At 50.5% G+C, this 71,266-nt stretch overlaps 1 long non-coding RNA gene across 1 annotated transcript; it reads right to left on the bottom strand.

Moving 5' to 3' along the window:
• Positions 1 to 18,636: 18,636 nt before the first annotated feature.
• On the bottom strand, positions 18,637 to 34,505 carry LOC122435206. The gene is made up of 4 exons (XR_006267613.1): positions 34,495 to 34,505; positions 30,468 to 30,475; positions 25,054 to 25,063; positions 18,637 to 18,751 (listed from the first exon to the last, which is right to left on the bottom strand). It is a non-coding gene; the product is annotated as an uncharacterized LOC122435206 (long non-coding RNA).
• Positions 34,506 to 71,266: the final 36,761 nt, after the last annotated feature.

Genomic DNA, 71,266 nt, shown 5'->3' with positions numbered 1-71,266 from the left:
AATTGATTCGTGGGTGCATCACACTCGAGTTAAGAGGTGGCACCCTGACCAGAACTAAGTGATATCAATTTATGTCTTTACTTTCTATGCTCTGATTTTGTACATTTCACATGGGCCTGATAATCTATGTGAGTCTACTTCTGCTGACTCCAAGGATCCTGTCTGCCGTTTGATCCTCAAGACAATCCCTTCCTGTCCTGGGCTCACTCTTACGCTGCATTCCACAATCAGTCTAACTGCTGGGTCTGTGGAGCACTCCCTTCTTCATTGGTGGAAGGCTTCCCATGGTGGACATCTCCACTTCAAGGAAAGGACTTTCTCCAAGTCTGCAAATAGCTTCAACAATCGCATGTGATGCCTCTTCTTAAACTGATGACATCTAACAACCCTAAAATGGACTGGTGCAACACTTTGTACTTTAACTATGGACATAACGTGACTTTTAATTTTGTTTATACATTGTCTCGGTTTAATGACTATTTTGCTACACATAAGACAAATAGGTCTAGATCTGATGGCTTTTTATCTGACGTTTATCAAATATGGGATGAGGTTATATGGCTAACTCCTGAAAAAGGACGTCTAATATCTACTGCCCCTATATGCTGGAAACAAATAGAGCCATCCCCAAAAGTTAGCCAACAACTTAATTATAGTGATTGGAAACACTTGGGATTTTTGCCTCAGGAAATATGCAATGTAATCATTCCCGTGTTTTCCAACCCCACTTCAGGTCCTCCCTTTGTCTGGCCAGGCACTGATTGGGACTGGATATCTCAGTCACGCTGGCTTGCTCCAAACGGGACTTACTGGATATGTGGCTCTTACCTATGGGCATGGCTTCCCCCTGGTTGGATACGGACATGCACCCTAGGTCTAGCCTTTACTCACAGCTTTATATTTTCAGAGCTTCCAGAGAAGCCTGCTAATTTACCCCACCTTAAAACTCGGTGGGCAAGGTCTGTATTTCACTGGTATGATTATTTGGCTGCAGTGTTTGTTCCCTCTTTGGGAACTACAGATGTTATGCTACAAGTGGATGCTTTGACTAATTTTACTCAACAGGCATTACAAGATTCTCAAAAAGCTATTTCAGCTCTTAATGCTGAACAAGCGCAAATTAGAAATGTGGTTTTACAAAACAGATTAGCTTTAGATATTCTGACAGCTGCACAAGGAGGAATTTGTGCCATTATTCATACCCAATGCTGTACTTATATACCTGATATGAACACTAATGTTACTCATTTCACTAAACACATGACAAAGATGACTGGGGCTATGGATACTCCTAAAGCCTCAATTGCCTCACTTTGGGAGACTTTAACTAGTTCCCCATGGTGGAAGACTATCTTAATTGCAGTAATTCTGATTGTTCTGTTTTTGCTGTTTTCTCCTTGCATCTGTAACTGTGTAATTGGATTTGTTTCTAGTCGCATGAAGGCTTTTAAGTTAACAAATGGTTGTCCAAGCTCCTATGAGTGCCACAGCCTCCTCCAACTATTATTACATGGGACCCCTGGATCAGAGACCCTCAATATGAGGGTTAGGAGAATATGTTGCCTTAACAATTTAGAGACCATGCCCTTAAACAGCAGGAAGTAGTTATGGAATGAAAAGGACACCCCTTTCCCTTGGCAACATAATTCTCCTAAAAGAAAAGGGGGGAATGAGAGACTCAACTCCTAGGCAGGTTGATAATAAGTCTAGGGGTTCCCATGGAGAGAGGGGTTTGGAATTCTCAAGGAGGAAGAAAGGGCAAACTTTTTTTCCCCTCTACATTTCTTAGGATTATATAACAGTAATGTATCCTGCTTGAGGACAGTCTCTGGAAAAAAACCTTCTGGCTAATTCTGTTATCTCAAAATGTAAATCATAGGAGTAGGTCTGGTGAGGTCTTTACAACCTCTAGACATTCTTTTGATTCACTGTAATAGCTAATTTGAGAGTATATAATTCCAGTGCTAAGGCTACCAAGGGGGTACTCTTTCTGCCCCCTTCTGATGCATGTGTCAGAAGCTTTCTCTATCTCCTTTATACTTTAATAAAACTTTATTACACAAAAGCTCTGAGTGATCCAGCCTCGTCTCTGGCCCCGGATTGAATTCTTCTCTTCTGGAGGCCAAGAACCCCAGCGTCTTTGCGTGATTCAGCAACAACCTTTCAATAGCACATAAGAAATTTGCCACACTGAGGTTGAGGTTGGCTGCCTGCAGTAAACACATCACCTCCCACATGGGGCCCCTCAGGGTTTTCATCAAGCGCTTGAGCTCTTCCTATTCAGACATATTCCAATCTGGCAGGGCCCCACTGGCTTGTATCAACCAGTTTTCAAAGGTTTCTTCCTCCTGGGCTGGCACCACCCCCCTGGGGAACAATTTCATCTTTCCTTCTGCCATGTTGATCCTTCAAGGACCAAGACTCCCCTCCCCACTGAGGGACCTCAACATGGAATGGGCCTAGGGGGGCAAGGTTGTATTCTGCTGCTGGTTGTTAACCACACGTGCAATGATGCTGGCCATGACTGATGATGATTGTCTGTATGAATGTAACAAAATGCTCCATCTTTATAGAAAAGCCTAATCTGCAGGAGAAACCCCCAAAGCAACATTCCTGGGCTCAATCTTCCTTGTAACTCAGTAGAGTCTGTAAAGAAGAGGAGGCGGGAAAAGGTTAGTAAGGTAGTAGACTGCATGGAAGCAGTTTGCAGTCGCTTCCTTTACATTCCTGAACACCGTGCGGGTGTATTTTCCATTCAGCTACTGCCCTGAAAATATCTTGCAGGAAACTGGCAGTTACAACGTTCAGGAGTTAATGGGTGTTCCCTTGCTAGCAGGGTGCTTTTCAGATCTACAACTATCCTCTCCCGAGAATCCTCGAGGAAGGAAGGCAACTGTGGCTTAGAATTCTAGGTGAAATAGTGCGTAGAGCCCATATTGGGCTCTCAAAATAGAGAGCAGTGGTCTAAGTCTCACAGATTTGTGGTAGCAAATAAGATCTCCGTGAAACTTATGGTTTCAGGTCTCAACCACATCCCCTTCTAAAAGTTTCCCCTGTTATTTCTCAGATTCCTATATGAGCTTGGAAACAAGTGCATGCCTTTATTTCACGATCTGTTTCTGCAACAAGTGCTTGTGTTAGAAAGCTGGACTCCAAGGTAGGTTGGCCTCTGTCCACTTGAGATTGCAGATCCCAGTCTTCAGGCCATGGCAGAGGGCAAAGCAGGGCAGGGAAGGGAAGGGTTAGAAGGAGTCTCATCCCTCATCTCACTCCCTCGACCCCTCCCTCCACAGTAGCCAGATGGAGAATTCCACCTTGTGAATACAAGCCAAAGCGACCCTCTATTACATACCACCAAAACCACTCCAAGAAATAGTTGTCCTACCAGCTCTGCAATCAGCCACACAGAAATCGAGTTCGAATTCAATGTTGATGGCCTGCCATGGAGAGGGAATGGGAGTTGGACACACACACCCACATATGCCTCACCAGGAAGGGATCAGGAGATGCAAAGGGGGTTCAAGGCAGACAGCTTGCAATCCCCCCTGCTTCCTGCCCCCTGACTATTCCCTGAAAACGCCCTCCTGTCAATCTAGGCAAATCCCACCCATTTGGCATCATTCAGTGAAACCCATGGAGAAGGCAATGGCACTCCACTCCAGTACTCTTGCCTGGAAAATCCCATGGAGCTAGCTTTGCTCCACCCTTTGACAGTGTGGAGGGAAGAGGGCCCAAACCCATACTCAAGGTGTCATGGGGCCTATTGCAAGAGGAAGGACCCCTTGAGGAGCTGAGCCCAGGAAGGCACCCAGGCACGTCAAACACACTCCTGCTGCTTGCTTCTTCATGGGCAGTACCACTATCACCTAGGAATGTCTTTGCAAGGATCTCAAAGGAAAGGGGAGATACACTGCCCTGCCTCTGGAACTTTGGTCCTCTGAGCAGATCTGGAGGTCTCCTGTTGTATAAGCAAACCTGTTCGTTCCAGATATAGACTTGCAAACACACACCAGGTGGCTGCCACTATTTGCTCGAAGGAGGCTCCCTTTCCACACATCCTGTGAACTCCCAATCTCAGCCTCCTGGAAAAGCGTTTCTTGGGGTTCCTTTCTTAGGGGCAGTTATCCCTGAGTTTGGGGCCATGGGGAGTAGCCCCACACTCACAGGGAAAGGAGAACCACCGCCACACCTCTTCCATCCCCTTTGCTCAGTAGGAGAGCTCTAGTGAGCTTAGGTCTGTCAGGAAAATTTGGCTTTGACGGGAACACACCCTGTGTGTGAATCTGCATACCCGACCTAGGGGACACAGGGCGCCTGTTTCGCTTGAGTGGGCCCTGAAGTGGTGCAGCCCAGCAAGAGCTTGAAAATCCATCCACTTGCTCTTTTCTTACCTGTGACAGAGCTAACTTTGCTCCACCCTTTGTCAGTTTGGAGGGAAGAGGGCCCAAGCCCCACCCCAAGGGGGCATGGGGCCTACTTCGAGAGGAAAGGCCCTTTGAGGAGCTGAGCCCAGGAAGGCACCCAGTCATGTCAGACACACTCCCGCTGCTTGCTACTTCAGGGGCAGTACCGCTATCAGCTAGGAATGTCTTTGCAAGGATCGCAAAGGGAAGGGGAGATACACGGCCCTTCCTCTGGAACTTTGGTCCTCTGAGCGGATCTGGAGGTCTCCCGTTTTAGAAGTGAACCTGTTGCTTCCAAATAGAGGCTTAAATACAGACACCGGGTGGCTGCCTATTCTTTCCCGAAGGAGGCTCGCTTGCCCCGCATCCTGCAAACTCCGCTTCCCAACATGCGGGAAAAGCGCTTCTTGGAGGTCTTTACTCAGGGGCTGTTTCCCCTGAGCCTGTGAGGGACGCACACTCACGGGGAAAGGCAGAACCACATCTACACGTCTGTTTCATCCCCTTTGCTCTGTAGGAGAGCTCTCGTAAGCCTAAGTCTGTCAGGAACATTCTTAGCTCCTACAGAGTCACACCATGTTTGTGAACCTGCATACCTGACCTAGGGTCACAGGGCACATGTTTCTCTCTGTAGCCAATGAAGCTGTGCGGCCTAGCAACAGCTTGAGAATCAATCCAATTGCTGTTTTCTTACCTCTCCTAGAGATAGCTTTGCTCCACCTTTTGGTAGTTGGGAGCCAAACGGTCCCCAGCCCCTCCCCACGTCGGCTGGGTCCTACTTGGAGTGGGAAGATCCCCAGTGAAGCTGAACCCAGTAAGGCGCCCAGTCATATCTCACACACTCTCGCAGCCTGCTTCTTCATGTGAAGTACGCTATAAGCTAGGAATGTCTTTGCAAGGCTCGCAAAGGGCAGGGGAGATGCTCGGCCTTGACTCTGGATTTCCTCACTCTGAGTAGATCTGGAGGTCTCCTGTTGTAGAAGCTAACCTGTTCTTTCCAAATACAGGCTTGCTAAATCAAGCCAGTTGGCTGCCTCTTCCCCGAAGGAGGCTTGCTTCCCCTGCCTGCATCCTGTGAACTCTACTTCCCAGCCTGTGGGAAAAGTGCTTGTTGGAGGTCTTTCCCCAGGGGCTGATTCTCCTGAGGCTGGGGCCGAGGTAGGGGACCCAAACTCACAGGGAAAGGCAGTACCACATCCACACATCTGTTCCATCCCCTTTGCTCCATAGGAGAGCTCTCTTGAGCCTAAGTCTGTCAGGAACATACTTGGCTCCTACGGAGACACACCATGTGTGTGAACCTGCATACCCGACCTAGGGGCACAGGGGGCCTGTTTCTCTCCGTGGGGCACTGAAGCTGTGTGGCCTAGCAATGGCTTGAAAATCCATCCAATTGTTCTTCCCTTACCTCTGACAGAGCTCCCATTGCTCTAGTCCTTGGCAGTTTGGAGACAACCGGGCCACACTCCCTCTCCAAGTAGGTCTGGGGCCTAGTTCGAGTGGAAACGCAATAGCAGAGCTGACCCCTGTAAGGCGCCCTGTCATGACTGACACACTCCTGCAGCCTGCTCCTTTTTGGGCAGTTCGGCTATAACCTAGGAATGTCTTTGCAAGGCTCGCAAAGGGCAGGGGAGATGCTCGGCCTTGACTCTGGAATTTCAGTGCTGTGAGAAGACCTGGAAGTCTCCCGTTGTAGAATCTAACCCGTTCCTTCCAAATACAGACTAGCAAACACATGCCGGATGGCTGCCTCTTCTTCTCCTAAGGAGGCTTGCTTTCCCAGCATCCTGCAAACTCCGCTTCCCAGCCTGTGGGAAAAGCGCTTCTTGGAGGTCTTTTCTCAAGGCTGTTTCCCCTGAGCCTGGCACCGAAGTTGGGGACTCACACTCACAGGGAAAGGCAGAACCACATCCACACGACTGTTTCATTCCCTTTGTTCTGTAGGAGAGCACTAGTGAGCCTAAGTCTGTCAGGAACATTCTTGGCTCCTATGGAGACACAGCCTGTGTGTGAACCCGCATACCCAACCTAGGGGCACAGGGCCCCTGTTTCTCTCCTTAAGCTGTGTGGCCTAACAACAGCTTGAAAATCCATCCAGTTGCTCTTCCCTTACATCTAACAGAGCTACCATTGCTCTGGCCCTTGACAGTTCGGAGAAAACCAGCCCCAACCTCCTCTCTGAGTAGGACTTGGTGCTAGTACGAGTGGAAAGGCAATAGTGGAGCTGACCCCAGTAAAGGCGCCTAGTCATGTCTGACACACTGCTGCAGCCTGCTCCTTCATGGGCAGTACTGCTACAAGCTAGGAATGTCTTTGCAAGACTCACAAAGGGCAGGGGAGATGTTCACCCCTGACTCTGCAATTTTGGTCCTCTGAGCAGATCTGTAGGTTTCCCGTTGTAGAAGCTAACCCTTTCCTTCCAAATACAGGCTTGCAAACACACGTTGGTTGGCTGACTCTTCTTCCCTGAAGGAGGCTCGCTTTCCCCATATCCTGCAAACTCTACTTCCCTGCCTGTGGAAAAAGCGCTTCTTGGAGGTCTTTCCCAGGGGCTTATTACCTTGAGACTTGGGACAAGGTTGGGGACCCACATTCACAGGGAAAGGCAAAAGCACAAACATATGTCTTTGCTCTGTAGGAGAGCTCTAGTGAACCGAAGTCTGTCAGGAACATTCTTGGCTCCAGTGGAGACACACCCTGTGTGTGAACCTGCATACTGGGCCTAGGAGCACAGGGCGCCTGTTTCCTTCTGCAGGGCACTGAGCTGTGCGACCTAGCAACAGCTTGCAAATCCATCCAATTGCTCTTCCCTTACCTCTGACAGAGCTCCCATTGCTCTAGCCCTTGGCAGTTTGGAGACAACTGGGGCCCAATCCTTCTCTAAGTAGGCCTGGGGACTAGTTCCAGTGGAAAAGCAATAGCAGAGCTGATGCCAGTAAGGCGCCTAGTCATGTCTGACACACTGCCGCAGCCTGCTCTGTCATGGGCAGTACCAGTATGAGCTAAGAATGTCTTTGCAAGGCTTGCAAAGGGCAGGGGAGATGCTTGGCCCTGACTCTGGAATATTGGTCATCTGAGCAGATCTATAGGGTCTCCCATTGTATAAGCTAACTCTTTCCTTCCAAATACAGGCTTGCAAGCACTTGCCAGTTGGCTGCCTCTTCTTCCCCAAAGGAGGCTCACTTTCCCCGCATTCTGGGAAGTTCGCTTCCCTGCCTTCCGGGAAAGTGTTTCTTGGAGGTCTTTTCTCAGGGGCTGTTGACCCCTGGGCCTGGGGTCAAGGTAGGGGACCCACACTCAAATGGAAAGGTAGAAACACATCCACACGTCTGTTCAATCCCCTTTCCTCTGTAGGAGAGCTCTAGTGAGCCTAAGTCTGTCAGGAACTTTCTGGGTCCTGCAGAGACAAACCCTCTGTGTGAACCTGCCTAGCCAACATAGGGGCACAGGACTCCTGTTTCTCTGCATGGGGCGCTGAAGCTGTGTGGCCTAGCAACAGCTTGAAAATCCGTCCAATTGCTCTTCCCTTGCCTCTGACAGAGATACCATTGTTTTAGCCCGTGACAGTTTGGAGAAACCAGGCCCATCCCCCTCTCCAAGTAGGACTTGGGGCTAGTTCGAGTGGAAAGGCAATAGTGGAGCTAACCCCAGTAAGGCACACAGTCATGTCTGACACACTCCCCCATCCTACTCCTTCATGAGAAGTACCGGTATAAGTGAGGAATACCTTTGCAAGCCTCACAAAGGGAAGGGGAGATGCTCAGCCCTAACTCTGGAATTTTAGTCCTCTGAGCAGATCTGGAGGTCTCCCATTCTAGAAGCTAATACGTTCCTTGCAAATACAGGCTTGCAAACACACGACGGTTGCTGCCTCCTCTCTTCAGAAGGAGGCTCGCTTTCCTCGCATTCTGGGAACTCTGCTTCCCTGCCTTCAGGTAAAGCGCTTCTTGGAGGTCTTTTCTCAGGGGCTGTTTACCCTGAGCCTGCAGCGGAGGTATGGCACCCACACGAACAGGAGAAGGCAGAAACACATCCACACGTCTGTTCCATCTGCTTTGCTCAGTAGGAGAGCTCTGGTGAGCCTAAGTGTGTCAGGAACATTCTTGGCTCCAACAGAGACACACCCTGTGTGACAACCTGCGTGTCAACCTGCATACCCGACCTAGGGGCACAGGTCACCTGTTTCTCTCTGCGGAGACCTGAGGCTGCTCGGCCTAGCAAGAGCTTGAAAATCCATCCATTTGCTCTTCCCTTACCTCTGATATAGCTCCTATTGCTCTAGCCCTGCATAGTTTGGAGACAACCGGTCTGCGCCTCCTCAGAAGTAGACCTGGGGCTTAGTCATGTGGAAAGGCAATACCTGAGCTGACCCCAGTAAAGTGCCCAGTCAGAGAGCTCTAGTGAGCATAAGCCTATCAGGCACATCCTTGGCTCCTACAGACACAGAGCCTGTGTGTGAACGTGCGTACCTGGCCTAGGGGCACAGTGGGCCTCTTTCTCTCCGTGGTGTGCAGAGGCTGCTTGGCCTGGCAAGAGCTTGAAAATCCATCCAGTGGCTCTTCCCCTGCCTCTGACTGAGCTCCCATTTCTCTAGCACTTGGCAGTTTGGAGACAACCAGTCCGCGCCTCCTCTCCAAGTAGGCCTGGGGCCTAGATGGCGTGGAGAGGCAATAGCGGAGCTGACCCCAGTAAGGCGCCCAGGAATGCCTGACACACTCCTGCAGCCTGCTCCTTCATGGGCAGTACAACTTGAGGCCAGCAATCTCTGCAAGGCTGGCAAAGGACAGAGGATATGCTCCGCTCTGACTCTGGCATTTCGGGCCTCTGAGCAGAACTGGTGTGTTTCCGCTGGAAGACCTCCCCTGTTCCTTCCAAATATGGGTGTGCAAACACTCGCCGGGTGGCTGCCGCTTCTTCCCTGAAGCAGGCCCACTTTCCCCGCATCGCGCACACTCTCCTTCAGGCCCAGGACAAAAGCGTTTCCGTGAGGTCTTCTCTCAGGGCTCTTGCCCCTGAGCCTGGGGACGAGCTAGGGGACCCACACACCCAGGCAAAGGCAGAACCACATGCACATGTCTGTTCCAGCTCCCTGTAGCTTCAGAGAGCTCTGGTGAGCCAGAGTCTGTCAGGAACCTCCTTGGCTCCCCCAGAAGCACAGCCTGTGTGTGAAGGGGCAGACCCGAACTAGGGGCACAGTGGGCCTCTTTCTCTCCATGGTGCGCTGAGGCTGCTGGGTGAGCAAGAGCTTGAACATCCGTCTAGTTGCTGCTCCATTCCCTCTGACAGAGACCTCACAGCTCTAGGCATTGGCAGTGTGGAGACAACCGGTCCTCAGCTCCACTCAAAGGAGGCCTGGGGCCTAGTTCGAGTGGAAAGGCACTGGTGGAGCTGATCCCAGGAAGGTTTCCGGGCATATTTGACACACTCCCGCAGCCTGGCCCTTCAGGGGGCAGTACCACTTGAAGCTCAGAAGGTCTTTGCAAGGCTGGCCAAGGGCAGGGAGAATGCTGGGCTCTGACTCTGGAATTTCGGTCCTCTTAGCAGAACTGGTGTTCTCCCGCTGGCACACCTCCCGGGTGCCTTAAAAAGGCCGGTTTGCAAACACTCGCTGGCTGGCTGCAGCTCCTTCCCTGGAGGAGGCTCTCTTTCCCCGCATCCCACGCTCTCTGCTTCCAGGCCAGGTAGAAAAGTGCTTCGGGAAGGTCTTCTCTCAGGACTCCTTCCCCTGAGGCTGGGGATGAGCTCGGGGACCCACACTCACAAGCAAAGGCAGAAGCACATGCACACGTCTCTTCCAGCCCCCTGCACCTTCAGAGACCTCTTGTGAGCCTAAGTCTGTTAGGAAACTCCTTGGCTCCCCCAGCAGCACTGCCTTCCGTGAAGGGGCAGAGCCGACCTGGGGGCAGAGTGGGCCTCCTTCTCTTCATGGTGCGCTGGGCCTGCTGGGCGAGCGAGGGCTTGAACGTCCATCCTGTTGTTCTTCCCATCCCTCTGACAGAGCCCCCGAGGCTCTAGGTCTTGCCAGTGTGGAGACACCCGGTCTGCAACTCCTCTCTAAGGAGGCCTGGGGCCTAGCTTGAGTGGAAAGGCACTTGCGTAGCTGAACCCAGGAAGGCCCCTTGGGCATGTCTGATACACTCCCGCAGCTTACTAGTTCGGGGGATGTTCCACCTGAAGCCAAGAATGTCTTGGCAAGGCTGGCCAAGGGCAGGGGGCTAGCTGGGCTCTGACTCTGGCATTTCGGGCCTCTGAGCAGAACTGGCCTTCTCCTGCTGGAAGACCTCCCCGATGCCATCCAAAGGCCGGTTTGCAAGCACTCGCCAGTTGGCTGCACCTTCTTCCCTGAAGGAGGCCCAGTTTTCCTGCATCCCGTGCACTCTGCTTCCAGGCCGGGGAGAAAAGTGCTTCGGGGTGGTCTTCTCTAAGGGCCCTTGCCCCTGAGCCTGGGGGTGAGCTAGGGAACCCACACACCCAGGCAAAGAAAGAACCACATGCACACGTCTGTTCCAGCCCCCTGCACCTTCAGAGAGCTCTGGAGGGTCAGAGCCTATCAGGAACCTCCTTGGCTCCCCAGCAGCACAGCCTGTGTGTGAAGGGGCAGACCCGACGTAGGGGCACACTGGGCCAATTTCTCTCCATGGTGCGCTAAGGGTGCTGGGCGAGCAAGGGCTTGAACATCCCTCCAGTTGCTCCTGCCTTTCCTCTGACAGAGCCCTCACGGCTCTAGGCCTTGGCAGTGTGGAGACACTGGGTTCGCACCTCCTCTCCCAGGAGGTCTGGGGCCTGGTCTGAGTTGAAAGATACTAGCGGAGATGACGCCAGGAAGGCTCCCGGGCATGTCTGACACACTCCCGCAGCCTGCCCATTCAGGGGGCAGTACCACGTGAAGCCAGGAATGTATTGGCAAGGCTGGCCAAGGGCAGGGGCCATGCTGGGCTCTGACTCTGGCATTTCGGGCCTCTGAGCAGAACTGGCCTTCTCCCGCTGGAAGACCTCCCCGGTTGCTTCCAAATGCAGGTTGGCCAGCACTCGCCGGTTGGCTGCTGCTTATTCCCTGAAGGAAGCAGGGTTTCCCCGCTACCCGAGCACTATACGACCAGGCCTGCGAGAAAAGCGCTTCGGGGTGGTCTTCTCTCAGGGCCCTTGCCCGTAAGCCTGGGGGCGAGATAGGGGACCTACACTCACAGGCAATGGCAGAACCACATGCACAAGTCTCTTTCAGCCCCCTGCACCTTCAAGAGCTCTGGTGAGCCAGAGTCTGTCAGGAACCTCCTTGGCTACCCAGGCAGCAAAGCCTGTGAGTCAAGGGGCAGAACCGACATAGATGCACAGTGGGCCTCTTTCTCTCCATGGTGCGCTGAGGCTGCTGTGCGACCAAGGACTTGAACATCCCTCTGGTTGCTATTCCCTGCCCTCTGACAGAGCCACCATGCCTCTAGGTCTTGGCAGTGTGGAGACAGCCGGTCCGCACCTCCTCTCCTAGGAAGCCTGGGGCCTAGCTCAAGTGGAAAGGCCCTAGCAGAGCTGACCCCAGGAGGGCCCCCCTGGGCATGTCTGACACACTCCTGCAGGCTGCTCCTTCATGGGGCAGTCCCACTTGAATCCAGGCATGTAACAGCAAGGCTGAGCAAGGGCAGGGGCATTTTGTGCTCTGACCCTGGCATGTCAGTCCTCTGGGCAGAACTGGCCTTCTCCCGAAGGCATACTTCCCCGGTGCTGTCCAAAGGCTGCTTGCAAACACGCGCCGGCCAGCTGCTTCTTCTTCCATGGAGGAGGCACGCTTTCCCCGCATCTCGCACACTCTGCTTCGAGGCCCGGGAGAAAAGCGCTTCAGGGTGGTCTTCTCTCAGGGCTCTTTCCCCTCAGCCTGGGGAACAGCTAGGGTACCCACACTCACAGGGAAAGGCAGAACCACATGCACACATCTGTTCCAGCCCCCTGCCCCTTCTGAGAGCTCTGCTGAGCCTAAGCCTTTCAGCTACCTCCTTGGCTCCCCCAGCAGCACAGACTTGGGTGAAGGGGGCAGGCCCGACCTAGGAACACGGTGGGCCTCTTTCTCCCCAGGGTGCGCTGGGACTGCTGGGCGACGAAAGGCTTGACCATCAGTCCAGTTGCACTTCCCTTCCCTCTGACAGATCCCCCATGCCTCTAGGCCTTGGCAGTGTGGAGACAGCCGGTCCGCACCTCCTCGCCTGGGGGCCTTGGGCCTAGCTCGAGCGGAAAGATTCTAGCGGAGCTGACCCCAGGAAGGCCCCCCTGGGCATGTCTGACACACTCCCGCAGCCTGCTCCTTCATGGGGTAGTGCCACTTGAAGCCAGGAATGTAACAGCAAGGCTGTGCAAGGGCAGGGGCATTTTGTGCTCTGACTCTGGCATGTCGGTCCTCTGAGCAGAACTGGCCTTCTCCCGAAGGCACACTTCCCCAGTGCTGTCCAAAGGCTGCTTGCAAACACGCGCCGGCTGGCTGCTGCTTCTTCCATGGAGGAGGCCCGCTTTCCCCGCATCCCATGCACTCTGTTTCTAGGCCCGGAAGAAAAGTGCTTCAAGGTGGTCTTCTCTCAGGGCTCTTTCCCCTAAGCCTGGGGACCAGCTAGGTGACCCACAATCACAGACAAAGGCAGAAAAACACGCACACGTCTGTTCCAGCCCCCTGCCCTTCCCGAGAGCTCTGCTGAGCCTAAGCCTTTCAGCTACCTCCTTGGCTCCCCCAGCATCACAGACTTGGGTGAAGGGGGCAGGCCCGACTTAGGGACACGGTGGGCCTCTTAATCCCCAGGGTGCGCTGGGGCTGCTGGGCGAGCAAGGGCTTGACCATCAGTCCAGTTGCTCTTCCCTCCCCTCTGACAGAGCCCCCATGCCTCTAGGCCTTGGCAGTGTGGAGACAGCCAGTCCTCACCTCCTCTCCTAGGAGGCCTGGGGCCTAGCTCCAGTGGAAAGCCCTAGCGGAGCTGACCCCAGGAAGGCCCCCCTGGGCATGTCTGACACACTCCCGCAGCCTGCTCCTTCATGGGGCAGTCCCAGTTGAAGCCAGGTATGTCACTGCAAGGCTGTGCAAGGGCATGGGCATGCTGTGCTCTGACACTGGCATGTTGGGCCTCTGAGCAAAACTGGCCTTCTCCCTGGGCACACCTCCCCGGTGCCGTCCAAAGGCCGCTTGCAAACGCGCTGGCTGGCTGCGACTTCTTCCCTGGAGGAGGCACGCTTTCCCTGCATCCCACGCACTCTGCTTCCAGGCCCGGGAGAAAAGCGCTTCAGGGTGGTCTTCTCTCAGGGCTCTTTCCCCTCAGCCTGGGGACCAGCTAGGGGACACACACTCACAGGCAAAGGCAAAACCACACGCATATGTCTGTTCCAGCCCCCTTCCCTTCTGAGAGCTCTGCTGAGCCTAAGCCTGTCAGCTACCTCCTTGGCTCCCCTAGCAGCACAGCCTTGGGTGAAGGGGGCAGGCCCGACCTAGGGACACGGTGGGCCTCTTTCTCCCCAGGGTGCGCTGGGGCTGCTGGGCGAGCAAGGGCTTGACCATCAGTCCAGTTGCTCTTCCCTTCCCTCCCCTCTGACAGAGCCCCCACACCTATAGGCCTTGGCAGTGTGGAGAAAGCTGGTCCACACCTCCTCTCCTAGGAGGCCTGGGGCCTAGCTCCAGTGGAAAGGCCCTAGCGAAGCTGACCCCAGGAAGGCCCCTCTGGGCATGTCTGACACACTCCCGCAGCCTGCTCCTTCATGGGGCAGTCCCACTTGAAGCCAGGAGTGTCACTGCAAGGCTGTGCAAGGGCAGCGGGCATTCTGTGCTCTGACTCTGGCATGTTGGGCCTCTGAGCTGAACTGGCCTTCTCCCACGGGCACACCTTCCCGGTGCCGTCCAAAGGCCACTTGCAAATACGCACCGTTTGGCTACCTTTTCTTCCCAGGAGGAGGCCCGCTTTCCCCGCATCCCATGCACTCTGTTTCCAGGCCCGGAGAAAAGCGCTTCAGGGTGGTCTTCTCTCAGGGCTCTTTCCCCTCAGCCTGAGGAACAGCTAGGGGACCCACACTCACAGGCAAAGGCAGAACCAGACGCACACGTCTGTTACAGGCCCCTGTACTTGCCGAGAGCTCTGCTGAGCCTAAGCCTTTCAGCTACCTCCTTGGCTCCCCCAGCATCACAGCCTTGGGTGAAGGGGGCTGCCCCGACCTAGGGACACGGTGGGCCTCTTTCTCCCTAGGGTGCGCTGGGGCTGCTGGGCGTGCAAGGGCTTGACCATCAGTCCAGTTGCTCTTCCCTTCCCTCCCCTCTGACAGAGCCCCCACATCTCTAGGCCTTGGCAGTGTGGAGACAGCCAGTCCGCACCTCCTCTCCTAGGAGGCCTGGGGCCTAGCTCGAGTGGAAAGGCCCTAGTGGAGCTGACCCCAGGAAGGCCCCCCACCCGGGCATGTATGATACACTCCCGCAGCCTGCTCCTTCATGGGGTAGTCCCAGTTGAAGCGAGGAATCTCACTGCAAGGTTGTGCATGGGCAGGGGGCATGCTGTGCTCTGACTCTGGCATGTCGAGACTCTGAGCAGAACTGGCTTTCTCCCGTGGCACACCTCCCCGGTGCCGTCCAAAGGCCGCTTGCAAACACACGCCGGATGGTTGCCACTTCTTCCCGGGAGGAGGCACGCTTTTCCCACATCCCATGCACTCTGCTTCCAGGCCCGGGAGAAAAGCGCTTCAGGGTGGTCTTCTCTCAGGGCCCTTTCCCCTCAGCCTGAGGACAAGCTAGGGGACCCACACTCACAAGCAAACGCAGAACCACAGGCACACGTCTGTTCCAGCCCCCTGCCTGTTCTGAAAGCTCTGCTGAGCCTAAGCCTGTCAGCTACCTCCTTGGCTCCCCCAGCAGCACATCCTTCGGTGAAGGGTGCAGGCCCAACCTATGGAAACGGTGGGCCTATTACTCTCCAGGGTGCACTGAGGCTGCTGGTTGAGCAAGGGCTTGCCCATCAGTCCAGTTGCTCTTCCCTTCCCTATGACTGAGCCCCCATGGCTCTAGGCCTTGGCAGTGTGGAGACAGCTGGTCCAAACCGCCTCTCCTAGGAGGCCTGGGGCCTAGCTCAAGTGGAAAGGCCCTAGAGGAGCTGACACCAGGAAGGCCCCCCGGGGCATGTATGATACACTCCCGCAGCCTGCTCCTTCATGGGGCAGTCCCACTTGAAACCAGGAATGTCACTGCAAAGCTGTGCAAGGGCAGGGGGCATTCTGTGCTCTGACTCTGGCATGTCGGGCCTCTGAGCAGAACGGGCCTTCTCCCGCGGGCACACCTCCCCGGTGCCGTCCAAAGGCTGCTTGCAAACCTGCACCAGCTGGCTGCCGTTTCTTCCCGGGAGGAGGCCCGCTTTCCCCGCATCCCATGCACTCTGTTTCCAGGCCCGGAGAAAAGCGCTTCAGGGTGGTCTTCTCTCAGGGCTCTTTCCCCTCAGCCTGAGGAACAGCTAGGGGACCCACACTCACAGGCAAATGCAGAACCACACGCACACGTATTTCCAGCCCCCTGCCCCATCCAAGAGCTCTGCTGAGCCTAAGCCTTTCAGCTACCTCCTTGGCTCCCCCAGCAGCACAGCCTTGGGTGAAGGAGGCAGGCCCAACCAAGGGACATGGTGGGCCTCTTTCTCCCCAGGGTGCGCTGGGGCTGCTGGGTGAGCAAGGGCTTTCCCATCAGTCCAGTTGCTATTCCCTTCCCTCTGACATAGCCCTCACCTTTCTAGGCCTTGTCAGTGTCGAGACAGCCGGGCCGCACCTCCTCTCCTAGGAGGCCTGGGGCCTAGCTGGAGTGGAAAGGCCCTAGCGGAGCTGACCCCAGGAAGGCCCACCTGGGCATGTCTGACACACACCCCGCAGCCTGCCCCTTCATGGGGCAGTAGCCCTGGAGGCCAGGAAGGTCTGGGCAAGGCTGGCCAAGGGCAGGGGCCATGCTGGGGCTCTGCCTCTGGCCTGTGGGGCCTCTGAGCAGAAGTGGGCCTCTCCCGCTGGAAGACCTCCCTGGCTGCTTCCAAAGGCCAGTTTGCAAGCACTCTCACCGGCTGGCTGCTGCTTCCTCCCTGAGGGAGGCCCACTTTCCCCGCATCCCGCGAACTCTGCTCCCAGGCCCGGGAGAAAAGCGCTTTGGGGTGGTCGTCTCGCAGGGCCCTTGCCCCTGAGCCTGGGGGCCAGCTAGGGGGCCCACACTCCCAGGCCAAGACAGAACCACATGGACACGTCTATTCCTGCCCACTGCACCTTCAGAGAGCTCAGGGGAGCCAGAGTCTGTCAGGCAGCTCCTTGGCTCCCCCGGCAGCACCGCCTGTGTGGGAAGGGGCAGAGCCGACCTAGTGACAGCGTGGGCCTCTTGCTCTCCCTGCTGCCATGAGGCTGCTGGGCGAGCGAGGGCTTGGACATCCGCCCCCTTGCTCCCTGCTTCCCTCTGGCACCGCCCTCCGCCCTCTAGGCCTTGGCAGTTTGGAGACAGCCCCTGCCCGCCCCTCCCCTCCGAGTAGGCTCAATGAGGCCTAGGCCCAGTGGAAAGGCCCTAGCGGGGCTGACCCCGGGGAAGCGCCCGGGCATGCCTGACACACTCCCTGCAGCCTGCCCCTTCATGGGGCAGTAGCCCTGGAGGCCAGGAAGGTCTGTGCAAGGCTGGCCAAGGGCAGGGGACCTGCCGGGCCCTGCCTCTGGCCTGTGGGGCCTCTGAGCAGAACCGGCCCTCTCCCGCTGGAAGACCTCCCCGGCTGCTTCCAAAGGCCGGTTTGCAAGCACTCTCGCCGGCTGGGAGGCCCGCTTTCCCCGCATCCCGGGCACTCTGCTCCCAGGCCAAGGAGAAAAGCGCTTCGGGGTGGTTCTCTCGCAGGGTCCTTGCCCCTGAGACTGGGGGCCAGATAGGGGGCCAACACTCCCAGGCCAAGGCAGAACCACATGCACACATCTGTTCCTGCCCCCTGCACCTTCAGAGAGCTCGGGTGAGCCAGAGTCTGTCAGGCAGCTCCTTGGCTCCCCCGGCAGCACCGCCTGTGTGGGAAGGGGCAGAGCCAACCTAGGGGCACAGTGGGCCTCATGCTCTCCCTGCTGCCCTAAGGCTGCTGGGCAAGCGAGGGCTTGGGCATCCACCCCCTTGCTCCCCCCTTCCCTCTGGCACCGCCCTCCGCCCTCTAGGCCTTGGCAGTGTTGAGACAGCCCCTGCCCGCACCTTCACTCCGAGTAGGCCTCAATGAGGCCTAGGCCCAGTGGAAAGAGCCTAGCGGGGCTGACCCCGGGGAGGCCCCCGGGCATGGCTGAGACACTCCCCGCAGCCTGCCCATTCATTGGGCAGTAGCCCTGGAGGCCAGGAAGGTCTGTGCAAGGCTGGCCAAGGGCAGGGGACCTGCCGGGCCCTGCCTCTGGCCTGTGGGGCCTCTGAGCAGAACCGGCCCTCTCCCGCTGGAAGACCTCCCCGGCTGCTTCCAAAGGCCGGTTTGCAAGCACTCTCGCCGGCTGGGAGGCCCGCTTTCCCCGCATCCCGCGCACTCTTCTTCCGGGCCCGAGAGAAAAGCGATTCGTGGTGGTCCTCTCTCAGGGCCCTTGCCTCTGAGCCTGGGGGCCAGCTAGGGGGCCCACACTCCCAGGCCAAGGCAGAACCACATGCCCATGTCTGTTCCTACCCCCTGCACATTCAGAGAGCTGCGGGAGCCAAAGTGTGTCAGGCAGCTACTTGTTCCCCCAGCAGCACAGCCTGTGTGTGAAGGGGCAGAGCCGACCTAGGGGCACAGTGGGCCTCTTGCTCTCCCTGCTGCGCTGAGGCTACTGGGCCAGCGAGGGCTTGGGTATCCGCCCACTTGCTCCCCTCTTCCCTCTGACACAGCCCTCCCACCTCTAGGCCTTGGCAGTGTGGAGACACCCCCTGTCCGCACCTCCCCTCCAAGTAGGCCTCAGTGAGACCTAGGCCCATTTGAAAGCTCCTAGCGGGGCTGACCCCAGGGAGACGCCTGGACATGTCTGACACACTCCCCGCTACCTGCCCCTTCATGGGGAAGTACCCGTGGAGGCCAGGAATGTCTGCGCAAGGCTGGCCAAGGGCACGGGCCATGCTGGGGCTCTGCCTCTGGCCTGTGGGGTCTCTGAGCAGAACCAGCACTCTCCCACTGGAAGACTTCCCCAGCTGCTTCCAAAGGCTGGTTTGCAAGCACTCTCGATGTCTGGCTGCCGCTTCCTCCCAGAGGGAGTCCCGCTTTCCCGCATCCCGTGCACTCTGCTTCCAGGCAGGGGAGAAAAGCGCTTCGGGGTGGTCCTCTCTCAGGGCCCTTTTCCCTGATCCTGGGGGCCAACTAGGGGGCCCACACTCCCAGGCGAAAGCAGAACCACATGCACACGTCGGTTCCTGCCTCCTGCACCTTCAGAGAGCTCGGGGGAGCCAGAGTCTGTCAGGCAGCTCCTTGGCTCCCCCAGCAGCACAGCCTGTATATGAAGGGGCTGAGCCGACCTAGGGGCACAGTTGGCCTCTTGCTCTATCTGCTGCGATGAGGCTGCTGGGCGAGCGAGGCCTTGGGTATCCGCCCGCTTCCTCCCCACTTCCCTCTGAAACAGGCCTCCCACCTGTAGGCCTTGGCAGTGTGGAGTCACCCCCTGCCCGCATCTCCCCTCCAAGTAGGCCTCAAAGAGCCCAAGGCCCAGTGGAAAGGCCCTAGCAGGGGTGACACCGGGAAGGTGCCCTGGCATGTCTAATGCACTCCCCGCAGCCTACCCCTTCATGGGGCAGTATCCCTGTAGGCCAGGAATGTCTGGGCAAGCTTGGCCAAGGGCAGGGGCCGTGCTGGGCTCTTCCTCTGGCCTGTGGGATGTCTGACCAGAACCGGCCCTCTACCGCTGGAAGAACTCCCCTTTCTCCTTCCAAAGGCCGGTTTGCAAGCACTCTCGCCGGCTGGCTACCGCTTCCTCTGAGAGGGAGGCCTGCTTTCCCTGCATCCCGCACATTCTGCTTCCAGGCCAGGGAGAAAAGTGCTTCGGGGTGGTCCTCTCTCAGGGCCCTTTTCCCTGATCCTGGGGGCCAGCTAGGGGGCCCACACTCCCAGGCGAAAGCAGAACCACGTGCACACGTCGGTTCCTGCCCCCTGCACCTTCAGCGAGCTCGGGGGAGCCAGAGTCTATCAGGCATCTCCTTGGCTCTCCCAGCAGCACAGCCTGTGTGTGAAGGGGCAGAGCTAACCTAGGGGCACAGTGGGCCTCTTGCTCTCCCTGCTGCACTGAGGCTACTGGGCGAGCGAGGGCTTGGACAAATGCCCACTTGCTCCCCCCTTCCCTCTGACACAGACCTCCCACCTCTAGGCCTTGGCAGTGTGGAGAAACCCGCTGCCCGCACCTCCCCTCCAAGTAGGCCTCAATGAGGCCTAGGCCCAGTGGAAACGCCCTAGCAGGGGTGACACCGGGAAGGTGCCCTGGCATGTCTGACACACACCCCGCACCCTGCCCCTTCATGGGGCAGTAGCCCTGGAGGCCTGGAATATCTGGGCAAGGCTGGCCAAGGGCAGGGGCCATGCTGGGGCTCTGCCTCTGGTCTGTGGGGCCTCTGAGCAGAACTGGCCCTCTCCCGCTGGAAGACCTCCCCGGCTGCTTTCAAAGACCCCTTTGCAAGCACTCTCGATGGCTGGCTGCCGCTTCCTCCCTGAGGGAGGCCTGCTTTCCCCACATTCCGCGCACTGTGCTTCCAGGCCCAGGAGAAAAGCTCTTCGGGGTGGTCCTCTCTCAGGGCCCTTGCCCCTGAGCCTGGGGGCAAGCTAGGGGGCCCACACTCCCAGGCCATGGCAGAACCACATGCACACGTCTGTTCCTGCCCCCTGCAACTTCAGAGAGCTTGCAGGAGCCAGTCAGGCAGCTCCCTGGCTCCCCCAGCAGCACAGCCTGTGTGTGAATGGGCACAGCCGAACTAGGGGCACAGTGGGCCTCTTGCTCTCCCTGCACTGCTGAGGCTGCTGGGCGAGCGAGGGCTTGGGCATCCACCCACTTGCTCCCCCCTTCCCTCTGACAATGCCCTCCGACCTCTAGGCCTTGGCAGTCTGGAGACACCCCCTGCCCACACCTCCCCTCCAAGTAGGCCTCAATGAGGCCTAGGCCCAGGGGAAAGACCCTAGCGGGGCTGACCCCAAGAGGCGCCCGGGCATGTCTGACACACACCCCGCAGACTGCCCCTTCATAGGACAGTACCGTGGAGGCCAGGAATTTCTGGGCAAGGCTGGCCAAGGGCAGGGGCCATGCTGGGGCTCTGCCTCTGGCCTGTGTGGCCTCTGAGCAGAACCGGGCCTCTCCCACTGGAAGACCTCCCCAGCTGCTTCCAAAGGCCAGTTTGCAAGCACTCTCACCAGCTGGCTGCCCAACCCATGCACTCTGGTCCCAGGCCTGGGAGAAAAGCGCTTCGGTGTGGTCCTCTCTCAGGGCCCTTGCCCCTGAGCCTAGTGGCCCACGCTCCCAGGAAAAGGCAGAACCACCTGCACAGGTCTGTTCCTGCCCCCTGCACCTTCAGAGAGCTCAGGGGAGCCAGAGTCTGTCAGGCAGCTCCTGGGCTCCCCCAGCAGCACAGCCTGTGTGTGAAGGTGCAGAGCCGACCTAGGAGCACATTGGGCCTCTTGCTCTCCCTGCTGCGCTGAGGCTTCTGGGCGAGCGAGGGCTTTGGCATCTGCCCAATTGCTCCCCCGTTCCCTCTGACACAGCCCTCCCACCTCTAGGCCTTTGCAGTGTGGAGACACAACCTGCCCGCACCTCCCCTCCAAGTAGGCCTCAATGAGGCCCTACGCCCAGTGGAAAGGCCCTAGCGGGGCTGAGGCCTGGGAGGTGCCTGGGCATGACTGACACACACCCCGCAGCCTGCCCCTTCATGGGCCAGTACCCCTGGAGGCCAGGAAGGTCTGTGCAAGGCTGGCCAAGGGCAGGGTCCATGCTGGGGCTCTGCCTCTGGCCTGTGTGGCCTCTGAGCAGAACCGGCCCCCTCCCGCTGGAAGACCTCCCCGGCTGCTTCCAAAGGCCGCTTTGCAAGCACTCTCGCAGGCTGGCTGCTGCTTCCTCCCCGAGGGAGGCCCGCTTTTCCAGCATCCCGCGCACTCTTCTTCCAGGCACGGGAGAAAAGCACTTTGGGGTGGTGCTCTCTCATGGCTTTTTCCCCTCAGCCTGGGGACCAGCTAGGTGACCCACACTCACAGGCAAACGCAGAACCACACGCACACGTCTGTTCCAGACCCGTTACCCTTCAGAGAGCTTTACCGAGCCTAAGCCTGTCAGCTTCCTCCTTGGCTCCCCCAGTAGCATAGGCTTGGGTGAAGGGGGCATGCTCGACCTTGGGACCTGGTGGGCCTCTTTCTCTCCAGGGTGCCCTGAGGCAGCTGGGCGAGCCAGGGCTTGACCATTAGTCCAGTTGCACTTCCCTTCCCTCTGACAGAGCCCCCACACCTCTAGGCCTTAGCAGTGTGGAGAGCTGGTCCGCACCTCCTCTCCTAGGAGCTCGAGTGGAACGGCCCTAGCAGAGCCGACCCAAGAAGGCACCCCCAGGCATGTCTGACACAATACTGCAGGCTGCTCCTTCAAGGGGCAGTCCCACTTGAAGCCAGGAATGTCACTGCAAGGCTGTGCAAGGGCAGGGGGGATGCTGTGCTCTGACTGTGGCATGTGGGTCCTCTGAGCAGAACTGGCCTTCTCCCACAGGCACACCTCCGGAGAAAAGCGCTTCTGGGTGGTCTTCTGTCAGGGCTCTTTCGCCTCAGCCTGGGGACCAGCTAGGGGACCCACACTCACAGGCAAAGGCAGAACCACATGCACATGTCTGTTCCAGTGCACTGCCCCTTCCGAGAGCTCTGCTGAGGCTATGCCTGTCAGGTTCCTCCTTGGTTCCCCCAGCAGCAGAGCCTTGGGTGAAGGGGGCAGGCCCAACCTAGGGATACAGTAGGCCTCTTTTGCCCAGGGTTCGCTGGGGCTGCTGAGCCAGCAAGGGCTTGACCATCAGTCCAGTTGCTCTTCCCTTCCCCCTGACAGAGTCCCCAGACTCTAGGCCTTGGCAGTGTGGAGTCAGCCAGCCCGCACCTCCTGTACTAGGAGGCCAGGGGCCTAGCTCGAGTGGAAGGGCCCTAGCGGAGCTGACCCCAGGAAGGCACCCCCGGGCATGTCTGACACACTCCCGCAGCCTGCTCTTTCATGGGACAGACCCCCTTGAAGCCAGGAATGTCACTGCCAGGCTGTGCAAGGGCAGGGGGCATGCTGTGCTCTGACTCTGGCATGTCGGGCCTCTGAGAAGAACTGGCCTTCTCCCGCGGGCACATCTCCACGATGCCGTCCAAATGCCGCTTGCAAACACACTCGGCTGGCTGCCGCGTCTTTCCGGGAGGAGGCATGCTTTCCACGCAGCCCGTGCACTCTGCTTCCAGGCCCTGGAGAAAAGCTCTTCGGGGTGGTCTTCTCTCAGGGCTCTTTCCCCTCAGCCTGGGGACCAGCTAGGGGACCCACACTCACAGGCAAACGCAGAACCACACACACAGGTCTGTTCCAGCCCCCTGCCAATTCCAAGAGCTCTGCTGAGGTAAGCCTGTCTGTCAGATACCTCCTTGGTTCCCCCAGCAGCAGAGCCTTGGGTGAAAGGGGCAGGCCCGACCTAGGGATACGGTAGGACTCTTTTGCCCAGGGTGCGCTGGGGCTGCTGGGTGAGCAAGGGCTTGACCATCAGTCCAGTTGCTCTTCCTGTCCCTCTGACAGAGCTCCCACGCCTCTAGGCCTTGGCAGTGTGGAGACAGCTGGTCCACACCTACTCTCCTAGGAAGCCTGGGGCCTAGCTCAAGTGGAAAGGCCCTAGCAGAGCTCACCACAGGAAGGCACGCTCGGACATCTCTGACACACTCCCGCAGGCTGCTCCTTAAAGGGGCAGTCCCACTTGAAGCCAGGAATGTCACTGCAAGGCTGTGCAAGGGCAGGAGGCATGCTGTGCTCTGACTCTAGAATGTCTGGCCTCTGAGCAGAACTGGCCTTCTCCCGCGGGCACACCTCCCCGGTGCCGTCCAAAGTGTGCTAGCAAACACGCGACGGCTGGCTGCCTCTTCTTCCCGGGACGAGGCATGCTGTCGCCGCAGCCCGAGCACTCTGCTTCCAGGCCCTGGAGAAAAGCGCTTCGGGGTGTTCTTCTCTCAGGGCTCTTTCCCCTCAGCCTGGGGACCAGCTAGGGGACTCACACTCACAGGCAAAGGCAGAACCACATGCACACGTCTCTTCCAGCCCCCTGCCCCTTCCGAGAGCTCTGCTGAGCCTAAGCCTGTCAGCTACCTCCTTGGATCCAAGCCTGAGAGAATCCCGTCCCTCGCAACTAGGCAGGAGTCCTGACGTCGCTGAACAACACGTGGGTGGAAGGGCCATCCCCGTCGTAACTCGAGAATATACCCCAGGTTCCCGCCGCAACTCGAGAAAAACCATGAGACTTCCCCCTCGCCGCGAGATGAGGCCCGATTCCCCTGCACTGCGTGCAGAGCAATGCCGTGTTGCACATCACACAGGAAAGGAGCCTTGATTTCCTTGATGGCACTCCAGAGAAAGCCCAAGAACACTGTTTCAAGGCTAGAGGGATCCTGAGGTCACTGTAGCAACACGAAAGAGCTCCGTGGACCAAAAATCAACTCGAGATGAGAGGTTAGTCCCTGGCTTCGACTCCAGAGGAATACCACTTACCACAAGCACCTCAAGAGGAGGCTTCTCTCAGCTCTAGGTATGTGAGAGGACCCTGAGTTTGCGGCCTCAAGTGGAATGGACACCGCGATGCCCTGACTCGAAATAAGGCCGGATATGCCTGCAGTGACTTGAATGCAGGCTCGTCTTGCATCTCCCAAGATGAAAGGATGTCTGAATCCCCTGTGGAGACCACAGAGAAAGACGTAGTTCCCCACCTCATCGCGACCGGTGGCCTCACATCCTTTGAAAACTCCAGAGGGAGGCGGAGATCAGTGCCTCCAAAGGAGACGATGCCTGACTCCTAGTCAAACTTGATAGGAGTCCAAGGATTCCTGTGGCACGTGGAAAGGGACCCTTGGTCTCCCGCCTCAGCTGTAGAGGCGTCCCAATTGCCCTGCCAAGCCTCGAGGAGAATCCCGAGTTGTCCTGAGAGGGTAACAGGCAGGACGGCCAGGGGTCTCCAAATGGAGGAAAGAGGCTGTAAGTGCCAGACATTTTTATCTCTCTTAAATGGCAAGAAGAAACAAACCAGCGATCTGTTTTTCATTCTCTATACAAATTTAAAAGGAGGTTTCTCTTAACATTCTGTGTTGCCATGACACCTGGTCTCACCTATAGCTAACCACTCTCAAACTTTGAGTTAACCAATACATGCCTTTTTCGTATGGAAATGTGGTCTTAAGCTATGTTAATGAACCCCAGACACAATCTTCAAGTTGGTTCTGCTAAACGGCCTAACTTACTTCCTCAGGTATTGTTCTCCTAATCTATGTAAACGGAAGTATTTGTTGGTATTCTGCCCTTCTAAAAGATTCAAGTCAATCGTTTTATGGCCTGGGATGAATTATCTGATGCCATTCTAAATTTTATGACATTCCTTTCATTTCATTAACAGACTGTGAGTGACTATATAACATAGAGCTAAAGACTAGGAGGGGGGTACTCTTTTGCCCCCTTCTGATGCCTATGTCAGAAGCTTCCCCTATCTCCTTTATACTTTAATAAAACTTTATTACACAAAAGCTCTGAGCGATCCAGCCTCGTCTCTGGCCCCGGATTGAATTCGTCTCCTCCGGAGGCCAAGAATCCCGCGTCTTATCGTTCAGCAACAACCTTTCATCTTGGGGGCTCGTCCGGGATCCTTCAGGACAAGGTAAGGATGCTTGGAGCTCTAGTTCTTTGTTCTCCTAGCGAACACGTTTTCTGCTGTACTTTACTAACTCTATGGTGTGCTTGTGTAAATGAATGAAACGCCCTGCGCGAAGCAAGTGAGGAGCCCTGCTCTGCGGTCCCGCGGTGACCTCATAAGGCTATGGCAAAAACCTGTCGGGCGTTTATACCGACCTGTCAATGCCAAGAGGCAACCAATGTCTCCTTCGGGAACTGACCAGAAACGGGCAAAGCGTGTGGACCGAACTCTCCTTTCTCGGTCAAACTTTTCGGTCTCTTTGACCATTTCATAACTCCTTGGGAATTAGAAGTACTAACCTTATCTATCGGATCATAGACTTTCAAGGGACTTGTGACCTATGTTGCTGCTATACTGTGGTCTAGGTCTCAAACTTGGATTGGTAGTCAGGAAGCGCCTAGACTCGCTAGGCATGGAAAGTTCGGAAGCTAGATGGAGCTCTAACTCCCAGAGCATCTCTGAGGTTAAAGGTTACTCGGATTGGAACTGCAATGGTTTTTTTCCTTTGGTAACACTGGCTCTTAGTGGACCAGAGGAGGCTCTTATACCGGTGTGGTGACGCTTGGAAGGAACATCTCAGTTTCATGTTGTATCGGTCTTATTGCGGTCAGGAATGTACTCAGGGTCGTGCACAGGCACTCAGGTGATGAATGTGTCCCCCAGAGGTCTTAGCTTGGGAAGCATTCCGGAAGGTTACTCTGATTGCGCCCCGGGTGGCATCAGAGGCAAGTGAGGTGAAGAGCTGGACGTCAGGTAGGGATGCCATCAGGTCTACCCCTGGTGCATCCCCACCCCGTCTCGGTGGTAGAACCGGGAGGGACGAATGTGACGCCTGCGTCGGTAAGAGACAGACTAAGTCCGACCAGGAAGGAAAGCTTTTGGTGTAACGTCTGTCTACACCCCCATCTAGAGCAGGGAGGGACGCCTCCGGTAGAAAAAATGGCGCTGGTCGCTTTTTTTCTCTCTTACAGACGGGAGCTAACAATTCCAGCCTCACTCCTTTGAACTGTATCCTGAAAAACTGGGATAGATTTGATCCCCAGGGCTTAAAGAAGACACACCTGGTCTTCCTATGTGATACTGCATGGCCACGGTCTCCACTGGGAGTCAGGCGGTCCCAGCTACAGAACCAGACTGGGACTATAACACTGCTAAAGGAAGATGGGATCAGAGTCATTTTGTCAGATGTATTCTTGAAGGACTCAGACAGGCGCGTTCTAAGCCTTTAAACTATGGCAAACTGGCAGACATAGAACAGGAGGAGAAAGAAGCTCCTGGTAAATTCCTAGATAGACTGAGAGAAGCCCTTCGCAGATTCACTGAGATTGATCCCAAAAGTGAAGAAGGGAAAGTGATCTTAAAAGATAAATTTCTCACTCAGTCGGCTCCAGATATTCGCCGTAAGTTATCAAAACGGGCGTATGGACCAAATCAGTCTTTAGATAATCTGTTACAACTGGCTCAGACAGTCTATTATGGTAGGGAATATGAGGAAAAGAAAGAAAGGCAGAGAAAGACGAAAGAAAAGGCGGAAGCCCTCGCAATGGCTATGAAAACCGTTCTTAAGCAGCCTGAGAAAAATGCCCAGAGGGACCCAGGTGAAAAGGGATGGGCTTGCTATTGCTGTGGAAAGGAGGGGCATCTCAAGCGGGATTGCCCTCAGGCATCTAAGCCGCCCCCGGCTCCATGTCCGGTCTGCAAGGGACCACACTGGAGGAGAGACTGCCCCCAGAGGCGTAGGTCTCAGGGGTCTGACTCTCAAGACAATCAGGACTGAAGGTGCCCGGGGGTCCCCACACAAGCTCCCGTCCTAATTACACCTGAGGAACCCCGGGTATTAATAACAGTGGGAGGCCAATCCGTCAATTTCCTTTTAGATACTGGGGCAACTTACTCCGTGCTTACTGAAGCCCCTGGCCCACTTTCTTCCCGATCCGCTTCCATAATGGGACTGTCTGGACGAGCCAAAAGGTATTACTTCAGTTATTCTCTATCATGCAACTGGGATTCTGTGCTATTTTCACACGAGTTTCTTATCGTGCCAGAATCACCCTCACCCCTTTTGGGGAGGGATATACTGAGCAAGGTCCATGCCTCTGTTTTCATGAATATGGAGCCTTCCCTTTCTCTCCCTTTAGTTGAACAAAATGTGAATCCTAGAGTATGGGCTGATGGAAAATCTGTGGGTCGAGCACAAAATGCTATTCCTGTGGTTGTCAAGCTCAAAGACCCACACTTATTCCCACATAAGAAGCAGTATCCACTGAAACCTGAGGTTAAGGAAGGGTTAAAACCCATCATTGAGAATTTAAAGGAGCAGGGACTATTAGTTCCCTGTAACAGTCCATGCAACACTCCTATTTTGGGTGTAAAAAAATCAAATGATAAATGGAGATTAGTTCAAGATTTACAAATAATAAATGAGGCTGTGGTTCCTTTACACCCCGTGGTGCCTAATCCCTATACTCTATTGTCTGAAATTCCTGAACGAGCCAAATATTTTTCAGTAATTGATTTAAAAGATGCCTTCTATTCAGTGCCTTTGGCGGAGGAAAGTCAATTTCTATTTGCCTTTGAAGACCCCACACAGCCAGCTTCCCAGTTAACCTGGACAGTTTTGCCCCAGGGATTTCGTGACAGTCCTCACTTATTTGGACAAAGTTTGTCACGAGATCTACAAAACTTTAATAGCTCTGAAGCGGTAGTGTTACAATATGTAGATGATATTTTGCTCTGTGCTGAGACAGAGGAAGCTTGTTCACGAGCCTCAGAAGATTTCTTAAACTTTCTGGCAGGCTGCGGTTACAAGGCATCAAGAGAAAAGGCTCAGCTTTGTCAACAATCTGTTAGATATCTGGGCCTAATCATCTCAGAAGGGACTAGGGCCATAGGCCCTGAGAGAATTAAACCTATACTAAACCATCCCCTACCTATGACTTTAAGACAATTGAGAGGATTTTTGGGAATCACAGGCTACTGTCGTATTTGGATTCCGAGCTATGGGGAACTTGCCCGGCCTTTATATAAACTTTTGGCTGAAACTCAGCAAGCCCAAACCGACAAACTGGTTTGGTCTCCAGATACTCAAAAGGCTTTTAAGTTTCTTCAGACTGCTCTCCTGCAAGCTCCGGCTTTGAGTTTGCCCACAGGGTCAGAATTTAACCTGTTTGTCACTGAAAGAAAAGGTATGGCCTTGGGAGTTTTGACACAACCCCGGGGGCCTCACCAGCAACCTATTGCTTATCTAAGCAAAGAATTAGATGTAATTGCACGTGGGTGGCCCCACTGCCTAAGAGTAATTGGGGCAGCGGCTTTATTAGCACCTGAAGCTTTAAAAATAATTAATGGGCGAAACCTTACTGTACTGACTTCTCATGATGTGAGTGGAATCTTAAATTCTAAGGTTAATATTTGGATGACAGACAGTAGGCTTCTTAAATATCAGTCACTGTTGTTAGAAGGACCAGTAACTAAGCTTAAAGTTTGTGGAAATTTAAATCCTGCCACTTTCCTTCCTGAGAAGGAAGATGAAACACCTGATCACGATTGTTCCCAATTCCTAACCCTAAACTATGCAGCTCGGGAGGATCTAATGGATACCCCATGAGACAATCCTGACATGGAAATATTTACAGACGGCAGTTCTTTTGTTCGGGATGGAAAGCGCAAAGCAGGTTACGCGGTGGTGACTGCTGAACAGGTTTTAGAAGCAAAATCTCTCCCCCAGGGAACCAGTGCCCAGTTAGCGGAGCTTGTGGCTCTGACCCGAGCTCTAGAGTTAAGCAAAGGGCAGCGAGTGAATATCTACACTGATTCTAAGTATGCTTATTTGACTTTACATGCTCATGCTGCAATATGGAAAGAAAGACAGTTTAAAACAGCAACAGGAGAACCTATTAAGCATTTCAGAGAGATTGAGAGACTTTTAACTGCTATCTATTGTCCTAAAGAAGTAGCTGTTATGCATTGCAAAGGGCACAGCAGGGATGGGAGTAAAGTAGCTGCCGGTAACCTGCTGGCTGATTCTCAAGCCAAAAAAGCGGCACTTTACGAAACCCCCTCCCTACAGACGCCTTTGATCTGGACAGGTCCTGTGGGACAGGAAAAACCACAATATACTGAGGAAGAATTAGAAAGATATGAGAAAAGAGGAGCAAAGATTACTGATAAAGGATGGTTACAGTCCGAGGATGGACGATTAATAATTCCTGAAAATGCTCAGTGGAAAATTCTTAAGGGTTTACATCAGAGTTTTCATTTGGGTGTAGAAAGTACTTACCAGATGGCTTCTCGTTTGTTTGAAGGTAAAAATATAATGAAAACTTTAAAGAAGATTATCAAACGGTGTGAGGTATGTCAGAAAAATAACCCAAAGACTGAAAAGCTAGCAAAATCTGGATTACAACGAAAGGGAAAGTATCCTGGAGAAGACTGGGAAATTGATTTTACTCATATGCCAAAAGCTAATGGATATTCTTGCTTACAAGTTTGGGTGGATACTTTTACTAGATGGATTGAGGCGTTCCCCTGTCGTAGTGAACAAGCTAAAGAGGTTATAAAGATTTTAATCCATGAAATTATCCCCAGGTTTGGGCTGCCACGGAGCCTTCAGAGTGACAATGGTTCTGCCTTTAAAGCTGCTGTAACTCAGGGGGTGTCTAAAGCTCTAGGAATAGAGTATCACTTACACTGTTCCTGGAGACCCCAATCCTCAGGAAAGGTTGAAAAAGCTAATGACATTATCAAAAGACATCTGCGCAAATTAACTCAAGAAACGCAAGACAACTGGATTAAAGTCCTACCCATAGCTTTAATGAGGGCTCGAACTGCCCCAAAAAAGGAGGGACTGTCCCCCTTTGAATGTATTTATGGAAGGCCTTTCTTACGCACAGACATTGTTATAGATCCTGAGGCCTTAGAGTTAACTAATTATGTAACTCAGCTCTCAGCTTTTCAACAGGCATTAACAGAACTCCGGGAGACGACTCCTGACCCAGCCTCTGAATCCAGCAAGCCTCTATTTGAGCCAGGAACCGAGGTCCTCATAAAAACATTGGGATCTGGGGGCTCATCCCTCGAGCCCCTCTGGGAAGGCCCTTACCAGGTTATTCTTTCTTCTCCCACAGCTGTCAAAGTCCCAGGAATTGATTCGTGGGTACATCACACTCGAGTCAAGAGGTGGCACCCTGACCAGAACTAAGTGATGTCATTTTATGTTTTACTTTCTATGCTCTGACTTTGTATGTTTCAGATGGGCCTGATAATCTATGTGAGCCTACTTCTGCTGACTCCAGAAATCCTGAGTCTGCCCTTTGATCCTCAAGACAATGCCTTCCTGTCCTGGGCTCACTCCTATGCTGCATTCCACAATCGGTCTAACTGCTGGGTCTGCGGAGCACTCCCCTCTTCATCAGTGAAAGGCTTCCCGTGGTGGACATCTCCACTTCAAGGAAAAGACTTTCTCCAAGTCTGCGAATACCTTCGACAACAATCACATGTGATGCCTCTTCTTCGTCTGATGACATCTAACAACCCTAGAATGGACTGGTGCAATACTTTGTACCTTAACTATGGACATAATGTGACTTTTAATTTTGATTATACACTGTCTCAGTTTGATCACTATTTTGCTGCACATAAGACAAATAGGTCTAGATCTGATGGTTTTTTACCTGACGTTTATCAAATATGGGATGAGGTTATATGGCTAACTCCTGAAAAGGGACGTCTAATATCTACTGCCCCTATATGCTGGGAACAAGCAGAGCCATCCCCCAAAGTTAGCCAGCAACTTAATTACACTGATTGGAAACAATTGGGATTTTTGCCTCAAGAAATATGTAACGTAATCATTCCCGTGTTTTCCAATCCCAGTTCAGGACCTCCCTTTGTCTGGCCAGGCACTAATTGGGACTGGGTATCTCAGTCACGCTGGCTTGCCCCAAACGGGACTTACTGGATATGTGGCTCTTACCTATGGGCTTGGCTTCCCCCTGGCTGGATAGGGAGATGCACCCTGGGTCTAGCCTTTACTCATGGTTTTATATTTTCAGAGCTTCCAGAAAAGCCTGCCAATTTACCCCACCTTAAAACTCGGTGGGCAAGGTCTGTATTCTCAAAAAGCTATTTCAGCTCTTAATGCTGAACAAGCACAAATTAGAAAGGTGGTTTTACAAAACAGATTGGCTTTAGATATTCTGACAGCTGCACAAGGAGGAACTTGTGCCATCATTCATACTCAATGCTGCACATATATACCTGATATGAGCACTAATGTTACTCATTTTACTAAACACATGAACAAGATGATTGGGGCCATGGATACTCCTGAAGCCTCAATTGCCTCACTTTGGGAGACGTTAACTAGTTCCCCATGGTGGAAAACTATCTTAATTACAATAATTCTGATTGTTTTGTTTTTGCTGTTTGCTCCCTGCATCTGTAACTGTGTAACTAGATTTGTTTCTAGTCGCATGAAAGCTTTTAAGTTACAAATGGTTGCTCAAACTCCTGCTATCACTGCAGCTTCTTCCGACTACTATTTGGGGCCCCTGGATCAGACATCCTCATTATGAGGATTAGGAGAATATGTTGCCTCACCAATTTAGGGACAACGCCCCTTGTCAGCTCGGAAGCAGTTATGGAATGGAAACGACGCCCCTTTTCCCTAGGCAACATAATTCTCCTAAAAGAAAAGGGGGGAATGAGAGGGTAACAGGCAGGAAGGCCAGGGGTCTCCAAATGGAGGAAAGAGGCTGTAAGTGCCAGACATTTTTATCTCTCTTAAATGGCAAGAAGAAACAAACCAGTGATCTGTTTTTCATTCTCTATACAAATTTAAAAGGAGGTTTCTCTTAACATTCTGTGTTGCCATGACACCTGGTCTCACCTAAAGCTAACCACTCTCAAACTTTGAGTTAACCAATACATGCCTTTTTCGTATGGAAATGTGGTCTTAAGCTATGTTAATGAACCCCAGACTCATCTTCAAGTTGGTTCTGCTAAACGGCCTAACTTACTTACTCAGGTATTGTTCCCCTAATCTATGTAAACGGAACTATTTGTTGGTATTCTGCAATTCTAAAAGATTCAAGTCAATCGTTTTATGGCCTGGGATAAATTATCTGATGCCATTCTAAATTTTATGACATTCCTTTCATTTCATTAACAGACTGTGAGTGACTATATAACATACAGCTAAAGACTAGGAGGGGGGTACTCTTTTGCCCCCTTCTGATGCCTATGTCAGAAGCTTTCCCTATTTCCTTTATACTTTAATAAAACTTTATTACACAAAAGCTCTGAGCGATCCAGCCTCGTCTCTGGCCCCGGATTGAATTCGTCTCCTCCAGAGGCCAAGAATCCCGCGTCTTATCGTTCAGCAACAACCTTTCAGTCCCTCGCAACTAGGCAGGAGTCCTGACGTCGCTGAACAAACACGTGTGTGGAAGGGCCATCCCCGTCGTAACTCGAGAATATACCCCAGGTTCCCGCCGCAACTCGAGAAAAACCATGAGACTTCCCCCTCGCCGCGAGATGAGGCCCGATTCCCCTGCACTGCGTGCAGAGCAATGCCGTGTTGCACATCACACAGGAAAGGAGCCTTGATTTCCTTGATGGCACTCCAGAGAAACCCCAAGAACACTGTTTCAAGGCTAGAGGGATCCTGAGGTCACTGTAGCGACACGAAAGAGCTCCGTGGACCAAAAATCAACTCGATTTAGAAAGTGGAATGGACACCGCGATGCCCTGACCTCGAAATAAGGCCGGATATCCCTGCAGTGACTTCAATGCAGGCTCGTCTTGCATCTCCCAGGACGAAAGGATGTCTGAATCCCCTGTGGAAAGCACAGAGAAAGACTTAGTTCCCCACCTCATCGCGACCGATAGCCTCACATCCTTTGAAAACTCCAGAGGTACGCGGAGATCAGTGCCTCCAAGGAGACGATGCCTGACTCCTCGTGAAACTTGATAGGAGTCCCAGGATTCCTGTGGCACGTGGAAAGGGACACTTGGTCTCCCGCCTCAGCTGGAGAGGCGTCCCAATTGCCCTGCCAAGCTTCGAGGAGAATCCCGAGTTGTCCCTCGCAACTAGGCAGGAGTCCTGACGTCGCTGAACTAACACGTGTGTGGAAGGGCCATCCCCGTCGTAACCTCGAGAATATACCCCAGTTTCCCGCCGCAACTCGAGAAAAACCATGAGACTTCCCCCTCTCCGCGAGATGAGGCCCGATTCTCCTGCACTCCATGGAGAGCAATTCCGTGTTGCACATCACACATGAAAGGAGCCTTGATTTCCTTGATGGCACTCCAGAGAAAACCCAAGAACACTGTTTCAAGGCTAGAGGGATCCTGAGGTCACTGTAGCCACACGAAAGAGCTTCGTGGACCAAAATTCAACCCGAGATGAGAGGTTAGTCCCTGGATTCGACTCCAGAGAATTACCACCTAACCACAAGCACCTCAAGAGGAGGCTTCTCTCAGCTCTAGGTATGTGAGAGGGACCCTGAGTTTGCGGCCTCAAGTGGAGTGGACACCACGATGCCCTGACTCGAAATAAGGCCGGATATCCCTGCAGTGACTTGAATGCAGGCTCGTCTTGCATCTCCCAGATGAAAGGATGTCTGAATCCCCTGTGGAGACCGCAGAGAAAGACCTAGTTCCCCACCTCATGGCGACCGGAGGCCTCACATCCTTTGAAAACTCCAGAGGTCCGCGGAGATCAGTTCCTCCAAAGGAGACGATGCCTGACTCCTCGTGAAACTTGATAGGAGTCCCAGGATTCCTGTGGCACGTGGAAAGGGACCCTTGGTCTCCCGCTCAGCTGGAGAGGAATCCAATTGCCCTGCGCAAGCCTCGAGGAGAATCCCGGAGTTGTCCCGCGGAACTAGCAGGAGCCTTGACGTCGCTCTGAAGAAAACACGTGTGTGGAAGGCCATCCCCCGTCGTAACTCTGAGAAATATACCCCAGTTCCGCCGCAACTCGATAAAAACCAAGAGACTTCTCCCCTCGCCGTAGATGAGGCCCGATTCCCCTGCACTGCGTGCAGTCTATCCGTGTTGCACACACACATGAAAGGAGCCTTGATTTCCTTGATGGCCTCCAGAGAAACCCCAAGAACACTGTTTCAAGGCTAGAGGGATCCCGAGGTCACTGTAGCAACACGAAAGAGCTCCGTGGACCAAAAATCAACTCGAGATGAGAGGTTAGTCCCTGGCTTCGACTCCAGAGGAATACCACCTTACCACAAGCACCTCAAGAGGAGGCTTCTCTCAGCTCTATATATGTGAGAGGTGAAAGGTTGTTGCTGAACGATAAGACGCGGGATTCTTGGCCTCCGGAGGAGACGAATTCAATCCGGGGCCAGAGACGAGGCTGGATCGCTCAGAGCTTTTGTGTTATAAAGTTTTATTAAAGTATAAAGGAGATAGGGAAAGCTTCTGACATAGGCATCAGAAGGGGGCAAAAGAGTACCCCCCTCCTAGTCTTTAGCTGTATGTTATATAGTCACTCACAGTCTGTTAATGAAATGAAAGGAATGTCATAAAATTTAGAATGGCATCAGATAATTCATCCCAGGCCATAAAACGATTGACTTGAATCTTGTAGAAGGGCAGAATACCAACAAATAGTTCCGTTTACATAGATTAGGGGAACAATACCTGAGTAAGTAAGTTAGGCCGTTTGGCGGAACCAACTTGAAGATAGAGTCTGGGGTTCATTAACATAGCTTAAGACAACATTTCCATACGAAAAAGGAATGTATTGGTTAACTCAAAGTTTGAGAGTAGTTAGCTTTAGGTGAGACCAGGTGTCATGGCAACACAGAATGTTAAGAGAAACCTCCTTTTAAATTTGTATAGAGAAGGAAAAACAGATCGCTGGTTTGTTTCTTCTTGCCATTTAAGAGAGATAAAAATGTCTGGCACTTACAGCCTCTTTCCTCCATTTGGAGACCCCTGGCCTTCCTGCCTGTTACCCTCTCATTCCCCCCTTTTCTTTTAGGAGAATTATGTTGCCTAGGGAAAAGGGGCGTCGTTTCCATTCCATAACTGCTTCCGAGCTGACAAGGGGCGTTGTCCCTAAATTGGTGAGGCAACATATTCTCCTAATCCTCATAATGAGGATGTCTGATCCAGGGGCCCCAAATAGTAGTCGGAAGAAGCTGCAGTGATAGCAGGAGTTTGAGCAACCATTTGTAACTTAAAAGCTTTCATGCGACTAGAAACAAATCTAGTTACACAGTTACAGATGCAGGGAGCAAACAGCAAAAACAAAACAATCAGAATTATTGTAATTAAGATAGTTTTCCACCATGGGGAACTAGTTAACGTCTCCCAAAGTGAGGCAATTGAGGCTTCAGGAGTATCCATGGCCCCAATCATCTTGTTCATGTGTTTAGTAAAATGAGTAACATTAGTGCTCATATCAGGTATATATGTGCAGCATTGAGTATGAATGATGGCACAAGTTCCTCCTTGTGCAGCTGTCAGAATATCTAAAGCCAATCTGTTTTGTAAAACCACCTTTCTAATTTGTGCTTGTTCAGCATTAAGAGCTGAAATAGCTTTTTGAGAATCTTGTAATGCCTGTTGAGTAAAATTAGTCAAAGCATCTACTCGTAGCATAACATCTGTAGTTCCCAAAGAGGGGACAAACACTGCAGCTAAATAATCATACCAGTGAAATACAGACCTTGCCCACCGAGTTTTAAGGTGGGGTAAATTAGCAGGCTTTTCTGGAAGCTCTGAAAATATAAAACCATGAGTAAAGGCTAGACCCAGGGTGCATCTCCCTATCCAGCCAGGGGGAAGCCAAGCCCATAGGTAAGAGCCACATATCCAGTAAGTCCCGTTTGGGGCAAGCCAGCGTGACTGAGATACCCAGTCCCAATTAGTGCCTGGCCAGACAAAGGGAGGTCCTGAACTGGGATTGGAAAACACGGGAATGATTACGTTACATATTTCTTGAGGCAAAAATCCCAATTGTTTCCAATCAGTGTAATTAAGTTGCTGGCTAACTTTGGGGGATGGCTCTGCTTGTTCTCAGCATATAGGGGCAGTAGATATTAGACGTCCCTTTTCAGGAGTTAGCCATATAACCTCATCCCATATTTGATAAACGTCAGGTAAAAAACCATCAGATCTAGACCTATTTGTCTTATGTGCAGCAAAATAGTGATCAAACTGAGACAGTGTATAATCAAAATTAAAAGTCACATTATGTCCATAGTTAAGGTACAAAGTATTGCACCAGTCCATTCTAGGGTTGTTAGATGTCATCAGACGAAGAAGAGGCATCACATGTGATTGTTGTCGAAGGTATTCGCAGACTTGGAGAAAGTCCTTTCCTTGAAGTGGAGATGTCCACCACGGGAAGCCTTCCACTGATGAAGAGGGGAGTGCTCCGCAGACCCAGCAGTTAGACCGATTGTGGAATGCAGCATAGGAGTGAGCCCAGGACAGGAAGGCATTGTCTTGAGGATCAAAGGGCAGACTCAGGATTTCTGGAGTCAGCAGAAGTAGGCTCACATAGATTATCAGGCCCATCTGAAACATACAAAGTCAGAGCATAGAAAGTAAAACATAAAATGACATCACTTAGTTCTGGTCAGGGTGCCACCTCTTGACTCGAGTGTGATGTACCCACGAATCAATTCCTGGGACTTTGACAGCTGTGGGAGAAGAAAGAATAACCTGGTAAGGGCCTTCCCAGAGGGGCTCGAGGGATGAGCCCCCAGATCCCAATGTTTTTATGAGGACCTCGGTTCCTGGCTCAAATAGAGGCTTGCTGGATTCAGAGGCTGGGTCAGGAGTCGTCTCCCGGAGTTCTGTTAATGCCTGTTGAAAAGCTGAGAGCTGAGTTACATAATTAGTTAACTCTAAGGCCTCAGGATCTATAACAATGTCTGTGCGTAAGAAAGGCCTTCCATAAATGCATTCAAAGGGGGACAGTCCCTCCTTTTTTGGGGCAGTTCGAGCCCTCATTAAAGCTATGGGTAGGACTTTAATCCAGTTGTCTTGCGTTTCTTGAGTTAATTTGCGCAGATGTCTTTTGATAATGTCATTAGCTTTTTCAACCTTTCCTGAGGATTGGGGTCTCCAGGAACAGTGTAAGTGATACTCTATTCCTAGAGCTTTAGACACCCCCTGAGTTACAGCAGCTTTAAAGGCGGAGCCATTGTCACTCTGAAGGCTCCGTGGCAGCCCAAACCTGGGGATAATTTCATGGATTAAAATCTTTATAACCTCTTTAGCTTGTTCGCTACGACAGGGGAACGCCTCAATCCATCCAGTAAAAGTATCCACCCAAACTTGTAAGCAAGAATATCCATTAGCTTTTGGCATATGAGTAAAATCAATTTCCCAGTCTTCTCCAGGATACTTTCCCTTTCGTTGTAATCCAGATTTTGCTAGCTTTTCAGTCTTTGGGTTATTTTTCTGACATACCTCACACCGTTTGATAATGTTCTTTAAAGTTTTCATTATATTTTTACCTTCAAACAAACGAGAAGCCATCTGGTAAGTACTTTCTACACCCAAATGAAAACTCTGGTGTAAACCCTTAAGAATTTTCCACTGAGCATTTTCAGGAATTATTAATCGTCCATCCTCGGACTGTAACCATCCTTTATCAGTAATCTTTGCTCCTCTTTTCTCATATCTTTCTAATTCTTCCTCAGTATATTGTGGTTTTTCCTGTTCCACAGGACCTGTCCAGATCAAAGGCGTCTGTAGGGAGGGGGTTTCGTAAAGTGCCGCTTTTTTGGCTTGAGAATCAGCCAGCAGGTTACCGGCAGCTACTTTACTCCCATCCCTGTTGTGCCCTTTGCAATGCATAACCGCTACTTCTTTAGGACAATAGATAGCAGTTAAAAGTCTCTCAATCTCTCTGAAATGCTTAATAGGTTCTCCTGTTGCTGTTTTAAACTGTCTTTCTTTCCATATTGCAGCATGAGCATGTAAAGTCAAATAAGCATACTTAGAATCAGTGTAGATATTCACTCGCTGCCCTTTGCTTAACTCTAGAGCTCGGGTCAGAGCCACAAGCTCTGCTAACTGGGCACTGGTTCCCTGGGGGAGAGATTTTGCTTCTAAAACCTGTTCAGCAGTCACCACAGCGTAACCTGCTTTGCGCTTTCCATCCCGAACAAAAGAACTGCCGTCTGTAAATATTTCCATGTCAGGATTGTCTAATGGGGTATCCATTAGATCCTCCCGAGCTGCATAGTTTAAAGTTAGGAATTGGGAACAATCGTGATCAGGTGTTTCATCTTCCTTCTCAGGAAGGAAAGTGGCAGGATTTAAATTTCCACAAACTTTAAGCTTAGTTACTGGTCCTTCTAACAACAGTGACTGATATTTAAGAAGTCTACTGTCTGTCATCCAAATATTAACCTTAGAATTTAAGATTCCACTCACATCATGAGAAGTCAGTACGGTAAGGTTTCGCCCATTAATTATTTTTAAAGCTTCAGGTGCTAATAAAGCCGCTGCCCCAATTACTCTTAGGCAGTGGGGCCACCCACGTGCAATTACATCTAATTCTTTGCTTAGATAAGCAATAGGTTGCTGGTGAGGCCCCCGGGGTTGTGTCAAAACTCCCAAGGCCATACCTTTCCTTTCAGTGACAAACAGGTTAAATTCTGACCCTGTAGGCAAACTCAAAGCCGGAGCTTGCAGGAGAGCAGTCTGAAGAACCTTAAAAGCCTTTTGAGTATCTGGAGACCAAACCAGTTTGTCGGTTTGGGCCTGCTGAGTTTCAGCTATAAGTTTATATAAAGGCCGGGCAAGTTCCCCATAGCTCGGAATCCAAATACGACAGTAGCCTGTGATTCCAAAAATCCTCTCAATTGTCTTAAAGTCATAGGTAGGGGATGGTTTAGTATAGGTTTAATTCTCTCAGGGCCTATGGCCCTAGTCCCTTCTGAGATGATTAGGCCCAGATATCTAACAGATTGTTGACAAAGCTGAGCCTTTTCTCTTGATGCCTTGTAACCGCAGCCTGCCAGAAAGTTTAAGAAATCTTCTGAGGCTCGTGAACAAGCTTCCTCTGTCTCAGCACAGAGCAAAATATCATCTACATATTGTAACACTACCGCTTCAGAGCTATTAAAGTTTTGTAGATCTCGTGACAAACTTTGTCCAAATAAGTGAGGACTGTCACGAAATCCCTGCGGCAAAACTGTCCAGGTTAACTGGGAAGCTGGCTGTGTAGGGTCTTCAAAGGCAAATAGAAATTGACTTTCCTCTGCCAAAGGCACTGAATAGAAGGCATCTTTCAAATCAATTACTGAAAAATATTTGGCTCGTTCAGGAATTTCAGACAATAGAGTATAAGGATTAGGCACCACAGGGTGTAAAGGAACCACAGCCTCATTTATTATTCGTAAATCTTGAACTAATCTCCATTTATCATTTGATTTTTTTACACCCAAAATAGGAGTGTTGCATGGACTGTTACAGGGAACTAATAGTCCCTGTTCCTTTAAATTTTCAATGATGGGTTTTAACCCTTCCTTAACCTCAGGTTTCAGTGGATACTGCTTCTTATGTGGGAATAAGTGTGGGTCTTTGAGCTTGACAACCACAGGAATAGCATTTTGTGCTCGACCCACAGATTTTCCATCAGCCCATACTCTAGGATTCACATTTTGTTCAACTAAAGGGAGAGAAAGGGAAGGCTCCATATTCATGAAAACAGAGGCATGGACTTTGCTCAGTATATCCCTCCCCAAAGGGGTGAGGGTGATTCTGGCACGATAAGAAACTCGTGTGAAAATAGCACAGAATCCCAGTTGCATGATAGAGAATAACTGAAATAATACCTTTTGGCTCGTCCAGACAGTCCCATTACGGAAGCGGATCGGGAAGAAAGTGGGCCAGGGGCTTCAGTAAGCACGGAGTAAGTTGCCCCAGTATCTAAAAGGAAATTGACGGATTGGCCTCCCACTGTTATTAATACCCGGGGTTCCTCAGGTGTAATTAGGACGGGAGCTTGTGTGGGGACCCCCGGGCACCTTCAGTCCTGATTGTCTTGAGAGTCAGACCCCTGAGACCTACGCCTCTGGGGGCAGTCTCTCCTCCAGTGTGGTCCCTTGCAGACCGGACATGGAGCCGGGGGCGGCTTAGATGCCTGAGGGCAATCCCGCTTGAGATGCCCCTCCTTTCCACAGCAATAGCAAGCCCATCTCTTTTCACCTGGGTCCCTCTGGGCATTTTTCTCAGGCTGCTTAATAACGGTTTTCATAGCCATTGCGAGGGCTTCCGCCTTTTCCTTCGTCTTTCTCTGCCTTTCTTTCTTTTCCTCATATTCCCTACCATAATAGACTGTCTGAGCCAGTTGTAACAGATTATCTAAAGACTGATTTGGTCCATACGCCCGTTTTGATAACTTACGGCGAATATCTGGAGCCGACTGAGTGAGAAATTTATCTTTTAAGATCACTTTCCCTTCTTCACTTTCGGGATCAATCTCAGTGAATCTGCGAAGGGCTTCTCTCAGTCTATCTAGGAATTTACCAGGAGCTTCCTTTTCCTCCTGTTCTATGTCTGCCAGTTTGCCATAGTTTAAAGGCTTAGAACGCGCCTGTCTGAGTCCTTCAAGAATACATCTGACAAAATGACTCTGATCCCATCTTCCTTTAGCAGTGTTATAGTCCCAGTCTGGTTCTGTAGCTGGGACCGCCTGACTCCCAGTGGGGACCGTGGCCATGCAGTATCACATAGGAAGACCAGGTGTGTCTTCTTTAAGCCCTGGGGATCAAATCTATCCCAGTTTTTCAGGATACAGTTCAAAGGAGTGAGGCTGGAATTGTTAGCTCCCATCTGTAAGAGAGAAAAAAAGCGACCAGCGCCATTTTTTCTACCGGAGGCGTCCCTCCCTGCTCTAGATGGGGGTGTAGACAGACTTTACACCAAAAGCTTTCCTTCCTGGTCGGACTTAGTCTGTCTCTTACCGACGCAGGCGTCACACTCGTCCCTCCCGGTTCTACCACCGAGACGGGGTGGGGATGCACCAGGGGTAGACCTGATGGCATCCCTACCTGACGTCCAGCTTTTCACCTCGCTTGCCTCTGATGCCACCCGGGGCGCAATCAGAGTAACCTTCCGGAATGCTTCCCAAGCTAAGACCTCTGGGGGACACATTCATCACCTGAGTGCCTGTGCACGACCCTGAGTACATTTCTGACCGCAATAAGACCGATACAAACATGAAACTGAGATGTTCCTTCCAAGCGTCACCACACCGGTATAAGAGCCTCCTCTGGTCCACTAAGAGCCAGTGTTACCAAAGGAAAAAAACCATTGCAGTTCCAATCCGAGTAACCTTTAACCTCAGAGATGCTCTGGGAGTTAGAGCTCCATCTAGCTTCCGAACTTTCCATGCCTAGCGAGGCTAGGCGCTTCCTGACTACCAATCCAAGTTTGAGACCTAGACCACAGTATAGCAGCAACATAGGTCACAAGTCCCTTGAAAGTCTATGATCCGATAGATAAGGTTAGTACTTCTAATTCCCAAGGAGTTATGAAATGGTCAAAGAGACCGAAAAGTTTGACCGAGAAAGGAGAGTTCGGTCCACACGCTTTGCCCGTTTCTGGTCAGTTCCCGAAGGAGATATTGGTTGCCTCTTGGCATTGGCAGGTCGGTATAAACGCCCGACAGGTTTTTGCCATAGCCTTATGAGGTCACCGCGGGACCACAGAGCAGGGCTCCTCACTTGCTTCGCACAGGGCGTTTCATTCATTCACACAAGCACACCATAGAGTTAGTAAAGTACAGCGGAAAACGTGTTCGCTAGGAGAACAAAGAACTAGAGCTCCAAGCATCCTTACCTTGTCCTGAAGGATCCCGGACGAGCCCCCAAGATGAAAGGTTGTTGCTGAACGATAAGACGCGGGATTCTTGGCCTCCGGAGGAGACAAATTCAATCCGGGGCCAGAGACGAGGCTGGATCGCTCAGAGCTTTTGTGTAATAAAGTTTTATTAAAGTATAAAGGAGATAGGGAAAGCTTCTGACATAGGCATCAGAAGGGGGCAAAAGAGTACCCCCCTCCTAGTCTTTAGCTGTATGTTATATAGTCACTCACAGTCTGTTAATGAAATGAAAGGAATGTCATAAAATTTAGAATGGCATCAGATAATTTATCCCAGGCCATAAAACGATTGACTTGAATCTTTTAGAAGGGCAGAATACCAACAAATAGTTCCGATTACATAGATTAGGAGAACAATACCTGAGGAAGTAAGTTAGGCCGTTTGGCGGAACCAACTTGAAGATTGAGTCTGGGGTTCATTAACATAGCTTAAGACAACATTTCCATACGAAAAAGGAATGTATTGGTTAACTCAAAGTTTGAGAGTAGTTAGCTTTAGGTGAGACCAGGTGTCATGGCAACACAGAATGTTAAGAGAAACCTCCTTTTAAATTTGTATAGAGAATGAAAAACAGATCGCTGGTTTGTTTCTTCTTGCCATTTAAGAGAGATAAAAATGTCTGGCACTTACAGCCTCTTTCCTCCATTTGGAGACCCCTGGCCTTCCTGCCTGTTACCCTCTCAGAGGGACCCTGAGTATGCGGCCTCAAGTGGAATGGAAACCGCGATGCCCTGACTCGAAATAAGGCCGGATATCCCTGCAGTGACTTGAATGCAGGCTCGTCTTGCATCTCCCAAGACGAAAGGATGTCTGAATCCCCTGTGGAGACCACAGAGAAAGACCTAGTTCCCCACTTCATGGCGACCAGAGGCCTCACATTCTTTGAAAACTCCAGAGGTTACTCGGAGATCAGTGCCTCCAAAGGGACGATGCCTGACGGAAACGTATGCTGAATCTCCTGGGGAGACCAACAGAGAAAGACGAGTTCCCCACCTCATCGCTTACCGGGAGGCCTCACATCCTTTGAAAACTCCCAGAGGACGCGGAGATCAGTGCCTCACGAAGGAACGATGCCTGACTCCTCGTGAAACTTGATAGGCAATAGTCCCAGGATTTCCTGTGGCACGTGGAAAGGGACCCTTGGTCTCCCGCCTCAGCTGGAGAGGCGTCCCAATTGCCCTGCCAAGCCTCGAGGAGAATCCCGAGTTTTCCCTCGCAACTAGGCAGGAGTCCTGATGTCGCTGAACAAACACGTGTGTGGAGGGCCATCCCCGTTGTAACTCGAGAATATACCCCAGGTTCCCGCCGTTACTCGTGAATATACGCCAGGTTCCCGCCGCAACTCGAGAAAAACCATGAGACTTCCCCCTCTCCGCGAGTTTAGGCCTGATTCCCCTGCACTGCGTGCAGAGCAATGCCGTTTTGCACATCACACATGAAAGGAGCCTTGATTTGCTTGATGGCACTCCAGAGAAACCCCGAGAACATTGTTTCAAGGCTAGAGGGATCCTGAGGTCACTGTAGCAACATGAAAGAGCTCCTTGGACCAAAAATCAACTCGAGAAGATTTGTTAGTCTCTGGCTTCGACTCCAGAGGAATACCACCTTACCACAAGCAACTCAAGAGGAGGCTTCTCTCAGCTCTAGGTATGTGAGAGAGACCGTGAGTTTGTGGCCTCACATGGAATGGACACCGCGATGCACTGACTCGAAATAAGGTCGGATATCCCTGCAGTGACTTGAATGCAGGCTCGTCTTGCATCTCCCAAGACGAAAGGGTGTCTGAATCCCCTGTGGAGACCACAGAGAAAGACCTAGTTCCCCACCTCATCGCGACCAGAGGCCTCACATCCTTTGAAAAATCCAGAGGTACATGGAGATCAGTGCCTCCAAACGAGACGATGCCTGACTCCTCGTGAAACTTGATAGGAGTCCCAGGATTCCTGTGGCACGTGGTAAGGGGCCCATGGTCTCCCGCCTCAGCTGGAGAGGCGTCCCAATTTCCCTGCCAAGCCTCGAGGAGAATCCCGAGTTGTCCCTCGCAACTAGGCAGGAGTCCTGACGTCGCTGAACAAACACGTGTGTGGAAGGGCCATCCGCGTGGTATCTCGAGAATATACCCCAGGTTCCCTGCCGCAACTCGAGAAAAACCATGAGACTTCCACCTCGTCGCCAGATGAGGCCCGAATCCCCTGAGCTGCGTGCAGAACAATTCCGTGTTGTACAACAGACATGAAAGGAGCCTTGATTTCCTTGACGGCACTCCAGAGAAACCCCAAGAACACTGTTTCAAGGCTAGAGGGATCCTGAAGTAACTGTAGCAACACGAAAGAGCTCCGTGGACCAGGAATCAACTCGAGATGAGAGGTTAGTCCCTGGCTTCGACTCCAGAGGAATACCACCTTACCACAAGCACCTCAAGAGGAGGCTTCTCTCAGCTCTAGGTATGTGAGAGGGACCCTGAGATTGCAGCCTCAAGTGGAATGGACACCGCGATGCCCTGACTCGAAATAAGGCCGGATATCCCTGCAGTGACTTGAATGCAGGCTCGTCTTGCATCTCCCAAGACAAAAGGATGTCTGATTCCCCTGTGGAGACCACAGAGAAAGACCTAGTTCCACCTCATCGCGACCGGAGGCCTCACATCCTTTGAAAACTCCAGAGGTACGCGGAGATCAGTGCCTCCAAAGGAGGATGCTGACTCCTCGTGAAACTTGATAGGAGTCCCAGGATTCCTGTGGCAGTGGAAAGGGACCCTTGGTCTCCCGCCTCAGCTGGAGAGGCGTCCCAATTGCCCTGCCAAGCCTCGAGGAGAATCCCGAGTTGTCCCTCGCAACTAGGCAGGAGTCCTGACGTCGCTGAACAAACACGTGTATGGAAGGGCCATCCCGGTGGTAACTCGAGAATATACCCCAGGTTCCCGCTGCAACTCGAGAAAAACCATGAGCCTTCCTCCTCGCCGCGAGATGAGGCCCGATTCCACTGCGCTGCGTGCAGAGCAATTCTGGGTTGCACATCACACTTGAAAGGAGCCTTGATTTCCCTGATAGCACTCCAGAGAAAACCCAAGAACACTGTTTCAAGGCTGGAGGGATCCTGAGGTCACTGTAGCAAGACGAAAGAACTCTGTGTACCAAGAATCAACACGAGATGAGAGGTTAGTCCCTGACTTCGATTCCAGAGGAATACCACCTTACCACAAGCACCTCAAGCGGAGACTTCTCTCAGCTCTAGCTATGTGAGAGGGACCCTGAGTTTGCGGCCTCAAGTGGAATGGACACCGTGATGCCCTGACTCGAAATAAGGCCAGATATCCCTGCAGTGACTTGAATGCAGGCTCGTCTTGCATCTCCCAAGACGAAAGGATGTCTGAATCCCCTGTGGAGACCACAGAGAAAGACCTAGTTCCCCACCTCATCGCGACCGGAGGCCTCACATCTTTTGAAAACTCCAGAGGTACGCAGAGATCAGTGCCTCCAAAGGAGTCCATGCCTGACTCCTCGTGAAACTTGATAGGAGTCCCAGGCTTCCTGTGGCACGTGGAAAGGGACCATTCGTCTCCCGCCTCAGCTGGAGAGGCGATCCAATTGCCCTGCCACGCCTCCAGGAGAATCCCGAGTTGTCCCTCGCAACTAGGCAGGAGTCCTGACGTCACTGAACAAACACGTGTGTGGAAGGGCCATGCCCGTCGTAACTCGAAAATATACCCCAGGTTCCCGCTGCAACTCGAGAAAAACCATGAGACTTCACCCCCGCCGCGAGATGAGGCCCGATTCCCCTGCACTGCGTGCAGAGCAATTCCGTGTTGCACATCACACATGAAAGGAGCCTTGATTTACTTGATGGAACTCCAGAGAAACACCAAGAACACTGTTTCAAGGCTAGAGGGATCCTGAGGTCACTGGAGGAACACAAAAGAGCTGCGTGGACCAAGAATCAACTCGGGATGAGAGGTAAGTCCCTGGCTTCGACTCCAGAGGAATACCACCTTACCACAAGCACCTCAAGAGGAGGCTTCTCTCAGCTCTAGGTATGTGAGAGGGACCCTGAGTTTTGCGGCCTCAAGTGGAATGGACACCGCGATGCCCTGACTCGAAATAAGGCCGGATATCCCTGCAGTGACTTGAATGCAGGCTCGTCTTGCATCTCCCAAGAAGAAAGGATGTCTGAATCCCTGTGGAGACCACAGAGAAAGACCTAGTTCCCCACCTCATCGCGACCGGAGGCCTCACATCCTTGGAAAACTCCAGAGGTACGCGGAGATCAGTGCCTCCAAAAAAGACGATGCCTGACTCTTCGTGAAACTTGATAAGTGTCCCAGGATTCCTGTGGCACGTGGAAAGGGACAATTGTTCTCCCGCCTCAGCTGGAGAGGCATCCCAATTGCCCTGCCAAGCCTCGAGAAGAATCCTGAGTTGTCCCTCGCAACTCGTCAGGAATCCTGACGTCGCTGAACAAACACGTGTGTGGAAGGGCCATCCCCGTCGTAACTCGAGAATATACCCCAGGTTCCCTCCGCAAATCGAGAAAAACCATGAGACTTCCCCCTCGCTGCCAGATGACGCCCGATTCCCCTGCACTGCGTGCAGAGCAATGCCGTGTTGCACATCACACAGGAAAGGAGCCTTAATTTCCTTGATGGCACTCCAGAGAAACCCCAAGAGCAGTGTTTCAAGGCTAGAGGGATCCTGAGGTCACTGTAGCAACACGAAAGAGCTCCGTGGACCAAAAATCAACTCGAGATGAGAGGTTAGTCCCTGGCTTCGACTCCTGAGGAATACCACCTTACCACAAGCACCTCAAGAGGAGGCTTCTCTCAGCTCTAGGTATGTGAGAGGGACCCTGAGTTTGCGGCCTCAAGTGGAATGGACACCGCGATGCCCTGACTCGAAATAAGGCCGGATATCCCTGCAGTGACTTGAATGCAGGCTCGTCTTGCATCTCCCAAGACGAAAGGATGTCTGAATCCCCTGTGGAGACCACAGAGAAAGACCTAGTTCCCCACCTCATCGCGACCGGAGGCCTCACATCCTTTGACAACTCCAGAGGGATGCAGAGATCAGTGCCTCCAAAGGAGAAGATGCCTGACTCCTCGTGAAACTTGATAGGAGTCCCAGTGAAAGGTTGTTGCTGAAAGATAAGACGCGGGATTCTTGGCCTCCGGAGGAGACGAATTCAATCCGGGGCCAGAGACGAGGCTGGATTCCTCAGAGCTTTTGTGTAATAAAGTTTTATTAAAGTATAAAGGAGATAGGGAAAGCTTCTGACATAGGAATCAGAAGGGGGCAAAAGAGTACCACCCTCCTAGTCTTTAGCTGTATGTTATATAGTCACTCACAGTCTGTTAATGAAATGAAAGGAATGTCATAAAATTTAGAATGGCATCAGATAATTCATCCCAGGCCATAAAACGATTCACTTGAATCTTTTAGAAGGGCAGAATACCAACAAATAGTTCCGTTTACATAGATTAGGAGAACAATACCTGAGGAAGTAAGTTAGGCCGTTTAGCGGAACCAACTTGAAGATTGAGTCTGGGCTTCATTAACATAGCTTGAGACCACATTTCCATACGAAAAAGGCATGTATTGGTTAACTCAAAGTTTGAGAGTGGTTAGCTTTAGGTGAGACCAGGTGTCATGGCAACACAGAATGTTAAGGGAAACCTCCTTTTAAATTTGTATAGAGAAGGAAAAACAGATCGCTGGTTTGTTTCTTCCTGCCGCTTAAGAGAGATAAAAATGTCTGGCACTTACAGCCTCTTTCCTCCATTTGGAGACCCCTGGCCTTCCTGCCTGTTACCCTCTCATTCCCCCCTTTTCTTTTAGGAGAATTATGTTGCCTAGGGAAAAGGGGCGTCGTTTCCATTCCATAACTGCTTCCGAGCTGACAAGGGGCGTTGTCCCTAAATTGGTGAGGCAACATATTCTCCTAATCCTCATAATGAGGATGTCTGATCCAGGGGCCCCAAATAGTAGTCGGAAGAAGCTGCAGTGATAGCAGGAGTTTGAGCAACCATTTGTAACTTAAAAGCTTTCATGCGACTAGAAACAAATCTAGTTACACAGTTACAGATGCAGGGAGCAAACAGCAAAAACAAAACAATCAGAATTATTGTAATTAAGATAGTTTTCCACCATGGGGAACTAGTTAACGTCTCCCAAAGTGAGGCAATTGAGGCTTCAGGAGTATCCATGGCCCCAATCATCTTGTTCATGTGTTTAGTAAAATGAGTAACATTAGTGCTCATATCAGGTATATATGTGCAGCATTGAGTATGAATGATGGCACAAGTTCCTCCTTGTGCAGCTGTCAGAATATCTAAAGCCAATCTGTTTTGTAAAACCACCTTTCTAATTTGTGCTTGTTCAGCATTAAGAGCTGAAATAGCTTTTTGAGAATACAGACCTTGCCCACCGAGTTTTAAGGTGGGGTAAATTAGCAGGCTTTTCTGGAAGCTTTGAAAATATAAAACCATGAGTAAAGGCTAGACCCAGGGTGCATCTCCCTATCCAGCCAGGGGGAAGCCAAGCCCATAGGTAAGAGCCACATATCCAGTAAGTCCCGTTTGGGGCAAGCCAGCGTGACTGAGATACCCAGTCCCAATTAGTGCCTGACCAGACAAAGGGAGGTCCTGAACTGGGATTGGAAAACACGGGAATGATTACGTTACATATTTCTTGAGGCAAAAATCCCAATTGTTTCCAATCAGTGTAATTAAGTTGCTGGCTAACTTTGGGGGATGGCTCTGCTTGTTCCCAGCATATAGGGGCAGTAGATATTAGACGTCCCTTTTCAGGAGTTAGCCATATAACCTCATCCCATATTTGATAAACGTCAGGTAAAAAACCATCAGATCTAGACCTATTTGTCTTATGTGCAGCAAAATAGTGATCAAACTGAGACAGTGTATAATCAAAATTAAAAGTCATGTTATGTCCATAGTTAAGGTACAAAGTATTGCACCAGTCCATTCTAGGGTTGTTAGATGTCATCAGACGAAGAAGAGGCATCACATGTGATTGTTGTCGAAGGTATTCGCAGGCTTGGAGAAAGTCTTTTCCTTGAAGTGGAGATGTCCACCACGGGAAGCCTTTCACTGATGAAGAGGGGAGTGCTCCGCAGACCCAGCAGTTAGACTGATTGTGGAATGCAGCATAGGAGTGAGCCCAGGACAGGAAGGCATTGTCTTGAGGATCAAAGGGCAGACTCAGGATTTCTGGAGTCAGCAGAAGTAGGCTCACATAGATTATCAGGCCCATCTGAAACATACAAAGTCAGAGCATAGAAAGTAAAACATAAAATGACATCACTTAGTTCTGGTCAGGGTGCCACCTCTTGACTCGAGTGTGATGTACCCACGAATCAATTCCTGGGACTTTGACAGCTGTGGGAGAAGAAAGAATAACCTGGTAAGGGCCTTCCCAGAGGGGCTCGAGGGATGGGCCCCCAGATCCCAATGTTTTTATGAGGACCTCGGTTCCTGGCTCAAATAGAGGCTTGCTGGATTCAGAGGCTGGGTCAGGAGTCGTCTCCCAGAGTTCTGTTAATGCCTGTTGAAAAGCTGAGAGTTGAGTTACATAATTAGTTAACTCTAAGGCCTCAGGATCTATAACAATGTCTGTGCGTAAGAAAGGCCTTCCATAAATACATTCAAAGGGGGACAGTCCCTCCTTTTTGGGGGCAGTTCGAGCCCTCATTAAAGCTATGGGTAGGACTTTAATCCAGTTGTCCTGCGTTTCTTGAGTTAATTTTCGCAGATGTCTTTTGATAATGTCATTAGCTTTTTCAACCTTTCCTGAGGACTGGGGTCTCCAGGAACAGTGTAAGTGATATTCTATTCCTAGAGCTTTAGACACCCCCTGAGTTACAGCAGCTTTAAAGGCAGAACCATTGTCACTCTGAAGGCTCCGTGGCAGCCCAAACCTGGGGATAATTTCATGGATTAAAATCTTTATAACCTCCTTAGCTTGTTCACTACGACAGGGGAACGCCTCAATCCATCCAGTAAAAGTATCCACCCAAACTTGTAAGCAAGAATATCCATTAGCTTTTGGCATATGAGTAAAATCAATTTCCCAGTCTTCTCCAGGATACTTTCCCTTTCGTTGTAATCCAGATTTTGCTAGCTTTTCAGTCTTTGGGTTATTTTTCTGACATACCTCACACCGTTTGATAATGTTCTTTAAAGTTTTCATTATATTTTTACCTTCAAACAAACGAGAAGCCATCTGGTAAGTACTTTCTACACCCAAATGAAAACTCTGGTGTAAACCCTTAAGAATTTTCCACTGAGCATTTTCAGGAATTATTAATCGTCCATCCTCGGACTGTAACCATCCTTTATCAGTAATCTTTGCTCCTCTTTTCTCATATCTTTCTAATTCTTCCTCAGTATATTGTGGTTTTTCCTGTTCCACAGGACCTGTCCAGATCAAAGGCGTCTGTAGGGAGGGGGTTTCGTAAAGTGCCGCTTTTTTGGCTTGAGAATCAGCCAGCAGGTTACCGGCAGCTACTTTACTCCCATCCCTGTTGTGCCCTTTGCAATGCATAACCGCTACTTCTTTAGGACAATAGATAGCAGTTAAAAGTCTCTCAATCTCTCTGAAATGCTTAATAGGTTCTCCTGTTGCTGTTTTAAACTGTCTTTCTTTCCATATTGCAGCATGAGCATGTAAAGTCAAATAAGCATACTTAGAATCAGTGTAGATATTCACTCGCTGCCCTTTGCTTAACTCTAGAGCTCGGGTCAGAGCCACAAGCTCCGCTAACTGGGCACTGGTTCCCTGGGGGAGAGATTTTGCTTCTAAAACCTGTTCAGCAGTCACCACCGCGTAACCTGCTTTGCGCTTTCCATCCCGAACAAAAGAACTGCCGTCTGTAAATATTTTCATGTCAGGATTGTCTAATGGGGTATCCATTAGATCCTCCCGAGCTGCATAGTTTAAAGTTAGGAATTGGGAACAATCGTGATCAGGTGTTTCATCTTCCTTCTCAGGAAGGAAAGTGGCAGAATTTAAATTTCCACAAACTTTAAGCTTAGTTACTGGTCCTTCTAACAACAGTGACTGATATTTAAGAAGTCTACTGTCTGTCATCCAAATATTAACCTTAGAATTTAAGATTCCACTCACATCATGAGAAGTCAGTACGGTAAGGTTTCGCCCATTAATTATTTTTAAAGCTTCAGGTGCTAATAAAGCCGCTGCCCCAATTACTCTTAGGCAGTGGGGCCACCCACGTGCAATTACATCTAATTCTTTGCTTAGATAAGCAATAGGTTGCTGGTGAGGCCCCCGGGGTTGTGTCAAAACTCCCAAGGCCATACCTTTTCTTTCAGTGACAAACAGGTTAAATTCTGACCCTGTGGGCAAACTCAAAGCTGGAGCTTGCAGGAGAGCAGTCTGAAGAACCTTAAAAGCCTTTTGAGTATCTGGAGACCAAACCAGTTTGTCGGTTTGGGCCTGCTGAGTTTCAGCTATAAGTTTATATAAAGGCCGGGCAAGTTCCCCATAGCTCGGAATCCAAATACGACAGTAGCCTGTGATTCCCAAAAAGCCTCTCAGTTGTCTTAAAATCATAGGTAGGGGATGGTTTAGTATAGGTTTAATTCTCTCAGGGCCTATGGCCCTAGTCCCTTCTGAGATGATTAGGCCCAGATATCTAACAGATTGTTGACAAAGCTGAGCCTTTTCTCTTGATGCCTTGTAACCGCAGCCTGCCAGAAAGTTTAAGAAATCTTCTGAGACTCGTGAACAAGCTTCCTCTGTCTCAGCACAGAGCAAAATATCATCTACATATTGTAACACTACCGCTTCAGAGCTATTAAAGTTTTGTAGATCTCGTGACAAACTTTGTCCAAATAAGTGAGGACTGTCACGAAATCCCTGCGGCAAAACTGTCCAGGTTAACTGGGAAGCTGGCTGTGTAGGGTCTTCAAAGGCAAATAGAAATTGACTTTCCTCTGCCAAAGGCACTGAATAGAAGGCATCTTTCAAATCAATTACTGAAAAATATTTGGCTCGTTCAGGAATTTCAGACAATAGAGTATAAGGATTAGGCACCACAGGGTGTAAAGGAACCACAGCCTCATTTATTATTCGTAAATCTTGAACTAATCTCCATTTATCATTTGATTTTTTTACACCCAAAATAGGAGTGTTGCATGGACTGTTACAGGGAACTAATAGTCCCTGCTCTTTTAAATTCTCAATGATGGGTTTTAACCCTTCCTTAACCTCAGGTTTCAGTGGATACTGCTTCTTATGTGGGAATAAGTGTGGGTCTTTGAGCTTGACAACCACAGGAATAGCATTTTGTGCTCGACCCACAGATTTTCCATCAGCCCATACTCTAGGATTCACATTTTGTTCAACTAAAGGGAGAGAAAGGGAAGGCTCCATATTCATGAAAACAGAGGCATGGACTTTGCTCAGTATATCCCTCCCCAAAAGGGGTGAGGGTGATTCTGGCACGATAAGAAACTCGTGTGAAAATAGCACAGAATCCCAGTTGCATGATAGAGAATAACTGAAGTAATACCTTTTGGCTCGTCCAGACAGTCCCATTACGGAAGCGGATCGGGAAGAAAGTGGGCCAGGGGCTTCAGTAAGCACGGAGTAAGTTGCCCCAGTATCTAAAAGGAAATTGACGGATTGGCCTCCCACTGTTATTAATACCCGGGGTTCCTCAGGTGTAATTAGGACGGGAGCTTGTGTGGGGACCCCCGGGCACCTTCAGTCCTGATTGTCTTGAGAGTCAGACCCCTGAGACCTACGCCTCTGGGGGCAGTCTCTCCTCCAGTGTGGTCCCTTGCAGACCGGACATGGAGCCGGGGGCGGCTTAGATGCCTGAGGGCAATCCCGCTTGAGATGCCCCTCCTTTCCACAGCAATAGCAAGCCCATCCCTTTTCACCTGGGTCCCTCTGGGCATTTTTCTCAGGCTGCTTAAGAACGGTTTTCATAGCCATTGCGAGGGCTTCCGCCTTTTCCTTCGTCTTTCTCTGCCTTTCTTTCTTTTCCTCATATTCCCTACCATAATAGACTGTCTGAGCCAGTTGTAACAGATTATCTAAAGACTGATTTGGTCCATACGCCCGTTTTGATAACTTACGGCGAATATCTGGAGCCGACTGAGTGAGAAATTTATCTTTTAAGATCACTTTCCCTTCTTCACTTTCGGGATCAATCTCAGTGAATCTGCGAAGGGCTTCTCTCAGTCTTTCTAGGAATTTACCAGGAGCTTCCTTCTCCTCCTGTTCTATGTCTGCCAGTTTGCCATAGTTTAAAGGCTTAGAACGCGCCTGTCTGAGTCCTTCAAGAATACATCTGACAAAATGACTCTGATCCCATCTTCCTTTAGCAGTGTTATAGTCCCAGTCTGGTTCTGTAGCTGGGACCGCCTGACTCCCAGTGGGGAGGGCAGTTATCTCGTCCTCCCTCTTTCCCACTGATTCATTACCAAGCCATTCATCTCCATAAGCAACCGCTTTTCCCAAAACTCGAGCCTTTGAGTCGGGAGTCAGCGTTTGTCCCAAATATACAGCACATTCTTCCAAGTGAGGTCATAATGCAGAGTAACACCTTTAAAAGCTCTAATATATTTTTCTGGGTCCTCTAAATAGTCTCCCAGGTCCTCTTTAATTCTTTGTATCTCTTGATAAGAAAAAGGCTTATTAACTCTCATAGACTGATAATTTCTCCCGGTGGGCACTTCATGAAGAGGCCACAGCATGAGTGGCTGTCCCTCAGTCTCTCTGGCTGCTCTGCGCATGTCCCAGGGATAGATTGGAGAAACCTGCTTTTCTTTATCTCTTTGCTTCCTGTCCTCTATCTCATCTCTTACTTCGATGGTCTGAGTTTCTACTGAAACCAGAGTAGTCTGAAGTCGTACTGAGACAGGAGTTGTTTGGACCTCTACATGAGCAATTCGAATCTCAATTTGGGTTCCCACTGAGACCGAGGCAGTTTGAGTCTCAGTTTGTGTTTTCACTGAGACCAAAGCAGTTTGAGTCTCAGTTTGTGTTTCCACTGAGACCAAAGCAGTTTGAGTCTCAGTTTGTGTTTCTACTGAGACCAAAGCAGTTTGAACCTCAGCTTGGAGACCCGGATATGGGGGCAAAGTAGGAGGACAGGGGGGAGCGGAAGGTTTCACACCCAAATCTACACCCTTAGCACATAAGTCTGGCATATTTCGCAGAGAGAAAAAGGGCAACACATACGCTACTTCTACCCATTTTCCTTGCTTTTTACAGAACCGGTCTAATTGTAAAACAGTGTTATACTTAAGAGACCCTCCAACTGGCCACCGTTCGCCGTCCTCCAGTGGGTACCGCGGCCATGCAGTATCACATAGGAAGACCAGGTGTGTCTTCTTTAAGCCCTGGGGATCAAATCTATCCCAGTTTTTCAGGATACAGTTCAAATGAGTGAGGCTGGAATTGTTAGCTCCCATCTGTAAGAGAGAAAAAAAGCGACCAGCGCCATTTTTTCTACCGGAGGCGTCCCTCCCTGCTCTAGATGGGGGTGTAGACAGACGTTACACCAAAAGCTTTTCCTTCCTGGTCGGACTTAGTCTGTCTCTTACCGACGCAGGCGTCACATTCGTCCCTCCCGGTTCTACCACCGAGACGGGGTGGGGATGCACCAGGGGTAGACCTGATGGCATCCCTGACTGACGTCCAGCCCTTCACCTCGCTTGCCTCTGATGCCACCCGGGGCGCAATCAGAGTAACCTTCCGGAATGCTTCCCAAGCTAAGACCTCTGGGGGACACATTCATCACCTGAGTGCCTGTGCACGACCCTGAGTACATTCCTGACCGCAATAAGACCGATACAAACATGAAACTGAGATGTTCCTTCCAAGCGTCACCACACCGGTATAAGAGCCTCCTCTGGTCCACTAAGAGCCAGTGTTACCAAAGGAAAAAACCATTGCAGTTCCAATCCGAGTAACCTTTAACCTCAGAGATGCTCTGGGAGTTAGAGCTCCGTCTAGCTTCCGAACTTTCCATGCCTAGCGAGGCTAGGCGCTTCCTGACTACCAATCCAAGTTTGAGACCTAGACCACAGTATAGCAGCAACATAGGTCACAAGTCCCTTGAAAGTCTATGATCCGATAGATAAGGTTAGTACTTCTAATTCCCAAGGAGTTATGAAATGGTCAAAGAGACCGAAAAGTTTGACCGAGAAAGGAGAGTTCGGTCCACACGCTTTGCCCGTTTCTGGTCAGTTCCCGAAGGAGACATTGATTGCCTCTTGGCATTGGCAGGTCGGTATAAACCCCCGACAGGTTTTTGCCATAGCCTTATGAGGTCACCGCGGGACCAGAGAGCAGGGCTCCTCACTTGCTTTGCGCAGGGCGTTTCATTCATTTACACAAGCACACCATAGAGTTAGTAAAGTACAGCGGAAAACGTGTTCGCTAGGAGAACAAAGAACTAGAGATCCACGCATCCTTACCTTGTCCTGAAGGATCCCGGACGAGCCCCCAAGATGAAAGGTTGTTGCTGAACGATAAGACGCGGGATTCTTGGCCTCCGGAGGAGACGAATTCAATCCGGGGCCAGAGACGAGGCTGGATCGCTCAGAGCTTTTGTGTAATAAAGTTTTATTAAAGTATAAAGGAGATAGGGAAAGCTTCTGACATAGGAATCAGAAGGGGGCAAAAGAGTACCCCCCTCCTAGTCTTTAGCTGTATGTTATATAGTCACTCACAGTCTGTTAATGAAATGAAAGGAATGTCATAAAATTTAGAATGGCATCAGATAATTCATCCCAGGCCATAAAACGATTGACTTGAATCTTTTAGAAGGGCAGAATACCAACAAATAGTTCCGTTTACATAGATTAGGAGAACAATACCTGAGGAAGTAAGTTAGGCCGTGTAGCGGAACCAACTTGAGGATTGAGTCTGGGGTTCATTAACATAGCTTAAGACCACATTTCCATACGAAAAAGGCATGTATTGGTTAACTCAAAGTTTGAGAGTGGTTAGCTTTAGGTGAGACCAGGTGTCATGGCAACACAGAATGTTAAGAGAAAACTCCTTTTAAATTTGTATAGAGAAGGAAAAACAGATCGCTGGTTTGTTTCTTCCTGCCGCTTAAGAGAGATAAAGATGTCTGGCACTTACAGCCTCTTTCCTCCATTTGGAGACCCCTGGCCTTCCTGCCTGTTACCCTCTCACCAGGATTCCTGTGGCACGTGGAGAGGGACACTTGGTCTCCCGCCTCAGCTGGAGAGGCATCACAATTGCCCTGCCAAGCCTCGAGGAGAATCCCGAGTTGTCCCTCGCAACTAGGCAGGAGTCCTGACGTCGCTGAACAAACACGTGTGTGGAAGGGCCATCCCCGTCGTAACTCGAGAATATACCCCAGGTTCCCGCCGCAACTCGAGAAAAACCATGAGACTTCCCCCTCGCCGCGAGATGAGGCCCGATTCCCCTGCACTGCGTGCAGAGCAATTCCGTGTTGCACATCACACATGAAAGGAGCCTTGATTTCCTTGATGGCACTCCAGAGAAACCCCAAGAACACTGTTTCAAGGCTAGAGGGATCCTGAGGTCACTGTAGCAACACGAAAGAGCTCCGTGGACCAAAAATCAACTCGAGATGAGAGGTTAGTCCCTGGCTTCGACTCCAGAGGAATACCACCTTACCACAAGCACCTCAAGAGGAGGCTTCTCTCAGCTCTAGGTATGTGAGAGGGACCCTGAGTTTGCGGCCTCAAGTGGAATGGACACCGCGATGCCCTGACTCGAAATAAGGCCGGATATCCCTGCAGTGACTTGAATGCAGGCTCGTCTTGCATCTCCCAAGACGAAAGGATGTCTGAATCCCCTGTGGAGACCACAGAGAAAGACCTAGTTCCCCACCTCATCGCGACCGGAGGCCTCACATCCTTTGAAAACTCCAGAGGTACGCGGAGATCAGTGCCTCCAAAGGAGACGATGCCTGACTCCTCGTGAAACTTGATAGGAGTCCCAGGATTCCTGTGGCACGTGGAAAGGGACCCTTGGTCTCCCGCCTCAGCTGGAGAGGCGTTCCAATTGCCCTGCCAAGCCTCGAGGAGAATCCCGAGTTGTCCCTCGCAACTAGGCAGGAGTCCTGACGTGGCTGAACAAACACGTGTGTGGAAGGGCCATCCCCGTCGTAACTCGAGAATATACCCCAGGTTCCCGCCGCAACTCGAGAAAAACCATGAGACTTCCCCCTCGCCGCGAGATGAGGCCCGATTCCCCTGCACTGCGTGCAGAGCAATTCCGTGTTGCACATCACACATGAAAGGAGCCTTGATTTCCTTGATGGCACTCCAGAGAAACCCCAAGAACACTGTTTCAAGGCTAGAGGGATCCTGAGGTCACTGTAGCAACACGAAAAAGCTCCGTGGACCAGAAATCAACTTGAGATGAGAGGTTACTCCCTGGCTTCTACTCCGTAGGAATACCACCTTACCACTAGAACCTCAAGAGGAGGCTTCTCTCAGTTCTAGGTATGTGAGAGGGACCCTGAGTTTGCGGCCTCAAATGGAATGGACCCTGCGATGCCGTAACTCGAAATAAGGCGGGATATCCCTGCAGTGACTTAAATGCAGGCTCGTCTTGCATCTCCCAAGACGAAAGGATGTCTGAATCCCCTGTGGAGACCACAGAGAAAGACCTAGTTCCCCACCTCATCGCGACCGGAGGCCTCACATCCTTTGAAAACTCCAGAGGTACGCGGAGATCAGTGCCTCCAAAGGAGACGATGCCTGACTCCTCGTGAAACTTGATAGGAGTCCCACGATTCCTGTGGCACGTGGATAGGGACCCTTGGTCTCCCGCCTCAGCTGGAGAGGCGTCCCAATTGCCCTGCCAAGCCTCGAGGAGAATCCCGAGTTGTCCCTCGCAACTAGGCAGGAGTCCTGACGTCGCTGAACAAACACGTGTGTGGAAGGGCCATCCCCGTCGTAACTCGAGAATATACCCCAGGTTCCCGCCGCAACTCGAGAAAAACCATGAGACTTCCCCCTCGCCGCGAGATGAGGCCCGACTCCCCTGCACTGCGTGCAGAGCAATGCCGTGTTGCACATCACACAGGAAAGAAGCCTTGATTTCCTTGATGGCACTCCAGAGAAACCCCAAGAACACTGTTTCAAGGCTAGAGGGATCCTGAGGTCACTGGAGCAACACGAAAGAGCTCCGTGGACCCCCAAATCAACTCGACATGTGAGGTTAGTCCCTGGCTTCGACTCCAGAGGACTACCACATTACCACAAGCACCTCAAGAGGAGGCTTCTCTCAGCTCTAGGTATGTGAGAGGGACCCTGAGTTTGCGGCCTCAAGTGGAATGGACACCGCGATGCCCTGACTCGAAATAAGGCCGGATATCCCTGCAGTGACTTGAATGCAGGCTCGTCTTGCTTGAATCCCCTGTGGAGACCACAGAGAAAGACCTAGTTCCCGTCACCTCATCGCGACCGGAGGCCTCACATCCTTTGAAAACTCAGAGGTATGCGGAGATCAGTGCCTCCAAAGGAGACGATGCCTGACTCCTCGTGAAACTTATAGGAGTCCCAGGATCCTGTGGCACGGAAAGGGACCCTTGGTACTCCCGCCTCAGCTGGAGAGGCGTCCCAATTGCCCTGCCAGCCTCGAGGAGAATCCCGAGTTGTCCCTCGCAACTAGGCAGGAGTCCTGACGTCGCTGAACAAACACGTGGGTGGAAGGGCCATCCCCATCGTAACTCGAGAATATACCCCAGGTTCCCGCCGCAACTCGAGAAAAACCATGAGACTTCCCCCTCGCCGCGAGATGAGGCCCGATTTCCCTGTACTGCGTGCAGAGCAATTCCGTCTTGCACATCACACATCAAAGAGGCTTGATTTCTTTGATGGCACTCCAGAGAAACCCCAAGAACACTGCTTCAAGGTAGAGGGATCCTGAGGTCACTGTAGAAACACAAAAGAGCTCCATGGACCAAAAATCAATTCGAGTTGAGAGGTTAGTCCCTGGCTTCGACTCCAGAGGAATACCACCTTACCACAAGCACCTCAAGAGGAGGCTTCTCTCAGCTCTATGTATGTGAGAGGACCCTGAGTTTGCGGCCTCAAGTGGAATGGAGACCGCGATGCCCTGACTCGAAATAAGGCCGGATATCCCTGCAGTGACTTGAATGCAGGCTCGTCTTGCATCTCCCAAGACGAAAGGATGTCTGAATCCCCTGTGGAGACCACAGAGAAAGACCTAGTTCCCCACCTCATCGCGACCGGAGGCCTCACATCCTTTGAAAACTCCAGAGGACGCGGAGATCAGTGTCTCCAAAGGAGACGATGCCTGACTCCTCGTGAAACTTAATAGGAGTCCCAGGATTCCTGTGGCACGTGGAAAGGGACCCTTGGTCTCCCGCCTCAGCTGGAGAGGCGTCCCAATTGCCCTCCAAGCCTCGAGGAGAATCCCGAGTTGTCCCTCGCAACTAGGCAGGAGTCCTGACGTCGCTGAACAAACACGTGTGTGGCAAGGCCATCCCCGTCGTAACTCGAGAATATACCCCAGGTTCCCGCCGCAACTCGAGAAAATCCATGAGACTTCCCCCTCGCCGCGAGATGAGGCCCGATTCCCCTGCACTGCGTGCAGAGCAATTCCGTGTTGCACATCACACATGAAAGGAGCCTTGATTTCCTTGCTGGCACTCCAGAGAAACCCCAAGAACACTGTTTCAAGGCTAGAGGGATCCTGAGGTCACTGTAGCAACAAGAAAGAGCTCCGTAGACCAAAATTCAACTCGAGATGAGAGGTTAGTCCCTGGCTTCGACTCCAGAGGAATACCACCTTACCACAAGCACCTCAAGAGGAGGCTTCTCTCAGCTCTAGGTATGTGAGAGGGACCCTGAGTTTGCGGCCTCAAGTGGAATGGACACTGCGATGCCCTGACTCGAAATAAGGCCGGATATCCCTGCAGTGCCCTGCACTGCGTGCAGAGCAATTCCGTGTTGCACATCACACATGAAAGGAGCCTTGATTTCCTTGATGGCACTCCAGAGAAACCCCAAGAACACTGTTTCAAGGCTAGAGGGATCCTGAGGTCATTGTAGCAACACGAAAGAGCTCCGTGGACCAAAAATCAACTCGAGATGAGAGGTTAGTCCCTGGCTTCGACTCCAGAGGAATACCACCTTACCACAAGCACCTCAAGAGGAGGCTGCTCTCAGCTCTAGGTATGTGAGAGGGACCTGAGTTTGCGGCCTCAAGTGGAATGGACACCGCGATGCCCTGACGCGAAATAAGGCCGGATATCCCTGCAGTGACTTGAATGCAGGCTCGTCTTGCACTCCGAAGACGAAAGGATGTCTGAATCCCCTGCGGAGACCACAGAGAAAGACCTAGTTCCCCACTTCATGGCGACCGGAGGCCTCACATCCTTTGAAAACTCCAGAGGTACGCGGAATCAGTGCCTCCAAAGGAGACGATGCCTGACTCCTCGTGAAACTTGATAGGAGTCCCAGGATTCCTGTGGCACGTGGAAAGGGACACTTTGTCTCCCGCCTCAGCTGGAGAGGCGTCCCAATTGCCCTGCCAAGCCTCGAGGAGAATCCCGAGTTGTCCCTCGCAACTAGGCAAGGGGTCCTGCCGTCGCTGAACAAACCCGTGTGTGGAAGGGCCATCCCCGTCGTAACTCGAGAATATACCCCAGGTTCCCGCCGCAACTCGAGAAAAACCATGAGACTTCCCCCTCGCCGCGAGATGAGGCCCGATTCCCCTGCACTGCGTGCAGAGCAATTCCGTGTTGCACATCACACATGAAAGGAGCCTTGATTTCCTTGATGGCACTCCAGAGAAACCCCAAGAACACTGTTTCAAGGCTAGAGGGATCCTGAGGTCACTGTAGCAACACGAAAGAGCTCCGTGGACCACAAATCAACTCGAGATGAGAGGTTAGTCCCTGGCTTCGACTCCAGAGGAATACCACCTTACCACAAGCACCTCAAGAGGAGGCTGCTCTCAGCTCTAGGTATGTGAGAGGGACCCTGAGTTTGCGGCCACAAGTGGAATGGACACCGCGATGCCCTAACTGGAAATAATGCCTTATATCCCTGCAGTGACTTGAATGCAGGTTCGTCTTGCATCTCCCAAGATGAAAGTGAAAGGTTGTTGCTGAACGATAAGACGCGGGATTCTTGGCCTCCGGAGGAGACGAATTCAATCCGGGGCCAGAGACGAGGCTGGATCGCTCAGAGCTTTTGTGTAATAAAGTTTTATTAAAGTATAAAGGAGATAGGGAAAGCTTCTGACATAGGCATCAGAAGGGGGCAAAAGAGTACCCCCCTCCTAGTCTTTAGCTGTATGTTATATAGTCACTCACAGTCTGTTAATGAAATGAAAGGAATGTCATAAAATTTAGAATGGCATCAGATAATTCATCCCAGGCCATAAAACGATTGACTTGAATCTTTTAGAAGGGCAGAATACCAACAAATAGTTCCGTTTACATAGATTAGGAGAACAATACCTGAGGAAGTAAGTTAGGCCGTTTAGCAGAACCAACTTGAAGATAGAGTCTGGGGTTCATTAACATAGCTTAAGACAACATTTCCATACGAAAAAGGAATGTATTGGTTAACTCAAAGTTTGAGAGTAGTTAGCTTTAGGTGAGACCAGGTGTCATGGCAACACAGAATGTTAAGAGAAACCTCCTTTTAAATTTGTATAGAGAAGGAAAAACAGATCGCTGGTTTGTTTCTTCTTGCCATTTAAGAGAGATAAAAATGTCTGGCACTTACAGCCTCTTTCCTCCATTTGGAGACCCCTGGCCTTCCTGCCTGTTACCCTCTCATTCCCCCCTTTTCTTTTAGGAGAATTATGTTGCCTAGGGAACAGGGGCATCGTTTTTATTTCATAACTGCTTCCGAGCTGACAAGGGGCGTTGTCCCTAAATTGGTGAGGCAACATATTCTCCTAATCCTCATAATGAGGATGTCTGATCCAGGGGCCCCAAATAGTAGTCGGAAGAAGCTGCAGTGATAGCAGGAGTTTGAGCAACCATTTGTAACTTAAAAGGTTTCATGCGACTAGAAACAAATCTAGTTACACAGTTACAGATGCAGGGAGCAAACAGCAAAAACAAAACAATCAGAATTATTGTAATTAAGATAGTTTTCCACCATGGGGAACTAGTTAACGTCTCCCAAAGTGAGGCAATTGAGGCTTCGGGAGTATCTATGGCCCCAATCATCTTGTTCATGTGTTTAGTAAAATGAGTAACATTAGTGCTCATATCAGGTATATATGTGCAGCATTGAGTATGAATGATGGCACAAGTTCCTCCTTGTGTAGCTGTCAGAATATCTAAAGCCAATCTGTTTTGTAAAACCACCTTTCTAATTTGTGCTTGTTCAGCATTAAGAGCTGAAATAGCTTTTTGAGAATCTTGTAATGCCTGTTGAGTAAAATTAGTCAAAGCATCTACTCGTAGCATAATATCTGTAGTTCCCAAAGAGGGGACAAATACTGCAGCTAAATAATCATATCAGTGAAATACAGACCTTGCCCACCGAGTTTTAAGGTGGGGTAAATTAGCAGGCTTTTCTGGAAGCTCTGAAAATATAAAACCATGAGTAAAGGCTAGACCCAGGGTGCATCTCCCTATCCAGCCAGGGGGAAGCCAAGCCCATAGGTAAGAGCCACATATCCAGTAAGTCCCGTTTGGGGCAAGCCAGCGTGACTGAGATACCCAGTCCCAATTAGTGCCTGGCCAGACAAAGGGAGGTCCTGAACTGGGATTGGAAAACACGGGAATGATTACGTTACATATTTCTTGAGGCAAAAATCCCAATTGTTTCTAATCAGTGTAATTAAGTTGCTGGCTAACTTTGGGGGATGGTTCTGCTTGTTCCCAGCATATAGGGGCAGTAGATATTAGACGTCCCTTTTCAGGAGTTAGCCATATAACCTCATCCCATATTTGATAAACGTCAGGTAAAAAACCATAAGACCTATTTGTCTTATGTGCAGCAAAATAGTGATCAAACTGAGACAGTGTATAATCAAAATTAAAAGTCACATTATGTCCATAGTTAAGGTACAAAGTATTGCACCAGTCTATTCTAGGGTTGTTAGATGTCATCAGACGAAGAAGAGGCATCACATGTGATTGTTGTCGAAGGTATTTGCAGACTTGGAGAAAGTCTTTTCCTTGAAGTGGAGATGTCTACCACGGGAAGCCTTCCACTGATGAAGAGGGGAGTGCTCCGCAGACCCAGCAGTTAGACCGATTGTGGAATGCAGCATAGGAGTGAGCCCAGGACAGGAAGGCATTGTCTTGAGGATCAAAGGGCAGACTCAGGATTTCTGGAGTCAGCAGAAGTAGGCTCACATAGATTATTAGGCCCATCTGAAACATACAAAGTCAGAGCATAGAAAGTAAAAACATAAAATGACATCACTTAGTTCTGGTCAGGGTGCCACCTCTTGACTCGAGTGTGATGTACCCACGAATCAATTCCTGGGACTTTGACAGCTGTGGGAGAAGAAAGAATAACCTGGTAAGGGCCTTCCCAGAGGGGCTCGAGGGATGAGCCCCCAGATCCCAATGTTTTTATGAGGACCTCGGTTCCTGGCTCAAACAGAGGCTTGCTGGATTCAGAGGCTGGGTCAGGAGTCGTCTCCCGGAGTTCTTTTAATGCCTGTTGAAAAGCTGAGAGTTGAGTTACATAATTAGTTAACTCTAAGGCCTCAGGATCTATAACAATGTCTGTGCGTAAGAAAGGCCTTTCATAAATACATTCAAAGGGGGACAGTCCCTCCTTTTTTGGGGCAGTTCGAGCCCTCATTAAAGCTATGGGTAGGACTTTAATCCAGTTGTCTTGCGTTTTTTGAGTTAATTTGCGCAGATGTCTTTTGATAATGTCATTAGCTTTTTCAACCTTTCCTGAGGACTGGGGTCTCCAGGAACAGTGTAAGTGATATTTTATTTCTAGAGCTTTAGACACCCCCTGAGTTACAGCAGCTTTAAAGGCAGAACCATTGTCGCTCTGAAGGCTCCGTGGCAGCCCAAACCTGGGGATAATTTTATGGATTAAAATCTTTATAACCTCTTTAGCTTGTTCACTACGACAGGGGAACGCCTCAATCCATCCAGTAAAAGTATCCACCCAAACTTGTAAGCAAGAATATCCATTAGCTTTTGGCATATGAGTAAAATCAATTTTCCAGTCTTCTCCAGGATACTTTCCCTTTTGTTGTAATCCAGATTTTGCTAGCTTTTCAGTCTTTGGGTTATTTTTCTGACATACCTCACACCGTTTGATAATGTTCTTTAAAGTTTTTATTATATTTTTGCCTTTAAACAAACGAGAAGCCATCTGGTAAGTACTTTCTACACCCAAATGAAAACTCTGGTGTAAACCCTTAAGAATTTTCCACTGAGCATTTTTAGGAATTATTAATCGTCTATCCTTGGACTGTAACCATCCTTTATCAGTAATTTTTGTTCTTCTTTTTTCATATCTTTTTAATTCTTTTTCAGTATATTGTGGTTTTTTCTGTTCCATAGGACCTGTCCAGATCAAAGGCGTCTGTAGGGAGGGGGTTTCATAAAGTGCCGCTTTTTTGGCTTGAGAATCAGCCAGCAGGTTACCGGCAGCTACTTTACTCCCATCCCTGTTGTGCCCTTTGCAATGCATAACCGCTACTTCTTTAGGACAATAGATAGCAGTTAAAAGTCTCTCAATCTCTCTGAAATGCTTAATAGGTTCTCCTGTTGCTGTTTTAAACTGTCTTTCTTTCCATATTGCAGCATGAGCATGTAAAATCAAATAAGCATACTTAGAATCAGTGTAGATATTTACTCGCTGCCCTTTGCTTAACTCTAGAGCTCGGGTCAGAGCCACAAGCTCTGCTAACTGGGCACTGGTTCCCTGGGGGAGAGATTTTGCTTCTAAAACCTGTTCAGCAGTCACCACAGCGTAACCTGCTTTGCGCTTTCCATCCCGAACAAAAGAACTGCCGTCTGTAAATATTTTCATGTCAGGATTGTTTAATGGGGTATCCATTAGATCCTCCCGAGCTGCATAGTTTAAGGTTAGGAATTGGGAACAATTGTGATCAGGTGTTTCATCTTCCTTCTCAGGAAGGAAAGTGGCAGGATTTAAATTTCTACAAACTTTAAGCTTAGTTACTGGTCTTTCTAACAACAGTGACTGATATTTAAGAAGTCTACTGTCTGTCATCTAAATATTAACCTTAGAATTTAAGATTTCACTCACATCATGAGAAGTCAGTATGGTAAGGTTTTGCCCATTAATTATTTTTAAAGCTTCAGGTGCTAATAAAGCCGCTGCCCCAATTACTCTTAGGCAGTGGGGCCACCCACGTGCAATCACATCTAATTCTTTGCTTAGATAAGCAATAGGTTGCTGGTGAGGCCCCCCGGGGTTGTGTCAAAATTCCCAAGGCCATACCTTTTTTTTCAGTGACAAACAGGTTAAATTCTGACCCTGTGGGCAAACTCAAAGCCGGAGCTTGCAGGAGAGCAGTCTGAAGAACCTTAAAAGCCTTTTGAGTATCTGGAGACCAAACCAGTTTGTCGGTTTGGGCCTGCTGAGTTTTAGCTATAAGTTTATATAAAGGCCGGGCAAGTTCCCCATAGCTCGGAATCTAAATACGACAGTAGCCTGTGATTCCCAAAAATCCTCTCAATTGTCTTAAAGTCATAGGTAGGGGATGGTTTAGTATAGGTTTAATTCTCTCAGGGCCTATGGCCCTAGTCCCTTTTGAGATGATTAGGCCCAGATATCTAACAGATTGTTGACAAAGCTGAGCCTTTTCTCTTGATGCCTTGTAACCGCAGCCTGCCAGAAAGTTTAAGAAATCTTCTGAGGCTCGTGAACAAGCTTCCTCTGTCTCAGCACAGAGCAAAATATCATCTACATATTGTAACACTACCGCTTCAGAGCTATTAAAGTTTTGTAGATCTCGTGACAAACTCTGTCCAAATAAGTGAGGACTGTCACGAAATCCCTGCGGCAAAACTGTCCAGGTTAACTGGGAAGCTGGCTGTGTAGGGTCTTCAAAGGCAAATAGAAATTGACTTTCCTCTGCCAAAGGCACTGAATAGAAGGCATCTTTCAAATCAATTACTGAAAAATATTTGGCTCGTTCAGGAATTTCGGACAATAGAGTATAAGGATTAGGCACCACAGGGTGTAAAGGAACCACAGCCTCATTTATTATTCGTAAATCTTGAACTAATCTCCATTTATCATTTGATTTTTTTACACCCAAAATAGGAGTGTTGCATGGACTGTTACAGGGAACTAATAGTCCCTGCTCCTTTAAATTCTCAATGATGGGTTTTAACCCTTTTTTAACCTCAGGTTTCAGTGGATACTGCTTCTTATGTGGGAATAAGTGTGGGTCTTTGAGCTTGACAACCACAGGAATAGCATTTTGTGCTTGACCCACAGATTTTCCATCAGCCCATACTCTAGGATTCACATTTTGTTCAACTAAAGGGAGAGAAAGGGAAGGCTCCATATTTATGAAAACAGAGGCATGGACTTTGCTCAGTATATCCCTCCCCAAAAGGGGTGAGGGTGATTTTGGCACGATAAGAAACTCGTGTGAAAATAGCACAGAATCCCAGTTGCATGATAGAGAATAACTGAAATAATACCTTTTGGCTCGTCCAGACAGTCTCATTACGGAAGCGGATCGGGAAGAAAGTGGGCCAGGGGCTTCAGTGAGCACGGAGTAAGTTGCCCCAGTATCTAAAAGGAAATTGACGGATTGGCCTCCCACCGTTATCAATACCCGGGGTTCCTCAGGTGTAATTAGGACGGGAGCTTGTGTGGGGACCCCCGGGCACCTTTAGTCCTGATGGTCTTGAGAGTCAGACCCCTGAGACCTACGCCTCTGGGGGCAGTCTCTCCTCTAGTGTGGTCCCTTGCAGACCGGACATGGAGCCGGGGGCGGCTTAGATGCCTGAGGGCAATCCCGCTTGAGATGCCCCTCCTTTCCACAGCAATAGCAAGCCCATCCCTTTTCACCTGGGTCCCTCTGGGCATTTTTTTTAGGCTGCTTAAGAACGGTTTTCATAGCCATTGCGAGGGCTTCCGCCTTTTCCTTCGTCTTTCTCTGCCTTTCTTTCTTTTCCTCATATTCCCTACCATAATAGACTGTCTGAGCCAGTTGTAACAGATTATCTAAAGACTGATTTGGTCCATACGCCCGTTTTGATAACTTACGGCGAATATCTGGAGCCGACTGAGTGAGAAATTTATCTTTTAAGATCACTTTCCCTTCTTCACTTTCGGGATCAATCTCAGTGAATCTGCGAAGGGCTTCTCTCAGTCTATCTAGGAATTTACCAGGAGCTTCTTTTTCCTCCTGTTCTATGTCTGCCAGTTTGCCATAGTTTAAAGGCTTAGAACGCGCCTGTCTGAGTCTTTCAAGAATACATCTGACAAAATGACTCTGATCCCATCTTCCTTTAGCAGTGTTATAGTCCCAGTCTGGTTCTGTAGCTGGGACCGCCTGACTCCCAGTGGGGAGGGCAGTTATCTCGTCCTCCCTCTTTCCCACTGATTCATTACCAAGCCACTCATCACCATAAGCAACCGCTTTCCCCAAAACTCGAGCCTTTGAGTCGGGAGTCAGCGTTTGTCCCAAGATATACATCACATCCTTCCAAGTGAGGTCATAATGCAGAGTAACACCTTTAAAAGCTCTAATATATTTTTCTGGGTCCTCTAAATAGTCTCCCAGGTCCTCTTTAATTCTTTGTATCTCTTGATAAGAAAAAGGCTTATTAACTCTCATAGACTGATAATTTTTCCCGGTGGGTACTTCGTGAAGAGGCAACAGCATGAGTGGCTGTCCCTCAGTCTCTCTGGCTGCTCTGGACATATTCCAGGGGTAGATTGGAGAAACCTGCTTTTCTTTATCTCTTTGCCTCCTGTCCTCCATCTCATCTCTTACTTTGATAGTCTGAGTTTCTACTGAAACCAGAGTAGTCTGAAGTCGTACTGAGACAGGAGTTGTTTGGACCTCTACGTGAGCAATTCGAATCTCAATTTGGGTTCCCACTGAGACCGAGGCAGTTTGAGTCTCAGTTTGTGTTTCCACTGAGACCAAAGCAGTTTGAGTCTCAGTTTGTGTTTCCACTGAGACCAAAGCAGTTTGAGTCTCAGTTTGTGTTTCCACTGAGACCAAAGCAGTTTGAACCTCAGCTTGGAGACCCGGATACGGGGGCAAAGTAGGAGGACAGGGGGGAGCGGAAGGTTTCACACCCAAATCTACACCCTTAGGACATAAGTCTGGCATATTTCGCAGAGAGAAAAAGGGCAACACATACGCTACTTCTACCCATTTCCCTTGCTTTTTATAGAACCGGTCTAATTGTAAAACAGTGTTATACTTAAGAGACCCTCCAACTGGCCACCGTTCGCCGTCCTCCAGTGGGTACCGCGGCCATGCAGTATCACATAGGAAGACCAGGTGTGTCTTTTTTAAGCCCTGGGGATCAAATCTATCCCAGTTTTTCAGGATACAGTTCAAAGGAGTGAGGCTGGAATTGTTAGCTCTCATCTGTAAGAGAGAAAAAAAGCGACCAGCGCCATTTTTTCTACCGGAGGCGTCCCTCCCTGCTCTAGATGGGGGTGTAGACAGACGTTACACCAAAGCTTTCCTTCCTGGTCGGACTTAGTCTGTCTCTTACCGACGCAGGCGTCACACTCGTCCCTCCCGGTTCTACCACCGAGACGGGGTGGGGATGCACCAGGGGTAGGCCTGATGGCATCCCTACCTGACGTCCAGCTCTTCACCTCGCTTGCCTCTGATGCCACCCGGGGCGCAATCAGAGTAACCTTCCGGAATGCTTCCCAAGCTAAGACCTCTGGGGGACACATTTATCACCTGAGTGCCTGTGCACGACCCTGAGTACATTTTTGACCGCAATAAGACCGATACAACATGAAACTGAGATGTTCCTTCCAAGCGTCACCACACCGGTATAAGAGCCTCCTCTGGTCCACTAAGAGCCAGTGTTACCAAAGGAAAAAACCATTGCAGTTTCAATCCGAGTAACCTTTAACCTCAGAGATGCTCTGGGAGTTAGAGCTCCATCTAGCTTCCGAACTTTCCATGCCTAGCGAGGCTAGGCGCTTCTTGACTACCAATCCAAGTTTGAGACCTAGACCACAGTATAGCAGCAACATAGGTCACAAGTCCCTTGAAAGTCTATGATCCGATAGATAAGGTTAGTACTTCTAATTTTCAAGGAGCTATGAAATGGTCAAAGAGACCGAAAAGTTTGACCGAGAAAGGAGAGTTCGGTCCACACGCTTTGCCCGTTTTTGGTCAGTTCCCGAAGGAGACATTGGTTGCCTCTTGGCATTGGCAGGTCGGTATAAACGCCCGACAGGTTTTTGCCATAGCCTTATGAGGTCACCGTGGGACCACAGAGCAGGGCTCTTCACTTGCTTTGTGCAGGGCGTTTCATTTATTTACACAAGCACACCATAGAGTTAGTAAAGTACAGCGGAAAACGTGTTCGCTAGGAGAACAAAGAACTAGAGCTCCAAGCATCCTTACCTTGTCCTGAAGGATCCCGGACGAGCCCCCAAGATGAAAGGTTGTTGCTGAACGATAAGACGCGGGATTCTTGGCCTCCGGAGGAGACGAATTCAATCCAGGGCTAGAGACGAGGCTGGATCGCTCAGAGCTTTTGTGTAATAAAGTTTTATTAAAGTATAAAGGAGATAGGGAAAGCTTCTGACATAGGCATCAGAAGGGGGCAAAAGAGTACCCCCCTCCTAGTCTTTAGCTGTATGTTATATAGTCACTCACAGTCTGTTAATGAAATGAAAGGAATGTCATAAAATTTAGAATGGCATCAGATAATTCATCCCAGGCCATAAAACGATTGACTTGAATCTTTTAGAAGGGCAGAATACCAACAAATAGTTCCGTTTACATAGATTAGGAGAACAATACCTGAGGAAGTAAGTTAGGCCATTTAGCAGAACCAACTTGAAGATAGAGTCTGGGGTTCATTAACATAGCTTAAGACAACATTTCCATACGAAAAAGGAATGTATTGGTTAACTCAAAGTTTGAGAGTAGTTAGCTTTAGGTGAGACCAGGTGTCATGGCAACACAGAATGTTAAGAGAAACCTCCTTTTAAATTTGTATAGAGAAGGAAAAACAGATAGCTGGTTTGTTTCTTCTTGCCATTTAAGAGAGATAAAAATGTCTGGCACTTACAGCCTCTTTCCTCCATTTGGAGACCCCTGGCCTTCCTGCCTGTTACCGCTCAAAAGGATGTCTGAATCCCATGTTGAGACCACAGAGAAAAACCTAGTTCCCCACTTCATGGCGACCAGAGGCCTCACATCTTTGAAAACTCCAGAGGTACACGGAGATCAGTGCCTCCAAAGGAGACGATGACTGACTCCTCGTGAAACTTGATAGGAGTCCCAGGATTCCTGTGGCACGTGGAAAGGGACCTTGGTCTCCCGCCTCAGCTGGAGAGGCGTCCCAATTGCCCTGCCAAGCCTCGAGGAGAATCCCGAGTTGTCCCTCGCAACTAGGCAGGAGTCCTGACGTCGCTGAACAAACACGTGGGTGGAAGGGCCATCCCCGTCGTAACTCGAGAATATACCCCAGGTTCCCGCCGCAACTCGAGAAAAACCATGAGACTTCCCCCTCGCCGCGAGATGAGGCCCGATTCCCCTGCACTGCGTGCAGAGCAATTCCGTGTTGCACATCACACATGAAAGGAGCCTTGATTTCCTTGATGGCACTCCAGAGAAACCCCAAGAACACTGTTTCAAGGCTAGAGGGATCCTGAGGTCACTGTAGCAACACGAAAGAGCTCCGTGGACCAAAATCAACTCGAGATGAGAGGTTAGTCCCTGGCTTCGACTCCAGAGGAATACCACCTTACCACAAGCACCTCAAGAGGAGGCTTCTCTCAGCTCTAGGTATGTGAGAGGGACCCTGAGTTTGCGGCCACAAGTGGAATGGACACCGCGATGCCCTGACTGGAAATAATGCCGGATATCCCTGCAGTGACTTGAATGCAGGTTCGTCTTGCATCTCCCAAGACGAAAGGATGTCTGAATCCCCTGTGGAGACCACAGAGAAAGACCTAGTTCCCCACCT

Source organism: Cervus canadensis, chromosome X (assembly GCF_019320065.1).
Source record: "Cervus canadensis isolate Bull #8, Minnesota chromosome X, ASM1932006v1, whole genome shotgun sequence".
NCBI classification, from domain to species: Eukaryota; Metazoa; Chordata; class Mammalia; order Artiodactyla; family Cervidae; genus Cervus; species Cervus canadensis.
The sequence above is the reverse complement of the archived record's forward strand: the minus strand, read 5'-3'. Positions and strand labels throughout refer to the sequence as shown.